General features: G+C 32.5%; 5 protein-coding genes across 9 annotated transcripts in view; 2 read left to right on the top strand and 3 right to left on the bottom strand.

The window, feature by feature from the left end:
* The window catches only part of LOC130445948 (very long-chain-fatty-acid--CoA ligase bubblegum-like), a 24308-nt gene extending 17229 nt beyond the window's left edge, over positions 1-7079 (bottom strand). For 2 of the 4 annotated variants that reach the window (XM_056781879.1, XM_056781881.1), the window contains exon 1: positions 1-265. This exon is cut by the window's left edge and continues 10 nt beyond it. In XM_056781879.1, coding sequence (XP_056637857.1) covers positions 1-15 — 15 coding nt within the window. In that variant the 5' untranslated portion in view covers positions 16-265. Of the gene's footprint in view, positions 266-6931 lie in introns of those variants that run through there. The other 2 variants (XM_056781880.1, XM_056781878.1) reach the window with 2 other exon arrangements.
* Positions 7080-9400: 2321 nt separating this feature from the next.
* Positions 9401-16898, bottom strand: LOC130445870 (uncharacterized). The gene is made up of 5 exons (XM_056781757.1): positions 16755-16898; positions 15499-15675; positions 12496-12621; positions 11067-11368; positions 9401-9764 (listed from the first exon to the last, which is right to left on the bottom strand). The coding sequence occupies exons 1-5, from the start codon at positions 16896-16898 to the stop codon at positions 9485-9487; spliced, it is 1029 nt and encodes a 342-aa protein (XP_056637735.1). The 3' UTR covers positions 9401-9484.
* A 3542-nt stretch (positions 16899-20440) lies between these two features.
* On the top strand, positions 20441-27844 carry LOC130444960 (endosome-associated-trafficking regulator 1). Its single transcript, XM_056780360.1, has 7 exons — positions 20441-20708; positions 21248-21492; positions 22447-22665; positions 23566-23826; positions 25490-25552; positions 26814-26968; positions 27488-27844. The coding sequence occupies exons 1-7, from the start codon at positions 20546-20548 to the stop codon at positions 27609-27611; spliced, it is 1230 nt and encodes a 409-aa protein (XP_056636338.1). The 5' UTR covers positions 20441-20545; the 3' UTR covers positions 27612-27844.
* Positions 27845-31476: 3632 nt separating this feature from the next.
* LOC130445077 (mpv17-like protein) lies at positions 31477-42308 on the top strand. 2 transcript variants are annotated; one of them, XM_056780573.1, is made up of 5 exons: positions 31477-31747; positions 35905-36034; positions 39028-39113; positions 40751-40863; positions 42025-42308. In XM_056780573.1, exons 2-5 carry the CDS (start codon positions 35906-35908, stop codon positions 42234-42236), a joined length of 540 nt encoding a protein of 179 aa, XP_056636551.1. In that variant the 5' UTR covers positions 31477-31747; position 35905; the 3' UTR covers positions 42237-42308. The 2 variants fall into 2 exon arrangements, with proteins under 2 accessions (XP_056636551.1, XP_056636552.1); XM_056780574.1 differs by lacking the exons at positions 31477-31747; positions 35905-36034 and adding an exon at positions 37604-37672 and having other exon boundaries at positions 42025-42301.
* A 2493-nt stretch (positions 42309-44801) lies between these two features.
* On the bottom strand, positions 44802-50715 carry LOC130445365 (transmembrane protein 42). Its single transcript, XM_056780953.1, has 3 exons — positions 50447-50715; positions 46213-46356; positions 44802-45000 (listed from the first exon to the last, which is right to left on the bottom strand). Exons 1-3 carry the CDS (start codon positions 50537-50539, stop codon positions 44854-44856), a joined length of 384 nt encoding a protein of 127 aa, XP_056636931.1. The 5' UTR covers positions 50540-50715; the 3' UTR covers positions 44802-44853.
* Between the last annotated feature and the right edge of the window lie 21374 nt (positions 50716-72089).

The following is a 72089-nucleotide window of genomic DNA, read 5'->3' as shown; positions in this document are numbered from 1 at the left end:
AGTTGCTTCTGCCATTTCGATTTCTTATAACTTAAAAACCAGCCGTTTTATTTCACATTCGATACTCGTACACACCTACAACAAGTAAAAAAACTATTTTTAACGTCGATATTCACGAACGCAGCAAACGTTTATGGCAAACAGAATACATTTACATCTCCCAAGAGTACCGCAAACCAAAGTTTAATCAAGTACGCGCGATGGTATACGTCGCAGCTGAATAGAATTTTTTGACTTCTTGGTACTGGTTTAAAATACCTGACTCACTTCGCTGTTAAACGTACTCGAGAGGGTCAAGGTATAATATAAATATATATTTTCTTATTTCTTAGACCTATTTATGTTTTTTTAAATTGTCTCAATTTTAGGTCTCTTCTGATTTAAAATTAGTTTTATTATTTATTTATAAAATTTGACGTTTGTGTTTGTGGAGTTTTGGGAAACCATATATTTTAGGGGGTATGGCATTGTGAATTTTTAATTTTTTTGCAACTGACGGCGACTGATAAAAAGTTGCTGTTCCCGAGGTCGAGTTAGATCATTATTTTGTTTTTGATAAAAATTCGCAGGGTTTTGTTTAATGTTTTTATAAGTTGTCTCATCATTCTATTTATACTTATAATAATTGATTTTATTGTGACAGGATGACATGAAGTCCAAATATCTTGAGGGTCAAGTTGGTTTCGTATACTATTTTGTTTTTATGTTATTGTTAATTTTATATAATGTGACATCAAGACAATTACTTTCATTATTTTTTTCGTTGTCGATTGGAAAAAGTTGCTACTCTCAAATATCTGGGACCGATAATAGATGAGTTTTTAAATTGGCAAATGCATATCAATGATATAATAAATAAAGTAAATCTGCAAAATCTGTAGAAATTATCTATCTCTTGAGAGTGATAAGCAAATGTACTCAGGTTCCTTTCTATCCCATCTGAGGTATCTTTTACCCATTTGGGGAACCTGTGTGAAAAATAATTTCAATAAAATGCCAATCGTGCAAAATAAATTTTTCTAAATTTTGTTTAATTATGAGTATCTCACATCAACAAATGTTTTACATGAAGAGTTGGAGATACCTAATTAGAATTTTTATTGCACCTTGAACTTATAAATTTGTTTATAAAATATTGAAGTCAAATACAGACTATTTATCGCAAAACAGATCTAACATAGCTTTAAATAATCCTGTTCAGCTCGCATCCAATATCTTTAATAGTTCAAGTAATGAAATTAAATTAATTAGCTCTTATGAAATCTTTATTAGAAAATGTGAAAGCTTCTTAAATACTTAGTAGATGCTGTGAAAATCTAGAAATACGTTATGCTATAAAGTGCGTAATGCGACAACTTAGACTCTTTACTCTTTAAGTTATTTGAATCTTGAGGTCAGAGCTTTAAAGCACTGATTTGAGATTCAAACAATTGTTAATAATTTTGTAAAGTGTTTAATTAATGAATATAGTTGTTTCAAAGAACAAAAATTGAAGTTTTCTATGATAAAAATTGAATTTGTTATTTATATCTTCAATTTGAATTTTGGTACGGCAGTATGGAATCATCTACATAACGGAAAAAGAATACTAATTGTGCTATAACACTTGATCCTCAATTTTCGTATTTGAAGCATGTTGTTGTAAGTGTAAGTTCGGTAGCTTTTATAAATTCGTTATGAGGTATTTCTGTATGTCCAATGTTGCAATAAAAAAAACAACAGCGAGGTATTAAACAAACATTTAATACCTTCAAAACATAGTGTTTGCTTTTTAATTGATAATTCATAGAATATAAATTTTGAATTATTGAGAAAAGATCTTTAATGATTAGTGCCAAAAACGAGGGGACCCGCGAAAGCATAAAATTACCATTTATAATTATATCATCGTTGTTAATGTTATAGAAGACATTTATTTATTGGGAAAAATGATTTTTCCCTCATTTGTCTATTATCTAATTATTCCAATTCTTTGGTGTTTTTAATTTTTTTAATCTTAATATCAATTTATTGTGGTAAATTCTTATGAACACAATATTGAAAATTTTATGACGCAATCTTGTTTGGTACGTATATAAGAAGGGCTACACGAAGCGGAAAAATGTTCCGACAATTATTTGAACATGTATGTCTTGATGAAAAATTGACACAATTCCAAGTGGACTAAATTCTATAAAGTGTTGAATTTCCAGGAACTAGAAGTTCTTTCCTTCTTTTTAAGGATCTTTTTTTTCAATTACAAAATATTTATAATTTAGGAGCTATGGGCAGAACACACTATTTTTTAAAGGTGTTGAATAGTTTATAACTTTTGAAACTCATAGGTCCCCTAGAGTAATAGTGATAATATGAAAAATAAATTACGTAAATAGTAAAAAAATCAATAAATATTACACCTTTGGAATTCCTAAAAAACTGTAGCTATAACCTGGTTTGCTTTCTGTAAAGTATGCAAAGTACCCACCCGGGGGTACAAAATATTTTACACACTTTAAATATATGTCTCTAACATATATACAGCATGCTTTTTATTCAAGTCTTAGAGTAAATGACTGCCTCGAACGTTCAGTATTATCCGTGAATAGTCACTAATGAAAGTAGAAAACGATTTATAAATCATTCTACGGGATAGAGCACTCTTGGATAATTTTCAGGTAATTGAATTAAAAGAAAAATATATTGGTTTAGTTCACAATACTGAATCAGTTTTCGTGAATATACGATAAAACCACCAGATGTTACTATAATCAGAAATAACATTTTGTGTACTTGGGCTTAATTCGGGCTATTAGCTTATCTTGAACGTATTAGAAATATCAGAATCGTATCTACCCATTTTTCAACATTGTTACAATTAATACCTCAAGATTTGTGAGCGCTTCTAACTATAGTTATTCAGCAATGTTAACCAATTAATAGAACTTCTTGTTTTTTTTTCAAATATGCAATAAAATGGAAGTGTATCCACATTTCCAGCAAAAATATTTTTGTAATTATTAGCTAACAATCAGCTGTCATCTGAATTTGACCAACTATCTTGTACCATATCGTTTAAATTTCTGTTATAAATCTTAGGTGTACGTAAGTTAATGATAATTTAATAAGAATTTGCAACAAACAGGTTCCATATCGCTCATCCACGTCCTAGGTAAAGTCTTTGACGTTTGATCAACGACAGAAACTAGGATTTTTGTACCGAACAATTCTAACCTTGCAATTCAGATTCAGGCCCGAAAATTCAAGCCACAACGTCATCACCAATCTTCATAGTATCGTTTATCAAGCAAATACCCGAAGACTCTGCGACGCCGTCACTTTTTAAAAAGTACTAGTTATTTTCAGTCATAGATATAAGTCGTTATTTGTATTCTGTTCGGTTTTCTACTTCCACTGTAACTTTTTTGGTAGCTGTATCTCTTCCAAGAAGAAAAAATTCTCTCAGCTGAGCAGTTACTAGCAAATAGAGTGTTTCTAAATTCATGCCACAAAGTTCGGGTGGTGATTGCTCGTGCGAAATTAAGATGGGTCTTTCCGATAACAAAATTTCCTCAACCCGCCCCTTACCCTTAAAATGTGGTGACCAAAATTGAGTTTTCATTTTTTTATAAAATTTCAGTGAAGCTAGAAACTTGAAATTCTGTAATTTTCGTGCATTCGCAACGGACTAACTTCAAGTACGTTTTCAATATTCCTGTTACATTATACATACGGGGGTAAAAATAACAACCCTTACTTTATTTCATATCAAAACTTTCCTCCAGATGAAGTTTCATGAAATAAAATTATAACTTCAAATCCTCAATTTTATTTAAAAATGTTTTCTCACATTTTTTTTTCAAAAAATAATAGTGCCTATGTGTCATGAATTCCATAAACAGAAATAACAAAAATTTAAGCACCAGAGTGCATGAACCCAATGTTTTGTCTGTTATTGAGTGCAATGTCTTCTCGTAATTCAGGGAGAGAATTTCCTAGAAAGCTGGTGAACCGTTCCATTTAATGGCCGAGGCAGAAAATTTGGTCCAATTAAATCATTCCCTATAATACCAATCCAAACGTTCTTTGAAAAAATATTTGGAAAATATTCCTCTCCAATCTCATGGGGATTCTCGTCTGCCAATACCTGATTATTGTGAAAATTTATGGTTAGTTAGTTGTGGATTGTAAATAAGGACTTTGGGATTTTGCTGGATGCAAACCTTAACATAAAGTTATTATCAATAATATTGTTGCATTTCGTGATAAAAAAGCCTTGAAAATGTATTTATTATGTCAAGAATTAATTAGAGAATGAACGAAAAATAAATACAGTAAATGAAGTATCATTAATTACGATAAAAATATAGATTTAGGAATAAAATTGTTGTTTATATTGGAATGCGAAAAGTAATCAATGCCTTGCAGGTAATTAATAAACAACAATTAATTAACGGACTTTCGTACTTCTATATTAAAATTAACTTTAGACTTTGTTCGATTATGTAACTTTAAATTGAATCTAACATATTAGGTAATATACAAAGCGGTTTAACGGATATTAATTACATGTTTTCTACGATAATTTTATTGTAAGTTTTCAAAATTGTTTCCATTATTCAATAATTAATAGGAAAAACATTCGAGTGCCAATTACAAAAATTTTTTGGTTGAAAAACTATTGAAGAAACCGAGAATGAAGATGATAAAGAACTAAATAGTAAAGACCAAGAATTCATTACACCTAAAGAGATAATGAAAATAAAAAAAAAATAGTATTATTCTCTAGAAGGTCTCGGGATTCAACTTAATAGCATGAAAAATATTACAAGAGTTACCAAGAAACTTATGAAATTCAGTATTGAACTACTACTACTAATGCTAGCCAAACCAGGAAAACCTGTGCTTAAAGTAGAATCCTACAGATCAATATGATAAACATTATTTGAAAAGATACTATCAATAGGAAAATAAACAACAATTAATCTAAAAAAAGTTATTCCACCTCATCAGACATTCCACAGAAAATTAAGTACATTGTCTAAATAACATAATAGAGAGATCTCTTGAAGATAACAACATTTGTTCAGCAGCTTTTTGGACATTGCAAAAGCATTTGCAATTTGAGTACTACATCTGGATAGTAAACTAAGGGTAACAGGAAATAAAAAAGAAAGCATAGAAGCTAAAATATAAAATGATATTGAAGAATAAAGTACAAATACAAAAACTCAATATGGTATGAACTCATGGTTTACAATTATGGGATTTTACTAGTAAAAATATTGATGCTTGCCTCTAGTTGTCCAAAACCAAATATTGAGGAATATAGTTAATATCTTGTGGTATATGTACAATTAAGACCTACACCGGGCACTCCATATAAAAACAGTCAAAAAAGAAATAAAGAACAGTGATGAATATCACGAATAACGACTCCACAAGCATATAAACAATGAAATGTTGAAACTTCTAGATAATTTAATGAAGGATACTTATTAACTATTCACATTTAGCTAAGATTTTTTGTTTAATTCACCCTCCTCATAACTCAAACTAGCACTTGTACATAATACCTTCCATTAGGATTTAAAGAGATTAACTTTTTATTTTTGATCAGCTACATTCTTAATTCGGAACACTGTGCAGTGAGTCTTTCTTGTGAATAAAAGCTATTTTGAAATTCAACGTAATAAAAAATTGAACACATCTGCAGAATTTCAATTAAAAAATTCTGCCCATATGGACTTGTCAGACCCTGGATTGTGATTGTAGCTAATCTGTAAGATAATATGTGTCAGTTTATTTTATAAAACTAATATTGTTTATATTTGTGAAATTGCACGCATTACGTAATTTATAATATTATATTTGTATTCTAATTTTGCACAAAAAATGTGATAAAATTTGTTAAAAGGTCGATTCCAGTTCAAATACAGAATAAATTACTTCAATCAACTATATCATAGTATTGAAAATATGTGTTATGAAGGAAACTGATTAATTTTATTTCACTGTGAATTTCGTTGATTCAAACAATTTTTGAAGGAATTTACTAAAGTTTCCATTTCTCATCAGTGATAACTTAACTACGAGGTTTGCATCAGATCAAATCCTATGGAATATTTTCTCATTTCTCACAATAATTCTTGAATCTCTCCGGTATAGGTCTACTAAATGTTTCAAACCAATTTTATTATACAAGGTGTGGAAATTAAGGGACTAGACTGATTCTTTGAAATAGTTTTATATGAGTACTTATGTTGTTTTTTCCCTTTGGATTCCACTTAGGGTTGGAGACAGATATTACACTGCTCATGGCAATACTGAAGGTTTGCCTTATTAGATCCATTTAGAGCCATTTCTCCTAATAAGTCTCGAATCTCTCCAGTATAAGTCTACCAAATGTTTCAATCCAACTTTAGGGACTAGACTGATCTTTTGAAATAGTTCTATGAATAGACCTTATTGTCTTTCAAGTAATTTCTTTGGGAATCCACTTAGGGCTAGAGACAGATATTACACTTTTCATAGCAATACTGGAACGCACATACTGGTAAAGGTGGTTGAATTTTTTCTAATATCCCGAATAACATACCTTCAGATCAGTTTTCAATTAAATGAAGAGATATACTTAAGAGGACTCACGTTAGGTAATAGAGAAGCCACAGGAATATTTTTATTGATTAAATACCTGCGGGACAATGTGCATGGTCATCAAAGAACTTCAGTTTTTTTCTTCGTAGTATTAATGAAGACTGAAGGTAAGTCGAAACGTCAATTTTTTATAAATCTTTCAAAAATTATTGAAAAAAACTAATTTTAAAACAGAAAAGATCTAAAATAAATAACATTTAGAAGCACTTATATATCAAAAGGTTTAAATTAATATATGTATGTATCCATAAAATAATTAAAATTATAAAAAAAAGTTTGTTTTCTTCCATACACTCACCGTTTGGCGTTTTCAAGAAATGGTCTTGTGATTGCGATGCGACGTAGTCGACGGAACGAAACAGAATTACGAGAATTTGTTATCAGAATTTGATTAAAATTATCCGAGATATGACCTGGAACTTAACTAAGAGATGTTAAAATAGAATGTACTTAAGATGGGGTCAGAAGCATCGTGATGTTGCGTGTTTGCTTTATTTTCTATAAAAAAACTGTAAGACGATTAGGTTATAAAATAACAGATAAATTTATTTTCGTTGTAATAATGAATTGGTTAACTTTTACGTTTTCTTCTTATTCTAATGAAAAGAAAATACGGTAAAAGTTCAAAATGACCAAAAATTCTGCCGCTTTCATCATCGTCCCATTGTAAAATAACAATTTGTATCACAATAGACCATATACTATGATAAAGTTTTCAAATTATAGATGGAAAGTATGAGAGCTCTTAAGAATTAGTAAAATTCTATTTTGTTTGCGTACAACAATCGAAAATTTAATATCAGGATTCCTTTCCGCGCCCAAACTGATTTTGACTCGCAAACCAATATGCACAAATGCTAACTCAAATACGCTAAGTTGATTTCACGCTTTCATGTAAGTATTTTCGCGGGTTTGCTGCGGGTCTATCCGACTCGACAACCAATAATCGAAAATTGACAATCAACAATAGTTCCTAACGACAATTATTCCAAAAGGATTTATCCCCGAGCATAAATAGATTTTGACTCGCAATATGAATAAAGATGCGCATACTCGTTGTTTGTTGACCTCAAATTACAAAAACTGATGTGAATGGACATCGATAGACGTCAAAAGGCATCAATAAACATCACATAACAATCGATCTGAATCGGTTTAGTGGATGAGAATCGTCAGGAAGTGACAAAAATAGACGCCAATTGACATCAATCGACGCCTATAGACATAAAAAATATCATTCAACATCAAGTGACCATCGCCTTAATCAGCTCCAATGCTTGTCAATGGACATGAATTGACAAAAATAGACGCGCTAAAGGATCTCAAATAGACATTAATCAACATCAAATAACAATCAGTCTCAATGGATGTCAATCGATATGAATTGACAAAAATACACGCCAATTGAATTCAAATGATATGAATTGTCATGTATCCACGTTAATACACATCAAAAGACATCAATCAACCTCAAATAACAATCGACCTCAATCGACAATGGATGGCAATCGATAGGAATATACGGTTGATTGCTTTAGTTATGATAGTATGAAGATTTCTGAAATCATATTCTGCTCTATACAGAAGTACTAAAAATGAGGGATTGGGAATCCTCCGTGTATTTATCTAGGTCTTCGGTAGACAGAAAAACAGCGAATTGGGATAAATTGGAGGTGATGTGTTCGCGAAACCGTTCCAATCAGTTTTTTACCAATAAAGTAAATCAAGACGTCCGATTAGGCCACATTGTATCTGTAGGGTCTATTCGTCGTCGCAAGATGAGCCGGGGTCCAACAGTACATAAATAGACTGTGTTTTCCTATTTAGAAATATAGTAAAAATATTAGAGTGTGCCAAGCATTTAACAGTTTTCTTTGGGTTGGAATAGGAAATTTATTAAAAATTGCGAGATGGAAAAACTCACTACAATTTTTATTGTCATTACGAGGATGGTACTAGAAGTACTTGGCCCAACAAAGGAAATACAAAAATTTTGGAACAAAATATATTTATTTTTCAACGTAATCTCCTTTTAGCTCCTTTAGCACCTTTTTATGTCTGGGAACAGAAAATAATCCCAGAGGGCTAAATCTGGCGAATATTGCACATGAGGTAGCAACTCAAACTATTTTCATTAATTTTGGTCATTACAATAATAGATGTGTGAACTGGTGCATTGTCTAAATGAAATAACACTTTTTTCTTAGCGAAATGCGGTCGTTTTTGATTGAACCGTGACCAAGGCCTTTCTTGCGGATGGAACGGTTCTTTGCCTTCTTTGGAGCCCGGTTCTTCCTTTTCAGTTCATTGTTTAGATAGTTCTTTTATTTACGGTGTGAAGTGAGTGACCCATTGTAATGAAACGGCGTAAAATTCGGCTTCATTTCTGTAAAACATTGCCAATAACGCGACGGAAACATCTTCATGACGCTGTTTTTGTTCCATTGTGAGCAAATACCCATCTTGCTCACAACTTTTCCATGTCCAAATTTTCAGTTGATCTTCGATGTATTGCCTGATGTTGGCTCGCGCATTTCCATTCAACGATCATCCAGAATCACTTTGTAGATTTTCTGGCGTCCCCATTTGGTCGACCACTGCGATGCTGGTCGATGCAGCTTTTATATTGGTTGGGCAAATGCCTTCCAATAAAACATAATACTATAATATTACGCGGAGTATTCAAGCTTGAAACATATGCTGTATAGAGTGTATACTTTCTAATACATCGGTATTTTTCAAGCAGCTATCTCTAGGTCAAGCCAAATACATATGGGACCGTCCACGTACTATGGTCAATTTTATACGAATAGGAAGGGAAGAATATGAACTGAATTTTTTGAAATATATTTCACTGCGCATCAGTCTCATTACATTCATAAACCGGTGTACATTTTTCGGTAAAATGAAGAAATTTTTCTGATTTTCCTGAATTTATCACTGCCCTCACAGGCCATCCGGATCCTATGTGGCAGTATTCTGTACAATACATTCCTGGTGGACATAAATTTTGCCATGGACCGGCTTCAGAAACTAAACATGCAGATGTTTGGCCGCTATCTTCTATGTAAGGATACGTATCTGAATACGTTTGCGAAACATATCTACCTTGATATTCAGTTTGTAATCCGCTGAAAAATTAATTGAGGTTATTAGTTCATATTATATTTTTTTCCAACAGAAACAATCATAACCGTTCAACCGTTAAAAATATCAAAATAAATAAATCATTGATCTCATTTTTTATAGTCACATTAAGAAAACAACTGTATACTCGTATATCTTCCCATACAAAGGCTCACAACAATCAATAGAGTACATTCTAGCCAGCTCAATTATATAACATTTCAGTGTCCAGAGATTTCATTTTTCGTGACTGTTGCTAACACTTCCTTATTTGGTACTCTTTCTTTCCATGATGGAACAATTACATACCATAATTCTACATTTCACATAAGTTCGATTATACTTTTCAAAATCTCTAGTCCAGTCGGTCTAAACCATTCTCTCCTTTGGTTGGAACAGTTTCTTGTTTTTGTAATCACTTACAATTTCTTCGCAGAGAACTCCATGTTCTAGAATCTTCTCTATGTCTGCTCCTATCACCAAACGACTTGTTTTCTCAATATTAATCGAATCTGTATATGATGCTAGATTATATTTGATAATCTACCACGAATTTATTCTTACAAGCTCAAGAATCGCACTATTTCTGCTTTCTATCTCTGGCATTTTATAAATGGCACTCCGAGAAAACATAGATCCGTTTATTCCTTATTATCATTAGAAATAAGGGTTAATTTTGTTCGCTTGAGAAGGATTTCTTCTAGCTAAGCTGGAATTTCTGGAACCGTTGGTGATATTCATATTGAATACACTGTTTACACCATCTCTACACCAACACTCACAATAACACTGTAGGACGCGAGTTTCGATTATCATGTTATCGTCTTCAGAGCCTAAAAATAAACTTTTACAATTTACCTTCAGTACTTTTAGTATAGTTTACCTTCAGTGAACTTTTCCAGTTTACCTACAGTCTCTGAAATAAAAGTTCACCTTCAGTATCTGAAGATGATTGCTTGGTTATCGAAACAGTGTAATTGTGAGTGTTGGTGTGAACAGTGTATTCAGTAACTACTTTTCTTGTAAAAATATGAGTTTCGGAGAAAGAATTATTCACTAGACCGAGCTGTGTTTGAATTAATTTCAATAGACATCATAATCGTGAGAGATTTATTGGGAATCCTCAGATATTTCTATATTTTCGGAATTAAATTAATTTTTTTGTTGTGACAAATAACTCACTATGAAGCTGAAGGGCAAGAATACAGATAAAATTTCTAGAAAAAGAAATTAGAAACTCTAAAAATCGTTACTAAGGAAGCTTATAAGACTTGAAAACATATCGGACGAGTTACAATTTGACTTACCTATGTGGAACTCTTTTTTGTCCCCTTGACAGGTTTTTTACGGGAAATTGAAATTTGAATTGTGCTTTGTCGTATATTGATTTATTTCCTGTTGATTGTTCTAGTGATTGCCTTTGGGATTTTTGGTATACACCAGAAGTATTGTAAAATGTTGGAAAATCCATTTGTGCGTCTTGAAACTGTCTATTGTTGTATGGTATAAACCGGAGTTTGTTGTTGGTCATATAGATATCTAGATATTTCCAAGCCCCGATTTCGTTAGGGGGAATTGAGGGTTGAACAGATCTTGCAATACCGGTTATCTGAAAATATTTGATACGTAAAAATAATCGGGAAAGTCTGTCGATTAAGGTGATATGCCCATTGAATTCATCTCGTTCGTTTTTTTAGCTGTGACCTTACATAGCCTTGTTTCCGAATTATCGTATTTTCACCTTACTATGTCATATTTTTTGTACTCCAATTTCAATTTCTTTAGTATAAGATGCTCATTTTTACTTTTGTTTCAATTTTTTGGGAGGCTTAGAATAACTCTGACATTGTCATTTTGAAATTTCTTTATTGTATCTCATAAATTAATAGACAATTTAATAAAATAGAGTGCTCCGGGACTTATATTTGAGTATATTCTTTAAATTATACATTCGAACATTATTAATTTTTAATGGATGATTAAGTATGTACATTTAGTGTATTTGACGTAATAAACAATTCTACACTACTAATAGTTAATAATCCATTGTACATGCCAAGAAAACCGTTCGCCATAAAGAGATATTCTAAAGAAAATTATCATAAATTGTAATTATTTAGAAAATACCTATAGGAGGTATTAAACTATAATAAAAAATTTCTTGGAGAACTAATGAATAAATAAATAAGCATTTGTACCACATACTATCGATCATATTACCCGCATAAGGAAAAATTTGGAAGATATTAAGAAAAAAAATTTTTTCTAATAGGTAGATTTGTCGAGGAGGTTTATTTGCATTTCCACCACGTTGTCCTGAATTAAATACAATTAATTTTTTTTTGGATATCTTGAAAGCTTGGTAAATGCAACACAAGGGACGAAATAATCAACAGAACTAAGTTCCATTGTGACGCTTTGAGGCAAAATCTTGGAATGCTCTTCCAAGTTCAAAGAAATATCATCCGTAGTCTCCGGAAGTGTGTAGATATGCAGGATTGAATCAATCTTCATATCTCTGATGACGACCGTTGAAAAATATGAAATACAATTGATACGTTGAATTATATTATTTTAAAAAGTATCCAGCATCTTGTTGTATTCATTTTATAAAAATTAGTATCTATCTAGGATGTTATTCAAGAATCAATGCCTGAATGTAATTATGCATAATCGTTGTGATGGTAAGTAGCGTTTAAAAAAATATAAATAGCTAGAACTACATAATATACTTACTTCACAAAGAGACGATTCAGCTGGTGGTATAACTTCTCGTGGAATCGTTTTGTATGGAAGCCATCGATAATTATCTTTCATTTCAGATTGCCTTGGCCGTACTGATGGTGGTGTACGTTTTAATAACTGTAACATTCAGTAAAGAAGATTGATAAATTTATTTTATGAAAAATTTATTATTTTTGATTAGCTCTACCAAAAAGCCGGGAAGATTTCAATTACCAGGTAAATTGAATGATATTGTTAAAATTGGATCTGAAAACTCATTTCACAATAACAGCATCTCAGATGTAAGATGTGATTGGCGTAACCGCGAAAATCTAACAAAACCTATTTCAAATCGCTGAAGGTAGAATTACACTGTTATTTTAAAGTGATTTTCTGTCAAACGACACCTAATATCAAGACGAGAAACATATAATCAAGGTATAAGAAGTAAAAAGAAAATTATATTGGCATGGATGAAATACTATGACTAAAGACCAGAACATTGGATTTGTATACGCAAATGAACCCAAACAAATTATGAAATGCAGAAAAATCGAAAAAGCCACAGCGCCTTGACACAATATTTTAACCCAAGTAGTTAATCGAAATCACCGCGCTACCACCATTTTCGTGTATATTCGGGAAACTTCGGACAATGTCATACGTATCAAATCTAGATCCATCGCATAATGGAATATAAAGCGAACGTCTACTTTATCCTGCCTAATCTTCTTTTCATATGTCTCAGGTACCGCCAATACAAGTGCCGATTCACTTCGAGCTACACCTTTCATGTCATTATTGACATAAATCCCAATTCCAACCAGATACATCAATCGCCACACATTCACAAAACTTTTCGGAAGACTGCTCTACCAAAAACAGAAGTCTCCCAATCTCAAAATTCAATACGTAAAATTTTGAGCAGTTTTACCTCTTTTGAACCACCACGTTCACGCAAACCAAAACTTGGTTGAACTACCACGAACTAAACATGTCTAACTATAATCATAAACAAAGATATTCAAACAAAAATTATATACGTTTGTCTGAATTCCACCAAAACCTAGTATTACTGAACCCACTCGCAACTCAGGGTAGAGCAGCGAGGCAATATCTGCAATTCATTAAATCGAACATTTTGAGCCGTCACCATAAGTCACCGTTGTTGTTAGCGTTGAGTTATTATGTCGAACTAATACTCTATAATCTTTCATCAATTTGAAATAAATGTTCAAAACGAACTGTTATCAGATAGTAGTAACATTGGTACTCCAAGCATAAAGAAACCATCCTCGTCGATAACTTTTACTACATGAAGAGCTTTAGAAGACCTAAAAGAAACCGCTAACGGGAACTTCCCAAACGTATCCAAGACAATAAAGATGAAGAGGTAGCCTTTATTTGATCCGGGAAAAGGTCCCAATAAATCGGTAGCAAAAATTTCTCAAGACTGAGAAACGCGGGGTTGTGCTGTAATGAATCCTTTAGGGTGTGTTCTTCAAATTCTTTAAATATCAAGCAACATCAACTATTACTCTTCTGAAAGCCTTCAAACCACCCACGTGACTTACCAAAGGATTATCATGGAATTTGTCTAAAAAGTTCTTTCGATCACTTCTCCTCTAACTCATCAACAATTTGCCATCGAAAAAACTTTAATGGTTTGGATGTAATACCTTTGGGACCGCTTCCACAGAATCTACGACTGTGACATATTGAGACAATAGATCAAGGGCAATGTGATATTTACCCTTTCGAGGTACGATTTCAAAATCAATCTGCTGTATTCTTAAGGCTCCAACGAGTAAGCCTACCTGCGAAATCCTCAAGATCTTGATGCCAGGCCAATGAAGCATGGTTTGTCACTACCGCGAACAGATTTCATTCCGAGTACAAAGGTAGCTTTTCGATGAACCAGAGTACAGCTAAACATTCTTATTCTGTAGTCGACTAATTACTTTCCTGGCGACTCAATAACTTACTCAAATAACTTATAACTTGAGGTGTACTCTGCATCCTAAGTCCACTAATAATAAGTTTATTTGAAAAATCAATCATAATACATCAAAAATTGAACCTCTACATGAATTTTCTATGTTAAGGGTATCAAGCTAGTAAATGCAGATCAAACGAATCTCAATCAGTGAATGTGGAAGGAAACGAATCTCACGCCAGTAACCAGATCGAAACTTTCTCTTAGCAACGCATAACACAAGTAAGATAAATTGTCAAAATCTTCCAACTACCACATTAGTCAATTAATATACCAATTACAGGTATAAATCAAGTTGCATGCATTCCAATAGAATGATACCAGCTCAGGAACTCATAGAATACAATATCGATAGAAGAACGTATTTTTGTGTCCAAGTTATGGCGATATTAAGTAACAATTTGATCCAATTAGAAAATATTTTGTTTTCTGATGAGAGCAACTTCACGGTTCACAGTCATTTAAATCGTCGAAATTGCCTTTGTTGGTCTAATGAGAATTCTCACTGGATGATGAAAAACATACGCAATATCCTAAAAAAGTTAATGTTTGGGCAGGAATCTTTTTTCCAACGTGCTTCAGATCCTTTATTGTTTTAAGAAGAGTCAAGAACGTCAGCATGATCATCAGATTTGGGACTATTAATCATATGGTCGACTTTGATTGTGACCATATAATTCAAAACCATTGATGGAATGAAAGTATGGAATGTTATGATTCGATAATTCTATTGTAAATGAATTAAAAATAAAATGTTTATTTGTACGAATTATTCTCCTTTTTCCAAATTATCTTTCAATTGGTTTAGAAGTGTGGTTCAAGGACCGACAGGCTTTAGCCCTGGTACCTCATTTACTCTGGGCATCCCCGGCCGTCGGCACAAGCTAGAGAATATATATATTGACTGTACATACTAAAACTACTCGTTTGTATATCATCATCACCATCAGAAAATAAGTAAGTTCTCTGGAATCTAGTATAAATTCTTAGAAATTCGTGGCTCTAATCTGCATACTTACTGCTTCTTGTAAGGTTCTGATGCAATGAACTTTATTATTATTACAAGGTCTTTGGCAGTTTACTAGAACATCTTGGTTGAATTTCTTGGTATACTCTTTCTTGTACGTAGTTATCACGTCATCTTTTATTTTTATATCACTTTCTAGAAGGTCTCCATTTATTTTGGTATTTGCCCGCTGTAAAAACACTTTATTGACAAGATGTACTTAGAAAATAAGACAATAATATAAAACTTCAGTAAAAATAATAAGAATAACAAAGAAGGTTAATATTTATCGAAATTAAAATTAATATGTTCCTACAAATTAAAAAACTATTTCTCTGTTCCTGTGTAAGAATGGACTCCATGACTTAACGATTTTTAGCCATTTTCTTTAGTAGTTTGGTGCCCCTGAATATCAGTTTCATTTTGACAGCTGACTGGATGATGCATTATTCGGTCATGCGTGTGGTTCATAAACTTGATTTTCCGTTTGCTGTTGCCATTGACGTTTGCTGTTACAAAATTAGAAACACTGAAATGCATAAAACCATTGATAGTTGCCGTTTGGGTCAAAAAGAAAAACACAAAAATATCACGAAAACAAAAAGCGGTACACGTAGAATCTGCTACGAACGTCAAACGGCAAACCTCACACGCAAACGGAAACAGCAAATGAAAGTCAAAGTTTATGAATCGGCCTTGAATCTTCAACTGTGTTGAGCATTGATAACTTTCACTAATGGCATTAAATAAAACAATTAACACATTTTCTGTGATAATAGTGGCCTCTTCATCCGAACACTAAGGCATGAATTTTCATATTCTTTTTCATAATTGTTTTTTGATTTAACAGTTAGTAAATTATTCATATCGGTAGAGGCCACGTCCCGCAATTCTCTTCAAGCTCTTCACCCGCTTACAGGATGAGTTTTTTTCTGACCTAAGCAAACTTTTAAAATCAAATATTTCCAAAGTCATCTGTCAAACATAAATCAGTGTTACCAACCGACCACCTACGATAGAGTGTAATTCCTCTAATGTACATTTTAAACAATTTTTCTATATATAAATAGAGGGAATAGAAGCAGAAACAGGAAAAATAGTATAAAATACTCGTAGCAGAAAATCATTCCAGCATTCTTTCGTTCTGCCTATCGCGCTCGTGACGAATTTGGAACTATTGTTGCAATGAAAAGCCTCCTGTTACTTGTATTTCAATATACTATTATAATCTTATCAGTGAAGTAAAAGGTTTTTTAAACAGTTACTTACGCAATCATATTCCTGTGGAATACTAGGAATAAAAGAATGTCCCATTTTGTAACTAGATCGGTAATCTGATTTTTTTGCAAGTAGTGGAATACCATAATCCACATGACTGAGAGTATTTTGTGTACATTGTCGAGGAAGGTACATTTCAATGTTGTTTATTTATCAGATATAAAGAATATACTGACAATACCAAACATTCATATTCAAATGTCATTATTGATAGATTCATGAATAGAGGGTTAAGCTCATACAAGATCACCTCATTGGTTGTATGTATCTCATTTTTCAAGATATACACAGTTCACGTAACAAATATTTCGATTTTTATTGGCTATTTAAAAAAATGTATTCATGCTATAGGTTGATTGAAAGTGCATCATGCATCGTTACTGCAAAAAAACTTATCAACATAATTTTGTGAAGAGAAGGTATATAATAACTGTTGTTCAAGATATACTGAAATTTTCTACTGCTTGTGAAGCTGGTCTACGTCTTTGTTTTGCCATCTCTCGGAAGATTTAGGAAGTCTTCTTCGAAAAAAATATCTTGTCACGTAACTATTAGCGCACGAGGGATTCTAAATCCGCTTTGCTTTTAAATCGCAGTCAGCCAAATGCCTATTTCAACGGACCAAATAAATAATAGTCACATGGCGATAAATCCGGACTGATAGGAGGGTGTTCCAACGTTTCCCAAACAAATTCGTTTAACGTTTCCATCGTACGCCCCGCTGTATGCGGTCTGGTGTGCAGCGATATCGCTCTACGGATTGGGTTATACTGTCGTTTTGATCTGCAGGCAGGTTTCACCGTGTTTTTTAGATTCCTATAATACTAAGCGTTCACAGTTCGTTGTTAAGTCAGAAAATTAACCGTCTGAAAACTGGCGCTCCTTCGTCTTTCTTCCTCCACACCATAGACACGCGTTTACTCTCCGGAATATAGTGGTGTACCGAAGTCTCGTATGTGGTGAATATTCGAAGCAACAAATTTTCTCCTTCCTCTTCACAGCACTGCAGTAGACGCGTGCAAACTTCCCAGCTTATGCATTTCTGCTCAAAATTCAGAATTCCTAGCACCCATCTGACTGAAATTTTGCGGTAATCGAGCTGTATATGAATTATTTATGGAATGCCACCTTCCTGGTGCCCAATTATTCAGTCATATCGTCTACAGTACTGCGTCGGTCCGTCAAAATGAGTTTTTCTACAGCGCTAACGTTCTCATTGGTAATACTTGTTCTGGGGCGCCGCTCATGTAGACTTTCCGGAAAGCGGAACACCATTCATACACTTGAGCCTTGGAGGGGCATTTATCCCCGAATTTTCAGCGAATTTTACATTATCTTTGACCAAAACACGAATAATGATTCGTTGCACAACAGATATTGGTACATCCTTCTCGCTCATAACTATAAGTACACTAAAAAGTGAGGTTACACGCGCTCAGCTGTGCTCTTCAGTACGACCAGTCTAATATCCAGTGCAGTCACTTTACGACAATAAGTTTTTCGCGATATTATTCGAAAATTCTGGTTTATATTTGACCGCCCTTGTTAATAATTGCACCACTACATTTAATAGATCCAAAGTTACAGTACATCACAGTCAAGATATTACGTATTGAGTCAATAATTATGATTAAATGATATGAATTATTTCTCATTGTTACCAGTGGAAAGTGTTAAATGAAGCTTAGAACGTCCTTCGACGTTATGCAAAGTTTTGTAGAAAATGGGTGTAGAATACAGATAAAGATAAATTGATTAAATCGATCAATTATTGAATTATTAACTTTATTGAATTAGGCGAAACTGTTTATACTTCCAGTTTTCTGTAATATGTTTGTTGGGAATTAGAGACTGTAGCGTCACCTGCGCCGAACCGTCGAATTAAATGCGAAATTATTTTTCTATTTCACATCCACAGAGAACAAAAAGCGGCTATCCAAATCAGCATTTTTGGATTAATAACCTCCCAGATTGTTTATTTTATTTTCGAGGATAGGATCGTCCTTTTCCCATCGCTGTTTGTTTTGTTTCTATCGTTCAGTTCCCTTCACAAATAGTTGATTTGATAGTATTATTTTTGGCGTAAGTTGTAGTCTTTTATGTTAGCTATAGTAATTGAATACCTCGTTGATCGTATGATTGAAAAAGCTGCTCAAAAATGTAATAAATAGCTTCTGCAAATAACAAAAAGCTTCAAATCGATAATTTGTTATGCAGTTCGAGAACTTTCACTGAAGTTTGACAATTGAAGAATGTTGCTACATATGCTAAGTACAGAAAGTAAATTCATCCTTAGAGGATGGAAGTACGTACAATATGACAGTACTGATTCCTTTAGCATGAATATAGACTGGTGGAAAGGCTGGAGTGAGTCAAAAGATATGAGGAAAAAAATACGTATTCCATTGTACAAATTGGGTTCAGTTAGTCAGTTACTGTGAACATGAAACTTGTCATTCAGGCCTTGTAGACACAGAAACTAATGCTTGTATGTAGAAGAAAAATAGTTGTGAAAAAACGAAAATTTCTCATCTGTCTGAAAGTGTGGAGAAAGTACTTCCAGCTCTATTAGATTTACCTATAAGAAATCAAGATTAGATTTATGTGGTCTGCTAGTGGATCATCAGGATCGATTGGCTTCTCATGTGTTTTGGGAATATACAGAAGATACCTAATTTATTAGAAAACTTGATTCAAGATTAGTTTATGCAACCAAAATTAAAAATAACCATTAAACTAACAAATTAAATTACTTTTTGAAAGACACTGAAATGGTAGCTACTTGTCGTTCATACAGAAAATTAACCGTAAATTTAAATTAAAATTAAACTAAGAATTCGCCAACTTTTAACTTCTTAGCTTAATTCCTTAATTTTGTGAAGTTATAAGCACAGAATACGTTCGGTTTTTGTTATGTTTACAACATCCTTGTTCATTGGTTTTGGGAATATATTCGCGTTATTGCGCCGATTTCCGCCGTGGAGTTTTATTTTTAAAACAGCTATAAAAAAAAATACGAAGAATGCCAATGGAACGCCAATAGATAGTGTTATGAGCTTTTCACATTTGTATGACAAAAAGGACCCATACAGTGAATTTCTGTTGGTTTACCAGTAGTTTACAATTATTCTCCATGCATAAACCAAAAAATTACAACCAAGAAAATATAGTTTAATTTTAATTTAGTTTCAATTTTGGCTACATAAACCAAGCTTTACTTAACAACTGATTAATGTCATGTCGTTTGTGGCCGTAAACTTCTTATTATTTATCTGTGGTAGTAATACACAGTTTTGTATTCTGTCAGTGACATTAGTAGTTTGGCCATTTTATTCATAAAGCATAAAACGGTCTGCTTAACCAAATCTGTCAGACTGTCTTCTGACGTAACAAATTACACGATACATAGTAAAATGTAAACAAACAACATAATAATAAATAATGTGATTCATTTCACGTAAATGTCACTAGATAAGGTGAATGAAGTATGAGTAGCTTCTCAAGTTTCAAGCAAATTGTAAGCATAAGATGAGAAATAGACACAAAAAAACTTAAAAGATTGAAGAAATAATAACTGGACTTGATATGAACATTCTTCTTGTCATTATCACCAATATCTTGGTTTGTTGTTTGTAAGTCAATGAAATACAAAATCTTTACAACATCAAAATGTGCCTAAGTAGTATAGCAGTTTCGTTACTGAAGACATTTCAAATATAACTTGACATTTAATAGTTATTTTAAGGTACTAAAAATATTTTAGCTAAACTTTTTAGAATACAATGGCAGAAGAGAATCTATCTTCCAAACATATTGAAAATAAAGAAGGCGAAGATAATTCTGATTCGGAACCGATATCACATATGATATTAGATTTAGGAGATGATTCTCCATTTAGTTTAAGGGAATCCAATAGGTTAGGAAATTCAAAAACAGGAGTCTCGGGTATGCTATTTATGTTATACATTTCAAATAATATTTATTTGTAAAAATACAAAGTTTTTTTAGTTTCATATATCATCCTTCAATGAAAAATATTTCAAAAATTTTATCATTAGTTATTATTGTTTCACTAATATTTAATGTTGAATAATTATGTTTCACCACTATTTATTGTTACTTAGTAGTATATAAACATTCAGCTCGAATAATAGGTTAAAATTAATTTCACACCTTTATATACACCCTTTTATGCGTTTCTCATGATATTTTGTTCAAAAACAAATTTTTGGGCGATTATATTGTTTACTTATCAAATATTTTTACATGGGTGATTGCTTGGTATATTTCACATGTCAGTAAATTTTTTTTATCCTCTCACAATAATAGAAATGTATACTTGCCTTTCTTATTATTATTATGACAAAAAAATAAATAACACCAACAGAGTTAATTCTATTTTTATGAAACTAATGTGGATTCGTTTTTTTTAATCTTTGCAAAATAACTGGGTACTTGGAGGCTAATTTAATATATACCTCTAGCTTCTGGCTCAAGCACTGGTGATAGTCATAAGAGAGAAGACAATCCATTTTCTTTTAAACACTTTCTTGAAAGCGTTTCAACTGATAACTACCAAGCAAAGGGTGCCAGGCCAAAGGTGTATGAAAACCGTTCAGCATCTTCCGACTATAGTAATCTCATTCCAGAGTCCAAACCTTCTAGGTTAATTCCAGAATATCCTTCAGCATTACCTGATTTTGTACAGGATCATCTAGTCATTGAACAGGTAAGTACATATTAATGATTGTGATTGAATTATGTATAAAAGATTGGGATTCTGAAAATCCTCAAGCAAATTATTATCAAAAAAACAGAATCAAACTGATTAAACACTAGGAAGACTAGTGTGGTCAAATGACTTCTATGTCGTTTTATGATCAGCCATATATAAATATTTATTATAAATGATTACATACCTTGAAAGACCTCAAGGGTCATTTGCATTTGACTAATGCAGTAAATATTTACATTTAAATAAATATACTTGTGGTGTGGGTAGTTGAAATGAACATTTTCAATTCTTTCTTGTTTTGTTCTTATCAAATCAAAGTCATATTACAAGTCACATTAATTTTATAATGTATCGTAATCATTCTCTTTGCATTTATTGCAATATTACATAAAATAGTGATTCTTCCATTGATGATGACATGGTAAAAGTGTACATTATTTTAATTATTGATAATAATAAAATAAAAATTTCAATATTGAGAGAAACAGAAAACTTTGTTATATTACTATTTATTTCAATGTTTTAGACTCAGCACCTTTGTCGACTTTATGTAGTATAAACCTAAGAACAGAAAGAGATTAAGGTTGGGGTCGAGGACATCATGGCTGAGGTTAGGTTAGGTTCAAAACTGATAAATTGTGATAGTATCACTTAATAAACTTTTTTTTAATAACTGTTGAGCCATTTCATTTAGTAATAAATATGTCCACTAATAAAATATAAATATAAAACTATAGCATACGAATAAAACATTACAACCTATGAATGAGTCATTTGACCACACTTGGTCTTTGTAGGTAATTCAAAATTTCTGTCTTACTAGTGTTAATGGGAATAATATATAACATTTGAGTCCCCCTCATTGGCAGAAATCTGTAATATTCAATATATTTACCATTATTATTAATCTGTAAAGTACATATAATTTATTGTTTTCCAATGTTTTAGTGTTACTTAAGAAATAATTCACCAGACAATTATAATGGAGATATGAACAATCTTCCTGATTTTACACCAGGGAGAATAAATAGAAATAATGGTATAAAAGTGGAAAGTACTTCCAATAAACCAGTTCCATTAGATTTACCTATAAGAAATCAAGATTTCCCTTTAGATTTACCTTTACCCAACTCAGGCAGTTCTAGAAATGTACCAACAGCTAGTGAGGTATTTCTCTTTATTATCACGCAATAGGAATAAGAATACACTAATCTGAAAGCTTATACTCCACTTTTTTAGTTTGTAATACATATATCAGTTATAATTTTTAATCAATTTTTTTTGTGACCACAGTGCAATATTGACTGACTTTAAAGACTTCTTGGAAACTGTGATTGGGTTAACCCAATTAAGATCTGAATGGTCTGAAATTAAACTGGATCACATTCCCTGTAGTTAGAAAAATTAAATAATTGGGTCATAGTCATGTGATGGGATTCTTTCTACCCTGATAGACAAATGGGTAAATGCAGATCAGATGACGGGTTGTTTTGTTTGTTTATGTTTTTTTGAACTTTAAATATCGTTTATTCTCATATATATATATATATATATATATATATATATATATATATATATATAATGGTCTTCAACTTCTATATGTTTTAGTGTTCTTGACAGGAGTCTTGACAAATTGATGTCCTGGGCGTTTGCAGAACTCAGTATCCATGAGCCACGTTGGCCTGTCGATCTTGCAGATACTGCTCCATATGGAATTATGTTGATGAGCTCGGAAGAGCATATGCTGTGGTAGTATCAATAGAATAGAGTCAGATCAGCGACCTTTCTTCTATGCTCTAAGCTCTCCAAGTTTCTGGTCACCTCTGGATCGCCTATAAGTCGAATTGCTCTCTTCTATATTGAGTCCAGCATCTTCAGAGTATGCTTAGGAGCCAAGCTCTAAATGTGCGAGCAATACTCCAAAGGTGTATGAATCTGGGCTTGGTAGAGGACTAGAAGCTGTGTACTGTGAAAATTAACACAAAGCAAAGAATTTTCTATACCATTTACTACAACCATTTCATCTAGATCTTTATTCACATAGATAAATATAACGCTTCTTTCTAGGTGGGAAATTCAAAGAGTTTGCCTGATTTCCTCACAGACAGTGCAGTCTGTGACACATTATCTGCTCCACATAGTCCACAAGAGCAAACTGAAAGACTGAGGAATGAATTAGACATTACTAAAAGACAATTGTTAGAAAATCAAAGATTGTGTGATAACTTAAGTAGAGAATTGGAAATTGCTAGAAATAAGGAGCATGAATATACCCAAAATCTTGCCAGGGCCCTTGAAAAGGTGGAGGATAATCTAGAAAAAAGTAATGTAAGTATATATAAAAATGTGTGTAACTGTTACAAACATTTGTATTTATAATTTTAATTTATACTTTTAACATCATAATTTTTAATTTAATATTTATAAGAATTTAAATTATTGAACACACTTGAAAGATTATTTTTTGTTGTCCTTCTGTTTCTTATAATGATTCTGTTTGATTTTATTTATTTTGTCTGAGTGTACGATTGTGTTTTTAAGTTTTGTTTTTGTTTACTTTTATTTATATGTGCTTCCGTTCCTAGTTGTTCTATTTTTATTTGTTTCATTTGTATTTTTTTGTAGCTTTTTTGTTTGTTTGTGTGTTTGGTTCGTTAGATTTGAGATAGTGTATTCTTTAATGAAGGGGAAAATCTTAGAGACATCTCAGTTGCTGGAGTTAAGAGGATATATGCGATTTTTACCTACCAACCCCCCCCTCCTTGATTATATAGAGACAGTAACAAAACCACCAGAAAGTATTACTTCATCATAATCCTTGGTGATAGTAAACCTTTGATTTGTGATATGGTTGCTCTACATTCCTCTTGACATCTTTGACATACATACTTTAGGATAGTAAAGACAAAATGGTGAGTCTGTAATTTTACAATGATACAAACAAGGAATAAAACATCCATGTCCTGTGAGTAGCTGTGTTAAGTGATAATTTATACATCGTTTACAGCTCTTTGTAATGATATGTTGAATAGCATTCTTGTGACCTCTGAGTGAGTTATTTCAGACCGATAACTTGATTTTTTTAAGTTTAACCAGTTTTTTGCGGTTTGTTCCCAATTACCAAATGCCAATATGCTTTGAAAAGATAATTTCGGCATTTCGGCTTGACAAACTATGTGGCTTATCAGGTGTTTGAGGGCGTGTTAGGGTCTGTGTTTTTCCTTCCATCTCGGAAAAGTCTCTTACTACTCCGAGAATGAGTAACAGACTTTTTACACTCCAGCACAATCTTAGATACATTATTTCAGTCATAATGGTTGGTATGGCAGCTCTATTGGGAAGACAGCATATTTTTCAAGTGAAAAAAATTAGTTATTTTGGAGTGTTCTCCACAGAAACCTGCTCCGGCCAAGGCATTTATCCTGGAGTTATCCATGTACCAGGTAGTACCATTATTTGGTATTGTGAGAAGTAAATCATTTTGTAAGAAATTTATGATCACGTTATGTTGTTAAAAAATGTTTTTAATCACATAAATTATGTTTCTGAAGTGTTTTAAAGATATCTGACATAAATTCAGTATTCAGATTTTAACACCTTGAAATTTTATAATGCAGCTGGTTAAGAATTTTTAAAGTGACCTAACTTCATTCTTCATAAAATATCACTTCTTATTCACTTTATAATTACAACAATTTAGTATGAACTATAGATTTATCACCATTAGATAAACTTAAATAATATGAGTCATTAGTATCCTATAGGTATATTTTTAAATTCATTGAAATGCAAACCTTTTAATATCTTCATTTGAAGATAAAGGGATTACGCTACTATCAAAATAAAAAGTTCAATTATACTTTTTTATTTATACTTAATATTGCTTCAACAGTACTGTTTCATATCTGTTTCTCGAAATGATTGTTTCGAAGTCTTAATAATATTAATTTTGTACTATTGTCTATCAACTTATTCAAATATATCTTTACAGAAACGGGCTACAACTGCAGAGGCTCTAGTATCAAAGCTAAAGCAAGAAATAAAATCTTTAACTGTAAGTATTTATATAAAAAGTTATAAAAAGTGTTTCTCTTATATGAATTTCTAAAAAAATGGCATGTATATTGATTAAATCTTCCTTCACTTATTTTGAGGGCTTACCTAGTAATATTCAATTTCTTCAGTCTCGATTTTGGGATGTCCATGATTCTCTTTGGAGGTCTGCCTGCTCATATTCTAGCGGTTGGCTTCTTTAATGCTTGTTTCACCAGCAAATACTTCCTCATTCTGTCGACTTGCTCTTTTTACTTTCGTCTTCTCCTCTTTACTTTTCACTCTCGTCTTCTCCTCTTTACCCATCTGACTATATCTTTCATCTGTCTAATGTCGCAACAGCGTTTTCTGTCCAGGATGGCTATTGATCTAACAGTTTTCATCTCTGTTGTTCTGAGAAGTTGTTTTTTCCTGCTTGTATCCGACCTCGTCTCAGCTGTTTTGTATATACGCACCTTGCTTAATGTGGACATGATTTTGTTGCACCATATGACGTCGCGTGAACATCCAGATATTCCTGCAGCATTGTTGACTTGCATGCGTGCTTCCTCGTAGATGTTTCTGTTGCTTGATGTATAGTTCCTAGATAGTTGCAGTTCATAACTTCTGCTATTATTTAATCGTCTATCGCTAATTTGCAGCGTACTGCGTCTTTACTTATTGTCAGACTTTGTTTTAGGGATAGATATCTTCATAGTGAACTGATCTGCCTTTCGGTTAAATTTGAAAAGAATTCGTTGTAGATTTTCTTCTTCTATTTCTGCTATGAGGACAGCATACAATTTGGATCTCGCTATTTCCTATCATGTATCCTCTTCCTGCAGTTTTACTTCCATTTGTTATGCGTTCTAGGACAAGGTTGAAAAACATTGGACTTAGACTGCCACCTTGTCTAATTCCTTTTGTTATTGGAATGTAAACTGTGAGTGTGTTGTGTTGTACTCTTGTACGGTTTAGAGAGTTAAATTCCTTGACTAATTGTATCACTTTTTTCTTGATTCGTTCTTCTTATAAAATGCGTATGGCCTTTTACGAGTTTCATAAATATTGCATCTATTGTTGATCTATTGTGTCTGAAGCGTTGTTGCTCTTCATTTATTTCTATATTTAACAAGAGGTACTGTGTTGATATCCTTGTTAGATGGTACTAAGGAGGCATATGCCACGGTAATTACTTGGGTCTTTTTTCTTTTCTTTCTAATGAATAGGAATGTGATAGTGAGTTATTGATTAATAATACTAATACTTTTTTCAAATTTTAGAATCAATTAAACATAGCGAGAGCTGAAAATCAAAGTCTCAAAGGAGAAGAAGCTGCTGGTGGTCATGGCTATTACAACTCTTCTAATCAGTTACATTATATTCAGTTAGCTCAAGAATTACGAACTGCTGCAAGTACTGCGGAACATTCTTTGAGGTATGTGTAAAGATAGGATAGCGGAACATTTTCTGGATAATCTTTAATCATCCATAATTGTATATCACGTTTGTTATACCCTACTGTTAAACAAATATCGAAAATAATTAGTATGTTATTTCAAATTATGTTCTAAAACCACATTGGCTTACCAAGATTGAATTTTTTAATAACATATTATATTTTTGATGACTTTTAATAACAACTATATTCCAACCCTCTGACATAACTTCTGTATTTATTAATAAAGAAGAATCTAAGATCGTTACGTTATTCATTTTATTTCTCCAATATATTAGCTTCACAACGGAGGAGGTTTAACATTTCCAATTATTATTTATCTAGGATTTACGAACAATATTGTGGCTGTCAAACCACGTCTCATTCAAGCATATATTCGTTTCTCCACTTTATCAGACGACTATTTTCCCATTCTTCGTTCATTGTCCTCTAAAAGGTTGAAAATGTCCTATTGATAAATTTTTCATTATAAAATTAATATTGTTTTGATTGTTTCAGACAACTGCTGACTGGCGTAGATAATCTACGAATTATGGCTGCTTCTATAGAAAATATGCATCGGATAGAGGAAACAAGAGATCCATTTTCAAATTTCGATGAAGACGCCGGTCCAGCTCTATAATTTTCTTTTGTAGTAGTATTGCTAAGGAATGTACATAAATGATTTTATTTATTGTTACATTTAAACTTTTTGATACATGTGATCATATTAATTTATTTAACTTCTGGTATATATCCAGACAATGTATATATTTTTACATTTTTAAACTGCGCCCACTAAAGATGTCGGTTTTTATCATATTAGATCTTTATTTTTAAAGACGAACGCTTGTTATAATAAAGTTTATATAGTAATTTGTTTATTTTATTCATCAAAGTTTAGAAATAAAAAAAGATACATTATTCAAAGATGAATGAGTTGGCCAGTGTTCATTCAAATTTCATCGGCAAATTATAAACGGAAAGAGAAAAAAATAGAATACAATGAACTCATTACCGGCATCAATGGGCGTGGAATAAACCATAGCTAGGTAAGATTATCTACAACCAACATAAGAGAGGGTGTGGCAATAAATACCATGCAAGTATTTCTAATAAATGGTCAAAAAACAAATGATGTTTCTCAGGCAAACCGTTAGCAATCCAACTCTGAATGGAAACAAACAAATTCAACTCACCTCTAACAACTTGGAATTCAATTGAGGGCTGTAACCATCCTAAATTTCCATATATAAGTCCTAGTCTTATCTTTAATATATCAATCTAAGCTGTTCTTAATTTATAACTGCTTTTATTCGTTGTGCTCTTTTGGATACGCAGTTAATGCGAATTTATTATTTTTTCAATAAATTTATAATTTGCTGAAATTTGTTTTATTGTTCTTAGCAAAAATATTAATTTTGATAATCGTGTCCGGGGAGAGTTTTAGTTTGTTTAGTTTTTATTTATATTTGATTCATAAGGTGTCTTCAGCTTTTTCGTCTTTTTTTATTAATTGTTCACGTCGTTCGTTGAAAAGCTGGTGGCGTCCAATTTAATATTAATTGTTCACCCCATCTGAGTACCAGTTATTTAAATTCTTCAAGTGATGTCGAATACCACTTCCTGAAGAGTTTCTGTATGGAGTGTAGAGAAGGAGGAACATCTATGGGTTAAAAAATGTGAGCTGATTTTTGATGGGAAAATAGGTAGCGCTGATTATAGAGGGTATTCGCTTGAATTTTACGCGCTGATTTGAAAATAACTGTATAGTAATGCTTTAAATAATGCACCGTGATAATGAAATTAGTAGTATTAAAATAATGAAACGATTAACAAAACAGAATCTCGTTAAATTAACTTTATTATTTAGCTATTTATTTGGTTTAGATAATACATATATCTATATATCTAATATAGAAAAAAGTAGAATCATGTAACAATAATGAAATAGTATAAAAAAACATTTTGGTTGATTAAAATAAAATATTGAATTTTATCCATAACTAATATAATAATTATAGCGATATAATTAGATCAATAAAAATAATAGAATAATAAAAAAAATATTTCGGTTCATAAAAATAAAATATTGAACTTCATTAGCAACTAATATAATAGTTAAAGTCATATAAAAATATCAATAAGAATAATAAAATAATTGAAAATAAAACATTTTGGTTCATAGAAATAAAATATTGAACTCTATCCGCAACAAATATAATAATTATAGTTTTGTTAAAATATCATTGGTAATTAGCTTATGCAAGCAGGTACAGAAATATATCAAGTTCGTAATAAAAAATAAAAATCTAATAAGATATTAATGATTGCACAGCTTTTCACATGAATATAATCAAACTTCAGTCCCATATAGTACATTCAGCGCCACGTATTATCCCCACAGAATTCAGACCATATTTTAAACGTACCGTCCATAATAGATGTTCCTCCTTCTCTACACTCCATAAGTTTCTGGCTGGGGAAGTTAAGGTTATACGTTTCTATAAAAAACCAAAAGAAACCGCTGAACATCTCCTTTGTGAGTGCTATGCAATCCATAGATAAAGACTACGGTAATAACATTCAAGCTCTTTAAAGCCAGAAGAGGTAAGCCGCATAGCCTTCAGACAGGTAGCTCACATTGCAAAGTCGTTGCTACCTGACAGATGAACAGTCTAGGGTACACAATAGATATCAATAGGTAATAGTGTTAACTAGGTAGATTCACGACTTTTTCGCTCTAGCTTATCTAATCTGCTATGTATAATGTTATATATACTGGCTCTTTCCAATACACTACTGAGAATAATCACAGAATGTCGTTAAGGAGTGACAAAGAATTACTTGGATTTTAAAAAAACAAAACAAACGAAAATACATGTCAGAATATAGGTTCGTTCCAGCCCGTCCTTGGTACGGTGACGATTCTGCGCAATAGAGATTACGTGCTCCAGCCGGACAGTTACAGTTATACGAAAGATTTTGTTTTGTGTTCAAAAGGGGAGTTTACACAGTGCCAGTTGCTGGGCTGGTCAGTAAACAGTAGCTGTACTTGGCGAATGGGGACCAAAATATGCAGTTGCTCACCCGTTTACACCTAGTTAAGTAGCTGTACGGTATCAAAATTCTACGAGGTAGTGAGCTTGCGCCAACGTTCCGCCATTTTAAGAAGTTCGGCGAGCGCGCCATCGCGTCGCGTCTACTGTCTAGCAAGATACTGTACTCGCTGTTCAAATTAAACGAATAGGATGCGAGCTACTGGCTTAATGTCTCGTGGGGGAAGGCAAGTGGCCAGTTAAATCAAAAAATCTTGGAGTTACTCGCATTCAATAGCTGCCCATCCTTGAAGAGACAGTAGCTCGGCGGATCCATTTAAATGGTAACAATAGCTGGCATACAGTTACTTGCCGTCTCAACTGACCCGTTAGCTCGCACCGTGTAAACTCGCCTTAACCGACTTAGGTATCGTTTGTGAACCGTTTCCGGGAAGGTATTTTTGATACTTGGTTGATAGTTACAAGAACCGTGCATAGCCGGAGACTGCGCAGAATATATTTATAAACGCTTCCGATAACCGTTCCAAGAACGGTCCAGATTAGCAGATTGGAACAAACCTTATAATAACTAGAAACGCAAAACGAAGAAAAATCAATATCAACAACCTTAATACAACAAATTTATTGCTTTAACTGAGTCTAACTTTCGCAACTACGCCATGTGCTCTCGCATTTGAAAATACATATTACGGGTATACATTTTTATCCTTCGACTGTTTCCCCGAATAACGTATTCAATAAAACAATAATCCTTCGATCCCGAGAATTACAAGTTGTGTTCTTTAGGGAATTCCAAGTTACCTTTCTTTTATAATATTCTTTATGTCCTGATAGCATGCAATTAACTTAATCCTCTTCGATATACCTTGTCCACGTTTTAGGAAAAATCAACAAACCTAAGATTTCTCTACCTTGTAGATGGTTTCACAACACTCCCTCATTTTCCTTTCTTTACATGAATCTAGGCGAGAGATTTTGGATCGAACTGTAAGTTCACTCTTTCTCGGGTCAGCCAAGTGAGCAGTTATCGAACGACTAGATCTCAGCGGAGCAGGATGATTGATTAGTATGTGCCTGTTACAAATAACTCATATCCAACTCACAATTAATTATTAAATTATAAGATATGGATGTATAATCATTTTTATGCACGGACAAATAAAAATATCTTTAGAACTAATAATTTTAGGTATAGGAAATGCTTGATAAGGGAAAAAGTTTGTTGGTAGTACTTTTCAATACTTACATGAAATACAGGGTGATTCATTTGAAAATAAAAACCGAAAAAATAATGTATTAGTACTTTAATATAAACATAATAAAACAAAATTTGCATTTTCAAAAATAATTCTAAATAGGATTGTAACAAGTTTCATTTTATAACATCGGATTAATATTATTATTGTTATTATTATTATTAATTGGAACCAGTTCTAGAGGAAGCACGTTGCTACGTATTATCCTTCATTGAAAAGGTTGAAATTTGTTGACCCTAATCTACATTTATTTTAAATTGAAATTGCTTGTCCTTAATTCATTTGAATAGGGTCTCCACACAAAATAACGTAATTAAACTACAGAACTTGTGTTTATACTATAATCTTATCTTGTTATCAACAAGTTTATCTATCAGTTGATATATGAAAGATTCACGGTTTATAGTTATATTGATTTAGTACGTGTGCAGTTGGGAAATTAGATATTTTCAAGAATTTAAAATGTGAGTATTAACTAAATTATTCTTTGTGTGTGTGAAAGTTTGTGTCAAAAAAATATTTTTTTGTTATTGGAATACCACTTACAAAAAAGTGCCTAATGCCTAATGAGAAAGTTTTTTATAAAGTCAATAATGATACACTAAATTATAATTAGTATCTATCCACTTTATCTATATAATAAGCAAACATAGCATCTTCATATGTTGCTAAGAATTTCGCCGTGTTATGTTATTTTTATGGATTTTATTTTTAGTATAAAAATGATACGCTTTATTGGATTGAATACTGAGTACGCGGCAATTTAATGGAAAAAAGTTACACAATTCAAATGTTGGAATTGCATAGCACATAATTACTTATGTCTTTTTAATTTAATGTTAAACCCTATAAGAACGACCAATGTTAGAGCACTTGGGTTGCTTATGACGTTTCTTCTGTTGAAATAATATTTTTTATCTAAAGGCCGTTTGACATGGAGCAAAGAAACATGCTAGGAATTGCATGCAATTTATTGCAAGATAAATACTGTAAACGATTTTACGTTTTATTTAGTTTTGTATGCGGTTTAGAAATGAAAATAATAATGTTAGGTGAAGTAAACAAGAAAAATGGAGTCAGTGTATCACTAACAATAATTATATCATCTCTACCTTGCTTCTGGAATCTAATGGGCATAAAAAAGCACTCAGACGATGCTGGGTCATGCCCTGATGCCCTGGCTGGATAGATTAAGGAGATACATGAGTTTAGCTATAGATTAAGACGTGAAAACATACAAAAATTAGTTGAGAATGTGAAGAAACAGTTGAAAAAACTCATTAGGAAAATAAAACGTGGGATAACTATGATATTTTTGGCGAGAGACGTACTATCAGCAGATCAGAAACTCATTTCTCCCTAGAATTGCAACGTGCACGCTATAAAAATGCCATCAAACCGATAATATTGTAAGTGCCAGATCTTGCATGTAAATATAAGCTGAACTTCATCTGCGCATGCTTTTGATCAAGAAATATTGCGCCTTGCATTTCATTATACATTGTATTGCACTATGTCAAGCTTCCTTAAAGGCTGCTTGATATGAAGCAATGCAAGACGAAATATTTCTTGATCAAAAGCATACACAAATTTTTCAAATGTTTCTTCATCCATTCTCAACAAATTTTTCTATGTTTTCTCTTTTAATCCTCTAGTTAATCTGTCTAACAGACTCCAAAAGCAAGGCAGAGGCAGTTATAATTATTGCCAGTGATGCACAGGTCATTTTTCAAACAATCAACTATTCGAATATCGTTCATAAAACATTGTTATAGCTCTCTCCCCGCATGCCTACAAAAAGTCTAGTTTAACTGACTTACATTTTTGAACAACTGTCAAAAGGATTTGACATTTCTGCATCTGTATTAATGCGTAACTGTTAACTTTTTTCACCATGAAAAAATAGTATATTACACGACGAGTGCCGAAAGGTGATTTTCGGCCTTTGTAGTGTAATCCTAGCGTGTACTTCTTACAAGGAGTGAATGTTAAACTTTCTTTCCTGTACTTTTGACCGAGGTATAAAATCGTATACACTAAACAAGCCAAAAGTTGAAATCTCAGCCTTGATGATCATGACTCGCGGGGCCGACAATTTAACTTTTAGCCCTTGTAGTGTAAAATACTGCCAAAATAAGTGACAAAATAAACATGGACTATTTCCTTCGAAAAATTTAAGCCAACCAAAAAGCTGTAATATTTTACTTTTACCTAGCAACGATCAAATTTCATCGATAATACTGCACTAGTGCAAATTATCGATAATTTGCACTAGTGCCAAATTTTCGTCTAGGATTAATAAACATCATTTGGTTTTAATGTTATATTTTAAGAAAAGGAACAATTATTGTTTATTTTAAATTAAATTTTTCTCAGGAAATAGTCTGCCAAAATGCTCTCTCGTGCATGTCAAATTGTCTCATAATTTTCTCTCGTGCGCATTCGCGCACTCGAGAAAATTAAATTATCGACAATTTGACATGCACTCGGGACATTAATATTGAATATTATTTTTTTGAGGATTTTTTTAACAGAGTTAATTAATAATTGATTATTCATCATAAAACAATTTCTTTTATTGGAATAATAATTGATAGTAAATGAAAGATGGAAAATTCAATATTTTGCTAGACAACTCAATTTTGTTCATAAAACTGACAGGCAGATTTCAGAGGATATAAATTCACATTCACAGTTGTAAAAAAATCTTTTTGCTATAAAATTTTGTTGTCGTGGCATATTTGAGATAACTACCCGCGATATTTACGAAAAATTAGTACTCTCATGTGCCATTAAAAAAACATTCATTTTATACACTTGAATAAAAAAATAATTATCTTTCTTCCAGATATTTTACCTGAAATTTATTCTTTCTAATCATTTTGTTAGTTACGTTTTTAAATTAACATCTTGTACACTAAGTTAACATCTTATAAATCCTACTTTATTTTTCAAATCGCCATTTGTGATATGTATATGAACTATCGGAACACTATCTGATTTATTCCACTATATGATTGTGATGCTGAAAATCAAATGAAATGGAAAAACCGTGGTAGTGAACGAGGTTGTTATGATTACTTAATGGAACGTAATCTCAAAAAGAAATGACTTTATTGACAGTTGAAATTAATAACTTTCTTTTATATGACAATTATATTCTATTTATCATAATTATGTGCATACCTGAAAGAAATATTAACGATCATCAAAATTGTAGTAAAATTGAAATACTACAAGCACTTAGAAGGCTTTTAGAAATTGGACACATATTGCAAGGAGACGCGGTCCTATTGCTTTTAAAAATACAATTGATGAAATTAAAATTGAAGCAGCTGCAGCTGAAAATTAATTCCAATTAATATCTGCAAAAATGAATCGATTAATTTCCAGATATACTAGATCTAGAGTAATTTCAAAATTGGCAATATACCATCGGTGAGTATTATTTCTCATCGGGAAGACCCTGACAGATAAATGATTGTTTCTGTATCAAAATTGCACATGGTTAGCTTTAAAATACTATTAAATGATTTGCGACTCCCTAAAAAAGGGAAGAAAATATCGGCTCTCGAAAAACGTACGCTCCTGAATGATTTTTTGAGTGCTGATCAGCTACTTCAATCGTCATAACTTCTGCGCATGTACAATAGAAAATCGTTCAGAAAATTGACTTATTTTGAAATAACATCATACATGATTTCAGTAAAATTAAATACGCGTCTCTAGTTATTTCGAGCTATTGCAGCGTGAATGTCGTATTTAGCGTCAGCATAAAATGTCCAATGCAATTGTGCATTAAACAATAAAAGTGATGAGCTACTTTTTTTTCGGGTGATATGAGCTTGGGATGCCTATTTGATGGCAGTTGTATTATATATTCCCGCACATGTTCTAGTGTATGTTTCAATTGTTCTTGATTAATTTCATAAATAATCGGTGCCTTGTTGCTTTGATTTTTCTTCGTATGCAATCGTCTTGTGCCTCCTCGTCAAGTACTACAGACGTTGACAAAAGTGTGTAATTTATATCCATTGTATATCACACGACTACACGCTAGCACTGTTTGTACACTATTGTTGTGAACGAGACGTCGTCGTTCACGTATGTATTGACTACTGACGCTGTGCACAGCATTCGGACGTCGATCGAAACGTAATATGTGCGAACCATTTCCAAAAATTTTCTTTGTAACTACTGAATTTATTTAAAATTACACATTAATAATGTATTTGTCAAATAAATTTTTAAATTTCTTCAATTTCTTAGACCTTCTGATATATTAATGTATATAAATGTTCTTGATTTTAGGTCTCTTCTGTTTTAAAATTAGAATCTGAAAAATTTCGAAAATATCCTCCATAAAAACTAATTTTAAAACAGAAGAGACCTAAAATCAAGAACATTTAGATGTATTAATAAATTTTTAATTTATATGAACTCTATTTATGATGTCATTTTTGCAATTACCATCGAGTTAAGTTTTCAAATGAAACTAACTTTATATTTAATCTTCTACACCTATGGAGGCACTAAAAACCATTGAATTACTAATAATTTATTAGTTTGTGCAATAAACTATAGTATTTCTCAATTAATTTTGCTGTGTAATTTTTTTTAGTATGAACAATGTGAGATTTTTTTTAAAAACTTGTTTGGAGAAACGACCCATTTTAACCAATTCGCTTATATATGGATCATTATGTACAATATCGGAATTTTCACAACAAACTATATCTAAAAAGTTATCAGTAAGTATTTTCTGTTTATTAATCATTCACATTCAGTAAAATTTATGTAGCCGGAACATCGAAAGATGATGTAAAATTTTTCATTGCAAGTAATACAATATGCATGTAATTTCACTCATTTAAATCTAAAAAACGCATCATTATTGGTCGTGGCGTCAAATGAAATTTCCTGGATTCATCGAGGTCCAAATTTTATTACTTTTGTTAATTAGGTTAGGTTACCATCAAGAAATAGCATTAGTTACATTAAAATGATCTTCAAAACAATGCAAACAATTTTTAAGATACTTCATCTCTTCTCATAGGTTTATACCATTGTATTCTTGTTTTCGCTTTTCTTGGAACTTGAAAAAACCCTCTTGTATCAGACAATTCCTACAAAACGATTTTTAAACTTTTCCCATACTTTTTACCGATATTATAACCTAAAATGTGTACAAAATAACTGTCGTACTTGAAGTAAACAAATACTGCACGTGGCAATTGGGGTCATTCCAAGGTCGCGTTCAAAACTAGCCAAATTTAATCGATAATTAAAATATTATTTTAGTTTAGTACATACATATATAGAATCTAAAGTATGTCGGATGCGGTGGGCAATATTTATATACGTCGGCAAATTCTGGATATTGATTTTTTATAACTTATTCACAAAATGTGGCAGTTTTTATAGAATCAATTTCTAGGAAGATTTTTCTGTTTGTTTGCATTCTAGAACCGAATTATCGAGAATGTTGTGTATAAATAGGCGCTTGTTTATCACCGAGTCAGTAAATAATTGGTTGTCATTGTGAATGGATCGGAATAGTAAAAGTGAACGGTGGATTTATATAAATTATATAAGTTAGTGCATAATTTAGTGTTTAGTGTATTCAAAGTAAGTGTATGAATGAATTAAGTAAGTAAGGAACACTGCAAAAAGTCGGCAATATGTAAAATTTATTGAATACCCTGATCTTGCTTCGTTTACTCCAATATCTCAGCCCACAACTTCCAGTACCTGAGCCTCCTAGAAAAACTGCCACAGAAACTATCAAAACCTCATTTTTATATGTTTAAAGACTTCAATGAGTGATTTTAATATTCCTAAGAGTAAGGTAGAGCTTTTGGGTTCTCGTTTGAAGCAATGAAATTTGCTTATTGATGTCAAAGTAGCAGAACAACGGAGTCGGTATGAGACATTTACAATAAAGACTTTGTTATTGTAACGACATAAAAAGTTTGTTCGAAGGAATAATGATGCACTGTGTTTCCAGTGAGTGGCGTTTATTTATTGACAGCTTGGAAGCAGATTTATCACATAACGGAAATAAATTTTCATCTATCCCAGTCGTTCATTCTGTACACCTGAAAGGGAACTATGAATCCTTGAAATATAAAGAGTTGACGTGGCCGTTCATTGGAAATTTTGAAATGCTAGGATTCTTAATGGGACTACAGGGTGGATATAAGAAATATCTGTGTTATCTCTGTTCGAGATCTAATAGAGCGAATGCTCACCACTATATTCAACAATCATAGCCACTAAGTAAGAACTGAATTTTGTATTGAATTAGGCCTTGAAATAAGTCGTTAAAGAGCTAAATGAAAGATTTGAAGCTTTCACATTTTCAAAAGCACTTTTTAAAAAAGTTATCAGAAGCAAAGGTTAAAGCTGAAATTTTTGTTGGTCTAAAAATAAAAAAACTTTTTGCTAGTGAAAAATTCCCAAAATTGATTACCAGTGCTTAACAAACAAGCCATAACCATTTTATAGGAGTAGTTTTTGTTAGGTAGTAAAAACTTTGAAAATTACCGAGAGCTAGTTGATAACATGTTACAAGATTTAAAAACTATGGACTGCAGAAAGTCTGAAAATACATGCTCATTTAGATTAATTTGAAAACAACATGGGTGCGTATTCAGAAGAAAAAGGAGAACAATTTCATAAAGTCATTATGGACTTCAACACTGTTATCAGGGCCAATACAACGGAAATATGATGGGTGACTACATTTGGAGTTTAGTGAGACATGATCCGTTTTGAATATCTGTATCATAATTTTGTACAATGTATATTTATATTACACGTATGCAAAATTTATTCCCAGATATTATTGTACCAGATATGAATAAGAATTTTGAAGTTTTTGAAGAGAAAAATTGAGTAATAATCCAATATTTCTGAATACTACTTTTTCACGAATGGACTAACGTTTATCGTACACGGAGTTTTTAATAAAAGAAATACTCAGAATAGGGAAAACATGACTGGATCTAGTAGAATTGCCTCCAAATTTAAATCCAAATATAATGAACTTCCTATTGAGGTAAAGTTCAATCGGACCGTCTTTTGATTTAATATAGATACAAGAATAAACGATGAGTTTTTTCTCTAGAAACCCTAATTCAGATGATTGGAAATAAAAATGCGGAATATGGCGATTCAATCTAGTGCCCATGTATCATGCACAACAAGAAATGCAAAATCTTGGAGCTTGCAGCCTTTGTGGACCGTGTCTGTAGGAGTTTTAGTCTTGAATTGCATTAGAAATACACATTGTTTCTCGTATGCCAAGCATGTGTGTTATGTTTCCACTTTGGCCGCGAATTACATTAGAGATGTACACCAAGAAGAAATAATCTGTGGTACTCCTCCACCTTTTCCACTTGGACGGGGCAGTGAATTTCATTGAGCACATCGCAGTCCGGGGATCAATCCACCCTTATTTCATGTGAGGGGTTATAAAAAATCAATGGTTTATTCGTAATCGATGAGTACACAAGACGAATTATGCAATAAAATTCAAGTTGCTTCTATTTCAGTATGAAAAAGTCAGTCAGTTAATTGAACAGTTAAATACGTGTATATGAGCTGATGACGGCAATGCTAAAAAGATTTAACAAAAAAGCAAGATAACATTGACTGAAAAAAAATTGTACACAATTAGATATATCATATATCATTTGTTTGCATCTCCTATATTATTTTAAACATACAGATATTATTTTAGAAACCCATTGAGCCCTATGACACAGCATCTATCACGAAATTTGCTATTTATGGAACTGGGATAGGTGGTCCTTTGATAGCATTATGGTAGGTAAGTTTATATTAAGCAATATCAAATTTTCATTCACACATTTATTGATTATCTATGTTTATAGACGTTAAGAACATTGTTTAGTTTAGGACTCAATTTTTTTTCAAACGTATTTGCAAGCTTTGCAAGCTGTTTTTGGGTTTTAAAAGTATTGGCAATTTCTTCAAGCTGTTCCTCGGTTTATATATTTGCGATTTGTTCGTTAGGCAAAAAAGACGATGTTATGTCTTTTTTCGCTTCAATGCCAAACATAGCTTCGTATAGACTTTGGTACGTAGTGTTCTTGGCAAATCGAACAAAGAGTAAAAATCTTCCAACCATTTATTTGCATCGTTATCGTCCATCCATGCAGTTAGCATATTTTGTATATCTTGTTTGGCCCTTTCAATTGAGCCTTGTGTTTGATTATGACTAGGCTTTCCACTAAATGTTAAAATATTGGGGGAACGTGATACGCTACTTCTTTCGCCGGCAGTTTTCAAAGATCTTAGCTGGACAAATTTAGTTAAATGATCTTGATACACGATTATGAACTTATATTCGGCATCTATGTTTGACTGCAGATATATAAGATCAACTTGACATCTTGAGATTAACTCAGAACTGATCATTGGTTTCATAACGATACTTTTATTTTGTGGACTACGTTTGACACTGTTTAAATTAATTTTAATACAATATTACAATTGACCTATTATTGTGTCAGTTTCATATAGTATACTGAACAATTCCTCATTGCTAGCTTACAGTTTGGAGGAGTGAATATCGAAAAACGTACGAGACACACAAAGTTAAAATGAGAAAGCATTCGGATGACAAAGAGGGGAATATGCGCTTGGTGAATTAGTACCGTAAATAATCAAAGTACCAAATTCTGTACCACAGAATAAATATATATTCTATCTCGGTATCCACTGAAAACAATGAAAGTAGGTACCCACGCAGTGCTTTTCACTATCTAACAGACACAATAGAATTGACAATAGTAGTCAAGTATAGCTTCTTGAGGGACCGTACTAATCCCTACTACCATCATCTAGTAACATGCATTGACGAGCGTGGCTGTTTCACATTCATTCCTGTGTTTGCCAAAGTGTAATATTGTATATTTCTAGTACTAATAGTACAATTACCTCCTCTCAATCATAAATTTTCAAAATATTGAAACGTTTTAATCGTCTATGATTCAATGGTTTTAGCCGAAGCTACTTTAGAAAGTATTTTAAAGTACTTTTCTTGAGAAAAATAGAAACAATTGTCTTTTCGTATACGCTTAATTAATGCATATAATTTTCCAAGAAAAAGATCATAATTCACTGCAGTACCCATTCTGATAAATTAGGTTATTGGAAAAAATTGAGGAAACGTTTCTCTCACCATGAAAACTTGCATAAAACTGACAAAGCTACTGACTCCAAGCAGAACCAAGGATTTGGTGGAAACCAGCAAGTGGCCTCTTTCTCGACCTCTACTAGTCCATATCAGTGATTGTCGACAACACCGGTGAGGGTCCGAATGTTCAAGAATGTGATGAAATGTTGACATTCACTGGTGAAAGTCGACATTCTCCAATTTTGGTCTTTCACGGTAACAAATTTACAAACAAAACTTTATTGGATATTCTACATTTTAGGTACAGATTTTTGGATAAAAAGTTTCCAGGATGTTCTTTGAAAATCGCCGTGAAAAAATTAGCAATCGATCAATTGACATTCACTGCAGGACTTTTGGTGGTATTTTATACCTGTAAGTATAGTAACAACTTAAAATTATTTTGGAACCAGAATACATTGAAACTTCAACACCTTGTCAGACCATATCAAGAGTCGCTGCTTCGTTGCTTGAAATCTCTTCAAACTTTAAACGACGTTCAGTAAATGAGCTTTCTCACCTGAAAATCTCACACATCTAATTGTTCCTAAATTACTGAGATTATGGAGAAACATGGGGTTTTGGAAGGACTAAAATTTTTTACTGTATTTTCTCTGGTCCATACGTAAATAGAGTATTTAATACTAATAATTTACATGACGATTTTAAAATCACCACATGGGAGTGTTTTGGATACCATTTTTTCGATTTCTTCTTTGCTATCTTTTTCATGATGTGATTCATTTTGTGTTCTTTGGAAGAGACCATCATTAAAATCGTTTCTCTATGACTAATAATATAAAGGAACATTTGTTTCATCTGCTTGTATCTCCGATTTTTTAAACAGTGTGAGATATTTCCGTTTGTTGATTATGTATTATTTCTATTGGAAAAAACACGGAGATGAGGACGTAGCTCATAAAGTATTATAGTAATGGTTTTCTAAGAAAATCAAACACTGTTGACTGATGGTGTTTAAACGTTTAACAAGTACCAATGATGCTTAACGATAAGGATATCTAAATGGAAAGACTACATAATTGGATACAAGAAAAACTACGAAGAGAAATTTAGAGAGAAGCCATGAAAAAGTTTCAAGTTTCTTCCCATAGAATGGGTTTATCCATGATGGAAAAAAATCACCAATAAATTGATACAGATTGTTGTTTAGGTAATTTGTTATCCATATTCCAAATAATCGTCTTGTTCACTAGAATTCTAAAAACTGGTTCTTGCCACGTCTAGTTTAGGTCTTTTTGGCTCCATTGCAGTATATGAAATGTTTAAAACATATAAAATGCTGCAGTAAACTATAAATTTTTATACCATAAAACACAAGGTGACTGGTGGTAGTATTCGACCTTCTCACGATAACTCGAAACAGGTAAAATTTAACAGTCTCTCATTCGGCATCTGCAAGATGGATAACGATCGGTATCGCTATTGATGTGGTTCCAGGGTTAAAAATATAACGATAATTGAAAATTATTTTCAAAAAGTATTCTAAAAGCCTTTTAACCTTTTGACTGTTGTTAGCGATGAGTATAATGGATGGCAAGAAAGACATTTTCGAAGAATGTAGACAGAAGTTCATACCGACGTACAAAACCAGTTGTTTGTTCTGGATACCAGCTCAGCTGATGAATTTCATTTTAGTGCCACCAATATACAGGGTAATCTATATCGGAACATGCTCGTTTGTGTGGATTAACATTTTATGCTACTTGAAACGTCAAAAAGTAGAATAAAGAATTTCTATGAAATGGTAATATATGTATCATAACATTAGGATTTATATGTAATATATATTTATACAGAATATAATGCTTTTTCCGTGTCCCACAAGTCGACAGAAATATTTATTATTTTTCTAAGCTTACGAGGTAAAGTAAAATTCTAATAACACTAAACAACCAAAAATTCATGATTTGCTTTTGAAAGTTAAATTCAATTTATTTCCGAAAATTTTTTCAAAGTGAGAATTTGTTAAAAATCATCGCTTTTATGCTGATATAGCTGCCATAGTCAATGAGAAATACTCAGTGTACTGAACATTAGTCAGTCTGCTTTTTCCAAAGTTTACCGTCGTTACTAAGAAATTGGTAACTTTCCCGTGCACATCCGAGAGATTTGACCGATTCATTATCAGCACATCACTGAGAAATCGGGCCCTCACTGGTGTTCAAGTCCAAAAAAATCTCAAAGAAACGCGAGGATTGGCTGGAAAATCAGAAGAAGACTTAAGGCAGCTAGACTTGAACCAAAAAGGCAGCTAATTAACTTAACTTATTTTGCTAGAGATCACGTTAATTGGAATGAAGAGCTCCGTTCTCTTCTCAGAGTGTACCTGTGTGGTAGAAGAGGAAGAGCCTACAGAAGACCTGGAGAAAAATTCTCGTAGGCTTGTGGAGGACTTTCCTGGATGGTTTAGACAGACATTTCGATGGAAGTGAAAACCGAGTTGATTTTCATTGAAAGTGGCGTTGGAGCGGGGAGATTAACAGCGAATCGATACATTGAAGACATTTTATGGGATCAGGTCGTTTCTCAATCCAGTTGTATTGGATAAAACTTCATCCTAATGCAGGACAATGCCTATCTACTTACTACAAGTTCCGTACAGTAGTATTTATTGGATGTCTAAATTGCCGCAATGGATTGGTTAGCGCGTAGCACAGACTTAAATCCATTCGAGCATTTATGGGATGACCTTAAAAGAAAAGTTCAGACTAGAAATCCTGCACCAGCAACGAAATCGGACCTCAAAACGGCGCTCACTGAATAATGGGATAGCATCGAACAAGATCGACTGAAGAAACTTATTCCATACATTGAAAAGCAATTGGTAGCTGTTATTTATAAATTTCAAATAAATTATTATATTGATGAATTTGAGCTTGTATTTTCTTTACTGTTAATTATAACCATTTTTCATTGCTTAAGATTCCTTTTCGTTTAATATTTTTTCTTTACCAAAAAAGTCAATAACAACATAAACCACTCATTATAAAGCTAAGGACCAAAGAAGGAAAGTGTACCAAAGACCAAGAGAGCGATTTGCAGATTGCTGTTTTGAAGAGCGGAGTGCTTACTGAGGTGGTTCAAGTAGTAATTCAAGTTCAGATCCACAGTCGACGTCAATTTGGTTAGAATAAATAACATTTCCGTAATCGGCGGTGCCTTGGTCACAAAAAAACGGCACGGAGGTTGGAGATCCTCATCTGTTGAGAAGGGCTACATTCATAATTCCATTGAGAAAAAAATGCAATTTTTCTTCAGAGATCACAACCATTAACATTATTTTCTTTATGTTTACACGATAAAAACAAATCATTATCTTAAAAAATTTAAGTTACTGGTGACCAAAACGTTGAACAATGCTTGACAACTGAAAATCAACCAAATATAATTGTGACTATAAAAGACACAGCAAACTTTACCATCAAATGATTCACTAACTGCACGATTCCCAAGTAATATGTTACTCGCAGGTTGATTTTTCGTTCTCTGTGTCCTTAATTTACTCATTTAATTAGACACCTTTTTGTTTTTTTAAATACTCGTTCAAAATTGATCATGCACACACACGAAAAAATACATAATTACAATTAAAATATTGACTCATTGTCGGCCTATCTAAAAAGCGCCTATTTATTTCAAAATCATCATAATTTTGACAGAATCATCAAAAAAGACGTTTTTTTGTTTATCATTTAATAGTGACGTTGTCAACATTAAAACTTCAAATTTTGTGTATCGTACTGAAGGTCAGTACATCCAAGGTTTCTAGAATAATAGAATGTTTGTGACATGCGCATGTTTTTGTAAACGAATGATCAGCTGCTAGAACACCAGCTACGTCATTATGTTTACATTTTTGTTTTGTTTATATTTTTATGTTAAACAGAACCTTACTAACATTATGTTCGAGTTATGAGGATGTGTGTTATCTCTTGCTGATCTGGCTATACAAACGAATATATTTCTATCTAACGAATTCACAGCTGTCAAGAACCGGTGGCGTCACTTGTCTAGTGCGCATTTTATTATTGTCACAAACTTTCTATTATTCTAGTAACCTTGAGTCATCACTCATTTGCGTATAGTATGTTATAGAAAAAAATTTTATGCCTCTGCTATTATGAAGTCAGTTGTCAAGCCAGAGAAATTATCCCTCAATAATTTTGTAGTTACGTCACGTGTCCGTAAAAATTTTCGAAAAATTCAGGTTGTTCTTATAACAGCCTCTCAAGTTATAGTATAAAATTTTCCATTTAATCGATAATTAGAGAGGACCTATAAATGAAAACGAATTTCTGATTTTAATTTTCAAATTTATTTACATCATATTAATAAAATTCCAAGCTATATATCTTTTTTTTCTTCATTTCTTGTTGTTCTTTGTTCAGTTGTATTGGATACTATTAGCACCAATCCGATTAATATCAAGGATATTCCAGACCACCAATATAAAGATGTAGTTTCATTGAATAATATAAAACCAACTAGTGCCTACAAAAAAAATTATTTTATAGTTAGGAATGTTATAAAAATGTTTCAAGACACTAGAAGAGAGAGCGAAGTTGAAGTTTTATTGTTCGTACGTAAGGTTTCACGAAATTTCAACCTGTTTTCGATCCGTACGATCAATTAAAGTCCAAAGCCAAGGTTATCTTCAACATGTTATTTGTGGGTTTTCAGTAACTGCCAAGAAAAGGACAATATCTTTTTTTTCTGTCACGTAAGTTTTTCATAATTAACTGAGCCCGATTAAACCGCTACATCAATCGTTTCAAGTTTGCTTTTGTAGGTAAGGCGTATCATTGCATTCTCCCAATATCAAAGTATGACGCACGCAATTTATCTCTATCACAAATTGCATCCTTGAGGAGTTATAAGGCCTCAAAGTAGGGCTCAAAATTTCTTTCCTGAAACAATTAATTCCTTCGCAACACTTCAATTTAAAAATAGCAAATTTGTTACACTGTATGAGACTATTAAGGGCAGTAAGTATAAGGTGATCGAATCATACTGGAGGTTTGAGGTTAGGTTAGTTTAGGTGACTTAACCATGTATTTTCACCGAAATTTTTTATCTGTCAGTTGATTTGAAAAAATTTACATTCTTATCATTGATAATTGCATTCTAAAACTTTTTTACACTTGTATACATCAAAGTTTCATGGAAAATGAAAGAGTAAAAAAATTTTTGTATTAAATGGTTCATGGTATTTTTCAAATAAACTGACAGATAAAAAAAATTTACGTTAGGTCACCCTTGATAAACCCCCAGAATGATTTAATCACCTTCTACTTACATGCGTTCAACAGTCTCATTAGGTATAAGTTAGAGGGTTGCAAAGAAATTAATTTTCTCAAATTTTTGGACGCTCCTTGAGGATACAATTTGGTATCGAGGTGAATTGCCCCATGCACCATTTGGGCTCCTCTATATGCTCTGTTAGGTGTCGGCTTTTATACGGGAGAACTGAGTAAAATTGAAAATACGATCGTCTCAACACATGCCAGTGCTGGCTGCAGGACAATTGTAGAGGGAAAAAGACCCAGCCATTACCTCAAAGGCATGATCATGCTTCATGTCATACAGATTATTTGAAACTTTTATGAATAATTTTTTTTGTTAACATAACATTGATCGAACTATAAGCAAGTTATGAACAACACAATGTATAAGTATTTGTTGTTAAATTTATATTCAGCTTACCGTTACAATGTAATTTGCAGCTGATGTGATGAGAGTAGCATTAATTGAAGCAGTCTGCTGTAAAGCTTTCACAAAAAATGTCAGTGAAGTGGTATTAGTTATCAACATCAGTGCAAAGAAGCTTATTCGTAATAAAAAATACCCCTAAAAATGAAAAAAAAAACATCAGTCTTATATTCAGAACTATTTTCCTTTTTTATATAGTTCATATTATTATCTGAAATATAATAGTGTCAGACGAAACACGAGGTTAAACAACATATGCAGGGTTGATTTTTTTGTTTTTGAATGAAGTTAGGACAGCAAGATCCTCAAATAAACTAGGACAGATATGACTTGAATTTTTCAAAAATTACTGGGAGTAGGAATTAAGAAAGGACAAAAAGAAAACTATAATTGACACGACTAAAAAGAAAGTATGATTTCTGACACTTCTCATTCATTTCTAAAAAAAAAAAAAAATTGACATGTTTATCCAGAACTCGACAGAAAAACAATAGAAAATGATATATTAATAAAGATATATTATTAATGACTGTCCCTGGTACAGTAGGTGGGAGGAACGTTAATGGAAAGGCATGAAGAGATCAATTACTACTCCAGGGTCTTAGATTATCTTGGAATGCATTTGAAATGTATGTGATTATTACAAATTATATTAATAAATAATGAATGGATCATAAAAAATAAACCAATAATGTCCAAAACTATGAAAATGTTTTAAAATGATAAAATTAGAATTAAAAAATGTTTGATAAAATTTTTGCATTGCAGTTTATAATTTTGCGCGTAGATCATTAACGAAAACTTATGGAAATAAAGAAAACATAAAATTATTTTTATTTGTCTAAAGAAAGTATTGAAAACAAATTAAATGTAATTACAATTTATGAAATTCTTCAAAATATTTATCATATATTTGTGCAACTAGATGACTTTCACACGCTGTATGGTAGATGCTAAATGGGAATCTACTCGAACGTTAAAGAAACCCATTGAGTTGCAAAGCTAACATGGTAAGAAAAAAAATGGTATATAATTTTATCGGTGCTGGGAGTGGCTATAGATTTTCAAATATGTAAAAAAGTACGGTTGCATGGACATTTCGAGCGCGTCAGGTATTGATAGCATCAATATCCTACGTATTTTTAATGATGTATGTTAACCTGACGGATATGGGAGTGAAATGAAGAAATAAATTAATCGAGCGTGTCAGATTTTTTAAGAGGGTGTTTAGAGAACCGATTTTTATGTGAAGGAAACTAGTGACCATTTTGAAATACTCAAGCGCGTCAGATTAAGATATATATCATATTTATGTCCTAGACGCGCTGTCTCACAATCTAACGATTACACTGGTAAACACTGTTTTCCTCACACGAACTTAGTGATAATTTTTATTTGTTTTAGTGTATGATTCGGAATCGATTCTAAATTGACCCGTGAACATAGCTGACAAGAACGAGTATCTGTAATCAGTTGTGATGGCGTCATGGCAACAGATACAAGAGTGCGGACGGAGTGATAGATAAAAAGTGAGAGAGAAATAAAAGCGAAGAGAAGGGAATATAGCCATCACAAGCTGCACCCATTATATTTTATCTACTGATTTTTTTACTTCGGCTTGTGGAAATCGTCAGATTATATGTTTTTCGTTATCTTTATTTCCTTCAAAATAAAAAAGAAATTAGCGACGCTCGAGAATATCGGGATGTTTTCTATCACGTTATTCAATAGATTCTTACTTTTCACGAGCACTAGCGGTATACACTTTTTGATATTCTTTTAACCATAAATCCCTCTTCTGATTAACCGTCGTATTTTGTGAACGGTCCAAATAAAATGATAATTATGGGTTTGGATGAAAAATATAATTTATAAATGGAACAAAAACAAAATAATGGTTTGAAATTCACGGCTAGTGCACGTTGTCAATATGACACCCACAGATCAACACAATGGAACCTATCATCGACTGTACTACGTTCCATCGAAACTTGTGACGTTATAAATCAGTTGAATGCACGGTCCTTTTCAGTCTCACAAGTAAAACCTAACTGAGTTTTACCAGCAATCTGCATAAGCTTGAGCTAAATTATTGGAAATTGTCAATGATGTCAATAATCTTATAAATAATATTATTTTAGTTAAGTCGTTTCTTTACCTGCGAGTAACAGACAATGACGATAACTAATGATAATGATGAGTTTTATGTGGTTATTGAGGGTGCATTCCACTAAGTACGTTCACGACCACTATCTGTTCCGTTCCACTTATCCCAAAGCGTTATAATTGTAAATCCAAGTGGAATGGGTTACGACGCATTTTGAGCGTTGAGATAAATATTAACGTTCGGCAAATCATAAAAAATAAATCGATAGCTTCAAGAGGTTATGTTATTATTTGTAAAATATAGAAAACTATTTGGTGGTAATATCCGCATCAAATAATGAGATAGATTCTCATGGTTGCAATCGGCGTTGCTTGAGTTTTGAAGATTCCATCAATTCTCTCAATGCCCATTTTGTGAAGTTAGCCATGACTTCACGAGTGAAGTTCTCGCCGCGACCACAACGATCGTAGCAGCTATGTGGAACGCCCAAAAGAGTATTCCAGGCGCCGTGAACGCTTAGTGAAATGCACCTAGCTCATATTAAGCGTTCTTTTTATCCATTGAGCAATGACGACATTATTTGAGTATAAGACGCGCATATTACTGATTGTATCAGTTTACTTGAATGTAAATGGAAGTCGTATTAGATTCCAATCGACTGGATAGACAACAAGCAATGCTGCCACACATTGCATTAGAATATCCTTCAGTTTTATGATAGATTAGGTGAACCAGAGCCGGACTTAGAGTCATCGTGGTCCCCGGGCCAAAATACTTAAGGTGCCTATGTAAGGCGGGTGTTTTACGTGAATTCTTACATCAAGTTGATTTTTCATTATAGTCAATTTATTCATTATTTCTAATTAAAAATAGTACAAAATTACGTTCATAAATTAAAAACATTTTTTTTTTTATTTTGCTACCGACAAATTCTTCAATAACATTAGTGCAGTCAATCGATTTCAGTAGCTCATTTTCAATACACAATACGCTATATTGATCTAGTTTTTTTTGAGTCATTGTAATTCGGTGGTCATCTTTAATTAAGGAGAGCCTTGAAAACGATCTTTCCCCACTAGCATTTGATGGCATTATACTTAAAAATATTCGCATAGCGATCTCAACATTTGAAAAATAGCAAATAGTTTTTCTTCATATATAAATTGATACATTTCACCAATGAAAAGTTTTTTGGTCGGTTCGAAAACATTTGCGTTTAGTAGATGGCATTTAAAATGAATAAATTCAGACTCTATATTGGCTGCATCGAAGTCCTTATGGTAAAAACTACAAAGCTTTTCACAAGAGTTTGAAATCTGCAGATCACTCAACGTCAGAATTTCGGTGATGAAAGAAAATGTCTCAAAAAGTGCTTTATATTGAGCACTCCTTCGAGCTAATTCGGAAGATAGTTTGTCAACTGCAACTAAAAATACTTCGGTCCTGAATTTCTCTCTTGCTGTTAAAACAACAGCGTCAGTCGAATTTTGTACATATGAATTTTTAAGGTTTGGCATTTTGACGCGCTTATTGCTTTCTTTGTAAATAGGAGTAGAACAGCCTATCAGTTTCATTGCCTCTTTTTTCATAATCTGCATATTTTGAACGTGTGGTTTGGATAAATGCTGTTTAAAAATCAATCATATGGCTCGTCGCGAGGCCCCCCGCAGCGGGGCCCCCGGCGCACGCCCGGGTTGGCCCATGCCTAAGTTCGGTTCTGAGGTGAACACTAATAAATATTTGGAAATAATCAGCAAAAACTACTCATTTGAGCTCCATCGACAACGTAAGAAAGCTTCATGAGCTGAATAATAATAAAAAACCATTAGTCCTGCAAATTATTATCCAGTTTTTTTCCCAATTTAGCCACAACTTTTCTATTTTATAGTTCTCTACTTCAAATGTTATCCTAACTCAACAGTAGGTACCAACTATATTTTTACCGAAATATTTGGTAGTACTTATTTACAGTTTCCAATTGTTTAATTCAACATGTACCTTTTCATATCATCTGTATATTATTTATGTAGTACTATTTCCAAAAGCTTCCAACAAATTTGACGTAGTTCACAAAAAATCCTAAATTTCCTAAAAAAAGAGTAAATTAATGACTCTACTTACCTCCCATATAGACAACCCAGATAACTTTCCAAACGCACTGCCAGTTGCGGCGAATATTCCTGATATAAAAGCGAATTTAACACTATCATACATTTTACTGATTACCGAAATCTATTTTAATTCAGTCACTTTTTTATATCTTATATTCACAGAAGAAGTGTATTGTATGAATAGTTTTCAGTATAAATTATGGAAATGTCAGCCATCTCAAACACTCACCACAGTTTGCTACAAATTTCACGTTTCCTTTATGTGCATTCTCCACAAACTACTAGAATTGATTTTATATTGTATAGGAGTAGAGGTTGGAACGTTATTCATTATGTTTACAACTCGTTCGATAATAATTAGATATTGTTAATTACATTTTCTCAAAGTTTTTTGAAAATATGTAAATAAAATAGAACAACTTCAGTTATCTAAGTATTCTCATTAAAATCCATATTTATCCGCAAATACTTTTCATATAGGGAAATCTAAAAAGTTCACTTCGATTCTCACTTAGTTTTTTACATTTTTTATTTATAAGTAGATATACATATATTATTATTATCCTGGCCTTTTGCTCCTTTTCTGGTAGTTTCATAATTCCACCGCCTAGAAGGAGTGGAACCAGTCGATCGCCGACAACGCCTATTAGTCCGGTCGACCGTAGCAAGGCAAAAAATGTAACTGTGTAGAACAGAGTGTGTAACTAAGCGGGAACCGTGTGAAACATCAGAGAGAGGCGCGTGCCCTGGTTTACACCGGTCTCGAAATACTATGATGCGCTGCGTCGTATAGAAACGATAAATGAAATCTTAAACGAACAGCAACAAGAAGATACCGTACACTGTGTTGCTTTTTCACTACTTACTTATCACTGATACTACAAAATTACTTATTTCTATTCGGATAGTGTTTGAAGATTTCTCGACGAACAAAGAATTATTTAGTATGATTTCCTTGAAAGGAAAAAATCGTGACGTTGATATATTCACGAAATTCAGAGCATATATTAGACCTTTCTATAAATTCATATTAATGACAACTGAGGAGGCCCTACGATGACAAGTAATCAGAATGTTTTTATTGCTCTTTGCCAAAAAGACGAGGATTTTCCAGACTTCATTAGCTACCACTGTATAATTATCAACGAGTAGGTACTGGCTAGTTTGAACAAAAAACATGTAATAGATATTTCTTTTAAGATTGTTAGTTATATAAGAAAAATTTCTCCGAAAGCGGCTGTTTAAACATCAATTCGGTGAAAAAGAACCAGATTTGAAATTGCATTGAAGATCGCATCAAGCTAAACGCATGAATTCTATGACAGCGTTTCAAACAGTGTCTTTCGTAGTTGGTAAAGAAAATAATAAATTTGTAAACATCAAGGATCATATGGAGAAACATTTTACCTTAAAGCTAAATCAGTGGTATTAAACATCGAATTTCGCTTTAGTGATTTCAAAAAAATTGAGCAATTGGTGGAATTCATCAGTTATGTATTCGATCCTCTGATCAAAGCGATGGATGGTAGTGATGGGTACAAAATTTGCAGATAAATTTCAAACGGACAACATGATACTACAAACCGAATTAATACTCGGCGTAGCGACATTTCAAAGCAAGATCATCTTCAGGTCTACATTTATGGACAATGGCTTACACCGATATATATCCAAATTCGAAGAAATATGAGTGAGTCAATCTAGCAGAAGATACCCAGACGCAATGCTCATACTAGTATAGATAAGTGGTAAATCGTAAAGAATTTTGTCAGTAAACAGTAGATCTTGAGTTTAATTAAATCGTCCACGCCTGGTTTCGTATGATAAGAATTTGGCCATATGATTTTCGACGCTTGATTTATTGTTAATTTTGTTTTTAGAAAGAAAGCTTTGCAATGACGACTTCTCGATTAAGTTCAGTCAATTTTTAATGAGTCGACAAAGATGTATATGTCTTGAAATTATCGATGTCGTGGTAATGCACAACGTCCGTTTTATTAATTCTCTAATTAAGCCCACCTGGACTTTGAAGTCTGATGCGTAGTTAATTTTCTTAGTGCTTGTTGTTGACAATTCCTTGAAATGGGAGTTATATATTGCCGCCTTATTTGAAAAATTAAGTTCCTCCTGTTTTTCCAAAGAAATGAACTTATCCACCTCCTTAACAGTCTATTAGGCCCTTATTGAGTCGCATTTCCGATAGGACTTTCCCTTCTGGCGTACTTGTGGTGCGACTCAATTTGTGAGAATCTTCAAAATACAAAAAAGAGCTGTTAGATATTTATTCGGACTAAACAGTAGGACTCACTGTAGGGACTTCTTTAAAAGATTAAATATTCTGACTCTTCCTTCCTTATTCATCTTTGAATCCGTTTGCCTAGTTCGTAATCACGGTTATCCAATTTCAGAGAAGACGTTGCACGGCTATCCATTTATGAACGCGTAGCACGACCTTTACTTACCTACTCCACCTTCAGAATTAGTTAAGGGCTCAATATTTTATAATGCAATCAGTTGCCAATTGAAATCAAATTGATATCATCTTTTCCCGCATTCCGCAATAATTTGGGGGCATATTTTCTGGAAAGTGTCTCCTACTCTGTAAGCGGCTTCAATTCTAATAATAATATTTAATTCCGGGCATGCTGCATACTGGTTTAATTTTTGCTATGGACTTATATACTAATTATTACCTATAATTTTATTAGCCATTGTGGTTTTCTTATTTTTATGTTTGTTTTTTAGTTTTTGCAAGGTTTTGTCTACATATTGTAACAATTTTTTGACAATGAAGCATTTCTCTCTCTCTCTCTTTGTCTTCACCACGCTTCAACCACGATCCTTTGCAATGAACGTTCCCATATTTTATTCAATTTTCATCGTTCGTTCTTAATCTCTTCTACTACAACTGCTGACTTTAATACCTACAGTTAATTATACTCATGCGCATCGAATTTCTTTGTATATTTAACATTTTAAACTGATTCCATCTATTGTATCAGCGACGAACTCTTTCGATCTTCTGCAAACTTTGGCATCGTTTTTTTTTTAAATTTTAATTTGTATTAAACACATCTTCGAAGGTATACCATCAACTAAAATCAGACGAAAATAGCCTTTTCGACTTTGCCGAGAAATAGTTATAAGCTGCAAATTTTAAAAGTGAAATAAAGAATGTATTTATCTATTTCATTCTGTTAAGGAAGAAACAGCGAGCTCCTTCCTAGACAAACTTCTAAGATAACTTTAACAAAATTTTCCGGAAAAGTTTGTGCACTAAACTCAATTTAAGTGTAACTGGGTCTGGCTGATGGCGTGCAAAATGGGTTGGTTCGGGGACGAAGGGTTCACGGGGAAGCAGGGGTGGCCTTTGCTTAACAACTGATCTATTTTGCAAGTAAAATTTTGTCTCCGGCGGCTTCATGTCTTATACCGACTTTATTCAGGATCGGATAAGTCCAAAAGGTCGTCGATTTCTTTGGAACATAATTTCAACAGTTGCAATAATTTTTCTTTATAAAATCGTCGTTTTAGAAGATGGAATTTTATGGAAAGAGTTGAAATAGTAATTTTATTGAAAATACTACCTTGAGATTTATTGAGAACAACACGTTCAGATAATCTAAGCTTAATGTAATTAATATAAATGTATTAATTCTATCAACTGAAAATAGGTAGTAGGTAATGTGAACTGAGAGAAAGAATGGACCGAAAACATATTAGTGCAATAGAATAGCATTAGATACTGTTTTTAGCTATTAGCAATATTTTTTTGGATTCCGAAACGATTGTAAAGGAAATTAATAAGCTTGTTGACTCAGTTCGTTATTTGTTCTCAATATGTGCTTCTGGTTTGTTGTGAACATTTCGGATACAACTTATTCAATGTCCTGAAAATTGTTCTAAACGACATAAATAGTTTCGTGAGATACAAACTTCAATTGGAACAGGTATTAAGGACACCGTTTCTTCACATTACCCATTGATTTTGATGTAACTCTTTTTTTTTGTGAGTCCGAGATTCGTTATTTTAGCCATATGCCATTGGTATGTTGCAAATTTTTTCAAATTTTCAGAAACCGATAACTTGGCTTTAAGCATATAGAAATGAAGTTTCCAAATAAAAACTCTCTAAGATACGAAGTTTTATGATTATACACTTTAACATGCGTTTAAACCAATAGCCGATTTTTCCATTCCTATTGAGGTGCTAAATGTATGATTTGAACGTACCAACTACTTTTTTAGAAAAACGTTGAGCTCGCAATTTACTTTTGATCTGCGGGAGTAAAAAGAAATCGGGTTTCAAATGGGTTTCAAACAATAACTGTACGACAGATGATCTATCAATTCGATGTTTCTACTGTCCAAAAAATTTTTTCGATTATTTTTGGTAAAGATATTCTAACCATTCAGAATTGACCATTCTACGCTGCTCTAGAGGAACGGTGGCGACATGTCCGAGAAAACAGGTGACCATTTGATTCGAAGTGCTTCGTCCACGAACAACTTTTGTTGGATTTGGTTAGTCTTGAAAGACCTATACGATTGTTATTTAGTTTTGGCTTCATATGCATAGATGAATTATTCGTCGCTTGTCTCGATCTTATATACGCCTTTTGAAGTACCACAATTGAATTGTTTCAGTATTCCTTTGCACCAAACGACACGAGCTTTTTTTAAACGATTGTCAATTTTGCGGTATCCAGCACGAACAAATCCATTTGATGTCTAGCAATATCAGTTCACGCACAGCATCAATGTTTTCTGGCATAACAGCCGATTTTGGACGACCTTCACGAAATCCATTCTGTTGCGAAGTTTATTTGATTTAACATCGCAGTAGATGGAGTAATAGATGACATAGATGTGGAAGAGTCTTCATCTCAAAACAATACGCAGATAGTAGAATATGCTGATTATTTGACACTTTTTGTAAGGGATAAGAAAAGCTTAGAAAAACTTATAGTGCACTTGATAAATAAGGCCGTTGAAATGGGGCGAATGTTCAAAAACAAGGTACACGAAAGTTGGTGATTAAAAGAATGACGAATAAAGAGAAGTGGATATCAATTCCAAAGAATGAAAGATTTCAAGTATTTGAGTAAGACAATAAGCGAGGCAAATAATAGAAGAATAGATGTTGAGGAGAGAATTGGACCGGCAAATAGAGTGTGCTGGAGGTATGTGAAGTTTCTAATGAGTAAGGAGCTGAGTACGACCACATAGTTGCAAATATACAGAACAGGAATTAGTCGTTACATATGAAGCCAAAACCATTTGCCTATCGAAGAAAGTCGAAGGGGATCTTTGAATAAAGGACAGATCTTAAGGAATATACTGGGACATCTCAAGATCGATTGAGGATACCTGAGAAGGTTAATGAACCACGAGGTCAAAAACGAAATGAGAGTGACATAGTGAAAATTATAAGTATCCAAAAGCTTAAATGGTTTGCACATATACAAAGAAAGCCCTGATATTTAAAGTAACAGAGTGGAAGTCAGTTATAGAAAAGCCAATAGATCTAAAGCACGCTGGGAACAACAAGTAATCCAGGATATCGCAGCGGTGATTGTGAGGAACTGGAGACAAGTCGTGGAGGGTAGAGAGGAATGGAACAGGATTGTGAGGAAAGCAAGAAAAAGCTGTAACAGGCTGGAAAGTAAAACAAGAAAATCCAAAGCGGAATAATTCACCGCAAATAAATCCACATATAAGTATTTTTGAATGAGTTGCTGTGCTTAATACAACACTGATAACACTAAATATTGCGCTTTAACCTCAGATTACGATTTCCAAATTGTACGTAATCAATTGTATATTGTTCGTATTTTATGAAGAAACGGGTCTCTGAAAGACAGAACTCCTGAATAACAAATCTAACTTTATTGATTTAGAACGAGAGACTTAAAGTCTTAACTTTTGCAATCGGTTTCTCCGCGGATAACTCTATGAATATTTACATGTAAAAAGTAATTAAGACTGACACTTCTTTACTCTTGTTTTATTGGTATTAGACGATTGGATTCAAACCTTATAGGTTACTTCCTGGCTAGAAATGTTCTGCTCCCGTAAAGACGTAAATATTTCGTTCACATTTTTTCGTTAACCGCTTTATGTTTGTGAATCAAGCTTTGATGATATATAGTAATAGCTGTAATTAAAAGTAAATTTATTAAAAATAACGTAAATACGAAGATACTTGATTATTTGGTCAAAAACTTGCGAAGAAAGACTTGCAGCACAAAACGTTATAATGATGAAAAAAATCGATCGACTCATTTTGAACTTTTTCCAAAATTAAGCACCAAAGTGTATTAACTCTAATATATTTCCGGGCTTTTGAATACTGATTAAGCATTGCGGCAATAAAGTTAAAGTAAGCAGTGCAGGAGTTCACAAATTACTTATGTCTAGATCTAGAAGAAAAGAAGAGTCGATTCAATAATATGTTCAAATCATACGTAAAATCGGAAGCAGGGCTAATATAATATTGATACAATATATGATGGATCAGTTAAGGAAATTATTTTATATAGACCTAAGAACTTCGCTAAAATTTTAAAAAGTGAAATTATATGACACAATAAAATCTGCCGTGAAACCAAATAGTACATCTCTACTGAGAAAATTTAAACAAAGGGATAAAGATAATAAAGATCAGAAAAAGGTGAAAGCAAAAGATGACAGAAGAGATAATAAAAATTTTGGTGAGATCAAATATAAAATCACTATGTGCTTCAATTGCGGGGACAACGGCCATGAAGGCCGATTTTTAAACTTCACTTTCCGTTGCAGTTCGCGGGTGACTTTTGCCGTTTGACGTCTATTGACCATATTCATAACATTGACGTTGATACCGTTAACCTAAAAATTTTGTTATTCTTTTTGATTTCGTAATATTTTTGTGTTTGTTTATTGGAAGCGTTAGGCAAAATCGTGTGAAAAATTCGTTTATGTAGAAAGTCACCAAAGGCAGACCGATCAGCAAACGGCAATATGAATGGTTTTATGCATTTCAATGTTTATACTTTTCTCACAACAAACGTCAACGACAATGGCACATGAAAAGTTAAGTTTATGAATCAGCCTGAAGAGATCATTTGATTGAACTGCAATAGTTTTGGACATATTTCAGGAAGTGTCCGAAGAAGAATGTGCCTATCATAGAAAGTATGCTTAAAAATGTATCTTCAAGAGAAGATTTTTCAAGAAATTAATTAAGGTTGGTGGGTTGAATAAAAATATGTTTCTACAATTTTCAACGTTATTTGTTAATTGACATCTTATCTTTTAAACAATTGACGTACTTTGAATCCTGAATTTGAAGATAATAAAAAAGCAGGACATATACAAAAATATAATCATGCTAATTGGTAATAAAATTATTAATTGGAAGCTGTTCATTGTGGCCGACATATTGAGATATTTACTTTCTTAAATAATGGTGTAATTTGCGCTATTTCACGGTTTTGGTTTTTCAAAAATAAAATGAGTCTATTGTTAATCTTAAAATTTAAAATTAAAATCAAATCAACGTAGCACTGATGAATTGTTACAATGTTGACGGTAACATGAAGGTCAAGGTAGGATGATTGAGTCATAGAAATTTAAAATTTTTCTTGTAGAAAACTGTTTCGAGCAGTGATGTCCCCACACAGTTCTTGAATAAATCAACAAGAATTGCGTTTGGACAATCATGGCCAAAAACTACCAGAGTATCCTTATCCGCAGTATCTGGATCTAAAAAATAAAACAGGCATATACAAATAAATCACGATCATTAACAACACTGATTCTATAACATACATAAATATTACCTCCTTATTCACAAGTTGAGTTGCCATATAATTCACTAATCTTCTACTTTCTCTTTCTCTTTGCTTAAGACTTAGTCTTGTTTCTTCTACTATTCAGTATCTTGAGAAAGAGATGTACAGCTTTTGTGATATATCTTGGGAGGTTGGTCAGGAGATCTCCTTGAGTTGGTTTATCATCCTAATTCAATTTAGCCCATCGATCTTCCACCATTCTGTTGACATGACCTCCTAAATTTTCCGATCTTCTCTTATAGTTAGTTTTCCGAGTAAGTGCTTGAGAAAAAAAAACGAGATCATCCTCAGCGTGATAGTCTTCATAATAACTATTCAATTGAGTACGAAGATTTTTGAACTGTAATCGGACAAACCAAACAGCAAACTTAACTCAAGGTACTGACGATAATATTCAAATTTTTCATAAAATATATAAATAATTCAAGTAATTAGATATTAATATAGTAATTAAGTGGATTTAGCACCTTATTAGAAAAAGTTGACAGGACAGAATAAATGAACACATTGACCTAAAACAAATGGGAACAATTTGTGAACCTAACAAAACAAGATATTGGAAAATCCAACTGTTGGTACAATACTACTACTACATATTCTTTCTACTAGCTTAGCGATTATCTAATCTGACCTAGAACACCAGAAAGAAAGAATAGAAGACTGGTGGAAAGGTTTGTAATCACATCTAGTAAATGGAAAAAAGATATGAGGACAAAAAAACATAATAAGGATAAAGGGAAACATGAACGAAGGCACAAGAGAGAAGGACATAATATAGCTAGTATCTCAAAAGGATATAAAAATAATAGTAGAGAAAAAAAAGACTGAACCAAAGGAAGTGTTCTATTGATAGATTACAGACTTGAAAATTTGAATAATGGATATGCCCATTTTCGACAGATTGGCGCTACTGGCAATAGCCGATTCAATATCAATAATTACAACTCCAGGTCCAAATCTAGAACAAAGAAATTATGTGAAATGAAGTTAACCTGATAGGTTGTCTTTGCACCTGAAAAATTGTTAAAAACACCTTATTCTGGTCCATAGCAGTATAATGACAACGTTGGACATTGACACTATTCATAAACTGAAATTTCGAAGAAAATAATCTAACCAAACAGTTAGCCTTAAGATCAATTCCCATAGCTTGTATAGTATAAATCAATTGAAAAACATATTTCTGGTTTGTTCAACAAACTTTTCTATAAAAATATCCTTTCAATTTGATCAATTTCCGGTCCCAACTAAGCCAACTTATTCAAATCCGACTTACTCAGTTCGAATCATCAGCTACATCAAACGTAAAATAAATGATTCAAAGATAGTATAATTTATAAATCGTTTTCAGGAAGGAAAGAGAAAAGAAAACATAATTTCATTTTAAGTATAAGGGGAAAATCAAACACTATCCATCTTTGTCTTGTCTTGTCCACATTTACCCGGACTCTAATTTATCTTGTGTACATGACTACCCGTAATGGGCTGTCAATGGGTGTAATCACTTGCGATATCCTGAAAAACAGCATGATCGCTTCTGGAAACTGCTTTTATTCAAAGAAATTAAGTACGGGAGATAAATTAGTAATAATTGTAAATAGAAAAAAGTTTACCAGAAACGTATAGAACGCAACAGAAAAAGTAATCACAAACTACTCGGTCTTCAACAAAAATATGTTAAGAAACGGCACGATTCTCAATTAGAATCGAGAAAAAAGAATGGGAAAAATAAAAAATGTGAAACTAAAAATCCAAGCAATGATCCCGGCAGAATGTTTTAACACTGATGATTAGATACGTTTTATTTTGTATGTTTAGTCCTTTAAGTAGAGAATTTTCTATTTCTTATATTATTCTTGTTGTTGTTGTCTTTTGTTCTCAATTTTTTGTGTTGCGTCATTATTTTTATTTGTTTGTACTTATATTCTACAATTTCTAGCCTTATTTTCGAAATTATAAATTTTTGTGGTTGTTGCTACTTCTGTTGGAAGAATATGAGATTATTACCTTCTTTCTTCTGGAAAGTCTCTATCGCAGAAATCTATTTTCTCTTTTCCTGTCTACATTTATTTGTTATACGCTTAGACTTTTCACATATTGCGCACCTCAATTGATCACTTATAAATGCAACTTTATGTTTACTACTAATGTCGTTTCTTGACACTGACATTTCTTCTGCTTCTTCAAGCCTTAAATCATCTTTGTGTAGGTTCTAAAAACCTACCCCTCTTAATAATTCCTTCCTTAGATGTACTTTACATTGAATTACTAATACCACGTTGTTTTTTCTGAATATTTGGTATCTGCTCTTCATTTGCATCTTTCACGTCTTTTTCCAATATCCTTTTTCCTATTAACTTCAATCTGGTGCGGAATTTGGTAGCATTGGACTAGCTGCATCCATCAGTCCTCTAGTTTCGCCATTAATTACAATTTTTCTATATATCTTCTCTGACTGTGAAATCAGAGAGTGTTGTCGCTTACAATCACTCCTAAGTAGTGGTGCTTGGAGAGTGTGAATGGTATATTTTTGGGTCTCTTTTTATTTGCATCGTCCCTAGTTCAGTGAAGCCTGTTCTACCATTAAATAGATTAGTAATTAGATAGTAATGTGGTGACCAAGAGGTGAGGTCACTTTATGTTAGGTACACTTCTTCCTTCGTAAATATGTAACCAGAAGAACCTAGTTCTTGTTTAATATGCTTTTACGATCGAAAACGAGAAGGAAGTAGAATAAATTTCTCTACCGGTCCCTGAAGCACTTTTAATGTTTCCTTATATCCACTCTAGCCAATTTCGTATAATGAGATGTTGTTCTATTTTTTCTCTAATTTGGGGATTTGGAGGAAATAGAGGAGAAATATCTGCTGTGCTACGATATTGTCTAGCCTCATATGCCTTCTATATGCCTTGAGCAGTCTTGATTACAGACCGTATAGCTTCACCGTTTTTCTTATGTTTTATATCCTTTAGCAAGACGCGGCATATCATTGCGACCTGACAGAAATTGCTGTGGAAGAAATACTTCGACTCGTAAGCTTACTTAAATCGATATTAGTGACTTATTTATAACAAAATACCGTACTTGAATAAAAACACTAAAGAAGATCACCATTCATTAAAAATATGATTAAGGCAAGCCATATAGTAGGAAGGATCAAAATGGAGCTGATAATATCGCCAAAAAAGAAACGATAACGACGAAAATTATGAATTAGTTAAAACAAAAATGTTATTTTAATCAAGAAAATACTAGTGACTGCACTACACAGAAAATTTTTGTGATACGGTAAATGTGCGACTAAATATAAAAGAAAAATATTTAGAGAAGTGATGGATAACTTGACATTTCACTAGTTTGAAGATTAAATATAAGGAATAAAAAAACTGCTAATGGACATTATCAAATTCAAAACATCCATTTTACTATATGAGTTTTTTGTATTGTTAATTCTACATTTAACACACTGTAGGTGTACAAAAACCCCTGACTTTTTATATTAATACAAGCAATCAATATTCCCGATAAAGCCTTGATAGATATCGCCAGCAGCGTTTCGAAAGTGAAGCTTATTGCAAAAAAGAAAATAAAAACTGCCAGCATGGATCTCATTTAATATAATCTTGGCCAATGCGGGCTGCTGCCTGAAGAGATCAATAGTTCTTCTAGATGATTTTTCTTTCAGTAGAATATATGAGAAGTCTTTTTTTACCGAAAGTGATTTAGCGAAATAATGTTTATTAAATGAATTTGAAAAATGAGGTTACATATAAATCACGACAATAATATACAAAGTATATCCGAATACACTTCAAACTTCAAAACGTAATTTTATTCCAAATAGATGATGTAGTTCTTTATATTCTAATTCCGATATTAGCTAAGCAGATTTCATTTTATAATCACCATATTTTTGAATAACATTATACAAATGAATATCACATTTAACTCAAGTAATAATGAGGTATTTTGTGAGGATAATTGTAATAATAATAACAAAATTACTATTTTTGTTATCGTACGTGATAGAGACTATAGAATCCTTCACATATTTATATAGGTAATATTTCTACTCGACTAGAATAACAATTTATTTTATGAGTGAAAAAGAGCGTGGGGTAGCGAGTGGAATAATTCAAGAGGAAAACAATATTTTAATAAAGATAGAATCTGGATGGAAACGTCAATATTCTTACATGGGACAGACATATCTCAGTATTTAGAAAACAGATTAAAAAGTCATCAATACGATTAACAATAGAACTGATTCTTTTGAAATTGACTTGAGATACCTTATCGAGTTGTCCAAACTAGAAACAGAATTCTGACTTTTTGCTTGATTTGGAGGATTTGGCATAGGCATAGACTTTTTGTAGGATTGATCTGTTGGCCGATGACAAGTTTGGGTTCTGGAAAATGTATTCGGACTTGGTTGTGATGTCTTATGTTAGAATAAAACAAAAATAACAATCACATGATTTTTTGGTTTCGTCCAAAGCATTGGTATAACAAAAGTCAAATGTCTTGTTCAGCACAACCTAATAGGAATCTCACACAAGTTACACAACATATATGTGGAGCCCACGATTTATTTTGGTGGCGCAAAGGAAAACGAGAATAGTCTAAATAGTACTTTTCGTTTAATGGCGTAAATTTTCAACGTTTAGATCTAAAAGGAAATTCTCCACACACATGACAAAAACTGTCGGGATTATTACAATACTTTAGCGGCATATTAACAATGTAGCATAGTAAAATGCAATCGTTATACTGTCTCTTAAATTAAAGTTATTCAAACAAAACACGTGAATAAGGTCAGAAGGTCAGCTGTTACAAAAAAGATAGATGTGAATGCAACAAATGAATGAGTGTACAACAAAACAAATAAAAATAATCAAAAAGTTCGTGTGACAAAAACAATGTTTACCAGTGTAATTTTAGTAACATTTGTAAATTTCAATTTAACTACACAAAGTTCATATTGAAGGTTGTTTCTGTTTTGAAATATTTTGGGTACTGCAAAATACAGAACTAGAATGTCTGGAGTTGTTGGTGATATTCAGAATGAACATACTACTTGAATCTCTGAAGAAGGAAAGTAAACTAAACAGTTTCTGAAGACGATCCTTCTCTTTTAATATATATTTTTCAAATTTTTAGTTACCTATAATTTGGAAGTAAAAGAAATCTAATTTGGTGAACATATTGTCAAGAATTTATTTTACTATTTCCTGGAAGTAGATAAGTCATAAAGTCATAAGTCATAAAACGAGGTATCATTTTGAATAAAGAATAGACTATAAAGAACCAAGTTATATACAAGGAGATACTTCCGAAACTCTGATGTAAATAAAAGACAATCTTGCAATTATTAAAGTCTTAAATCATTCCCATAAATACACTGTTACCCTATTCATAATCTCAACAATAATAATATAGATGGGACAGGTGATTTTGGTATTAGTATTGTTTCTTTGAATTTGCCTAATGTTATTTCAAAGATAATTTACTTTGCTTCATAATATATTGAGTGTTGGCTCTGGTTTTCATCTAACGTTTTGTTGTTAACATATAGGTTTAGTACTACTCTTCGGTTTATTTAGAGCTCATGCAAAGTTCCAACAGCAACAAACACTGTTTGTAAGCAATGAGATTTGTAACAATGTGCAGATTAGTAGTTGATAGTGAAGCGAAATGTAATTTTTAATTGGTTAAGAGAGATATTGCAAATAAGTTGCTTTCGGTTTAGTACGAATAACTAGTCCAGTCGAAATTTTCTAATTACCAATATAATTTGTATATAATGACAAGGAATAGTAACTGCTGAAATTTTGGTAATGGTGCAAGTTTACGGTAACTGAAACTGACATAAATAAAGGAAAAAGTTCCGAAGGAGAAATTCAAGTGTGTGCTAGAATCGGAATTTAACAAACAGGAACCTAAGGTGAATAAGATTGAGAAGTTCTGTTCCATTTAAGAGGTAATCGTGAGTAATATTTAAATTGTAGAGAGTGGCTTCATTTAGGCACCAGGGGGTAACAGCAATAGCCTCAAGATCAGTACTGATATGGAGTGGATAGCAAAATATTTCGTCTGGAACAAAATCGGTGTACCACCATTAACTCGCCATTAAATGGGTTAAAATGAGAATGGAAGATATTAGAAATGAAATGATATGGTCCAAGCTCAAATACTCCGTGGAAGAGTACTTTGAGGGTCAATATAAGTTTCCATTAAAAAAAATCACCTACTTCATGAAGTTACAAAAAATGAAACACATGAAGAAATCCGGTAAACCTCCATTGTCCAATTAAGCGAATATCACGAACTTTGTAATTATGTCAAACATAAATTACATAAAATTGAAAATGTGCACAACTAAAACAACATGGATTCCATGGCACGATTCATTACGAAATTAAAGCTGGGTTTACTTTTACATAAAATCCTCGCGACTGATCGTAATATTGTTGTTGCACACATTGGATAAACAGGATTACGTGATAACAATGTTTTAGCTACATAATGGTTTTCATTTAATTTGCTGGATTTTTGGTTCTTTCATTCCAGTATTTGAATATTCACCTTCATCATTTTGGATAATAACAGAAACGGAGTAAAATATTTGGGCAACAAAGGATTATTTAAATTATTAATTAACAGATATATGATGGATTTCAAACAAGGCAGTAATAATGAATAATTGTATAAAATGATTATATTACGTCATCAAACATCACGAAAACATAAAAATCCTTTGTTTGATTCATATATATTCCATAATGGACATTTTATATCTCACAATTAAAAGGAAATTTGGAATTGTGATGAACAATTATTATTTTATCTTATTGTTTGACATCATATAACATCTCCTGTGCGAAAAAAGATCTTTAAATATAACTTTAACCAACGGCAACGTACACTATAGTTTTTTCTTCGCCTTCTTCTAATAACATTGCCGAGGAATAATATTATTTGATGAAGTACTCGAATCTACGTAGGATGTTATGAAGCATGTGATTAAATTGTTTTTAGAATACAATTTCATTTGAATAAACGACTACTGCAATTAGCGGCGTTTTAAACACACTTCAGAGATGACTAATTTGTCCGTTTACAACAATTTATATTTCTCTTTTATTATTGTTATATATTTCTATAGAACTAAAACGGAAGATTAAACTTTTTATTTTCATTCATTTTTGTTACACCATGATGATCCTGAAGAGGCAATTCAATCTAAAATATTTCGAAATAATTTCTGGTTGGTTTAATTGTAGATTACAGCTACTAGAATATGATAAACACGGATCAAATCGCACATCGCGTTGCTGAAAAAATGGTAATAATATCAGTTCATATGCGAAAAATAACAAATATTACTTTCTCAATACATAAACATAGTGTATAAACTATACACTCACAGGTGTGAGTTGTATAGTGGAGGTGTATCTGTCCCGCTTTATTCTTTTCATTTCCGTCCATTTTTTAAGTTCCTCTTACTATCATCTGCCTTCATATCATCATTAACTACGCTTCACTTGAACTTTCCTAATCTCAGTTGTCCATTCGTCTTTTATTGATCTTTACTTCAACTTTTGTTTATACGAAGGTTAGAAAGTTTTGATATATGGCAACACTGATGTGATTATGTCAAATCTGACTTTGTCAATATAAATTTTGACATTTAGAATGGCAAACGTACTCGGAACGTGTTGTCATATGAGTGCGCTACTTGAGTCGTTTACCAAGGTGATATACTGTGAGATTGAGGTATACTTCCATTCGTATACATTCAATATTGCATGTTATTGACTGTCAAAATGATTCATTAACGATGGATACCGCGTAAATTGCTTCTGAAGACGTCTTTCGTTACAATCTATGCATATGCATATGAACCTGAAACTAAACAACGACCGATTGTATGGGTCTTTCAAGACAAAAGTTGTTCGCTCACGAAGCAAATGATCGCCTGTTGTTTCGGAATAACTGGACAAGTCGCCCCCGTTCCATTAGAGCAACGTAGAGCGGCCAATCACACATCATTTGAAACAAAAACGTTTTTAAACAGTGAGCATATCGAATTAATGGGTCATCCATCGTACAACTCTTGTTTGGTACCCAATGATTTCGTTTTATTTTCGTAGACCAGAGATAAATTGCCAGGTCAACGTTTTTCTACACCTGAAGAAGTGACTGATACTTTTAATTCACATGTTTTGGAGGTATCTCGATAGAAATGCAAAAAATACTTGGTTCAGCCTCATACAAAAGTGTATTGATCTAAATGGAGAATATTTTGTAAAAACAATAAACACATGTCCATTAATAAATATGTTTTCATTTGTTTATCTTAAAACTTTAGTACTGAGCCTCGAAATTTCTCCAGACACAAAGAATGTATTTTTTTTTACTATTAAACAAGTTTACCAAACATACTACTCAATACTACCATTTAAGTACTAATGAAAAGGTAGGTAACGAAAAACGCGTCAAACAGTGTTATTGAGAGTGTTTATTCAGTACTGGAGTGAATAGTGTATTCAATATGAATATTACCAAGGATTCCGAAAGGACTCATTTGAGCAGTCTTCCCTTTAAAATCCCGAAAACCATGACCAAGGATGAAAAGGCATTGACTCGTTCAAAATAAACAAGTAATTGATTATCACAAAAACATTTCGTGATCTAAACAAAGGGTCTCTTATTTAAAAGCAGGCCTATTTCTTTTCAATTCTGCAACATCCAGCATTTTTAATAATCTTTAATGTAACTTTGTCATATACTGGTGCTTTATTATTTTCTCGATTATGTTTACATCTAAATCATTAAGAGAATCCACTTTTACACATTCTTCCATGTCATTAAAGTCATTAAATCATTTTAAGCGAGGTTTTTGCTGATATTTCTCATCCTTATTTTTATAAAATATGAAAATGGCTATTTAGCGGCTTCTATAGATTTCTGTGCCAAGTTTTTATGCGCTTTAGAACAGATCCATGCTACTTATTTCGTTTTATAAAACATTTGAAAACGATTATTAATTTCGCTCGCTTTGAATTATTAAGTAACTATTTAATTCTATTTCACATTTTTTTCGTGAAGTTTACTTAATATAATTGCATTCATTCCTTATGGATATGAAAATTATTATTATTTATTATTATTTGGTGTACTTTGTGGTAATGGAATGTTTCCTTGATTTGGAAAATATAAGCGTAAAAACTGTTTTTTGTATATAAAACTTATGATTAATACTGAGAAAATGACAATGGAATCAATTTCACTACAAACATTTGTAAATTATAAATTCCAATAAATTTGATCATATATCAATTTTCTACGCTCACCTAATTTTCAAACAAGCCTTCAATTCGAAAACAACTTAAAGGATATGCCAAAAAACAGAATATATCTCACTCTAATCGAAAATAGGATATACATAGATGAAAACCCTGATATTAAGTAAACTAATAAAACTACTAACTAAGGTCACTATACCATTGGGGCTACGTCCAGTATCTTTCCACCAATACTATAAATAATCTTTGTGGAATAAAACCCTGATACAACGTCAACTTCACACATTACATTGAGATCCTGGAAACAATTAATAAATGATTGACATATTAATTGATGCTGACAAAACTTTATTTATCAAAATGATAGAATAATTTTCCATTAAGAAAACATATTTCAAAATTTAGGAAGAATAATAATAACACGTTGATACAATTCATTTGGTGTATTGAGAAAAATCTAATTCTCCAATCTCAACGAACCATCGTCATTGAAAAGTTGCCGAAACTTTGGACTTGCACTCGATAATGGAGTGAGCGTGTTACCGGGGCGGTTTCTGCTAATGCCTTCGTTCTTATCCTATACCCAAACGTCGAGACATCGAATATATGTTTTTCATATACGAGGATGGTCTCCGAAAGTACCTGGCCTGACCTAGAGATGGTGGTAGTTGCTTGAAAAATACCACTGTATTAGAAAGTATACAATCTATACTGCATATGTTTCAGGTTCGAAGACTCTACTTTGAACGTTTTCAGTGAATTTGTAAGCATGGAAAAAATTGGTCCATCGTTATGTGATGCAATACTTTTATTTGACCTTAGTATAACCAATGAAAAGTTGAACTGAATTCTATATTGGATGAGACTGCTCGTTATCAACAGTAAAATATTGGGTAGCAGAGTTTAAATAAAGCCGATCGACTTGAGAAGACCAGCAGAAGTGACAATTCCAAAAATATTGAATAAAATCCTCAAAGCCATACTGAACGAACGTCTCTGAAACGCGAGCTAGCAGAAAATTTGGACATGAGAAAGCTGTACGCAAGATTAATGCCACGTTTGGTCACAATGAAACAACAACAGCGTCGTGAAAATATTTACATCGAGTGTTTGGCTATGTTACGCAGAAATAAACTCGAATTTTTGCGCCGTTTCATAACTATGGATGAAACGTGGGTGTATCACTTCACATCCGAAACTAAAGAACAATCTCAATGTACTGAAAAGGGAGAATCGGATCCAAAGAAGGTGAAGACCGTTCCATCTGCAGGAGCAAGATCATGGCGTCGGTTTTTGGGATGCGCGTGGGATAATTTTCATTGACTATCTTGAAAAAGGGAAAACTATCAGCGGCGAGTATTATGCGAACAACGTTTGAGCGAAGAAATAAAGCAGAAGCTACCGCTACGCTGTTTAGTAATTAAATTGTTATCTATAAACAAAAATTTAAACTACGACTTTTCTAAAATATTGATTAACCATTCTCCAGGATACAAAAGCAAACTTGTCGGACTATATATTTTTTTATTTAAATTATTAGATATCTATCGAATTTTCATACTCTCTTATCAAAGTCAAAATTCACGTTGACCTTTGTAATTTTTGGAAATGTTAACCATCCATTTGCTAGACATGAAAGAGACACAAACGACCACATTCCCTTTCATTTCCTTAAGTTGAGCGGGGCGGCGTTGAATTCCTAATCTCTTGAATACTTATATATTTTCTCTTTTACCCAAGCACGTATTTCTGATAACGTCATTCATAGCAAGCTTGGTGTAACGTATGTAACAAAAATTTTCGAAAATAATTTGTAGTGTAATTTTGAAAAAATGAAATAATGTTAACAATTCCGCACTTTTTTTAAAATATAGTTAACAATAAACACGAATTGAAATAAATTTAAAGGGCTATTAACTTCAATTTCACAAAATTTTTCAAATATTCTACTTCGAAGCTGCTGCTAATTTTCAGCGAACCTGGGTAATCACCTTCTTTCGATAAAAATGTTTTGTCGTTGACTTCTAATCAATCTCTGGTTATTCTGGCATAGTGACAAGAGTCAAGGTCCTTTTTTCGATGTTTGACTTCCTTTCTCTTTAGTTCTCGAATGATGGTCAAGTGAGAAACCCGAAATCGGCGAGCCAACCTTCAAGTTGATATTCCTAAATTATCTCCGGCACATTCTACAAATTTATTTGACTGGGAATTTGAGCTTGAGCCTTTTGACGTTATTAGGCAAACTGTGAGGCTTGCTCAGGTGGTCAAACATAGCACATGTGTATACTGGGCACGTACAGATAACGTGGTATGCAGGTATTTTCTCTTCCATGCATCAGCGGCATTCTGAATAGTCTGTAATGTCTATACTGTTAAGTTGATGTTATAAGTGACTTTGTCCGGTTAAAGCGTCAGTCACCAGTCAAATTTCACGTGTTTAGGAACAGAGATTCACGTGTTTAGGAAAAGAGAGAGAGAGAGAGAGAGAGAGAGCTAAGTGATTACATAAGTTAAATAAAATCTTTATATACAGTATACTTCCGAAAAATTTCTTCAATGTCAGATTTCTTAGACCTTTCTATTTATTTTATATTAAACATGAGACCACTTACATCTTTAATATCGAAATAAAAATAATATCAAAATAGAAATACCAACAGTTTCCTCCATGATTATTAAAACTGATCTATCCAACAGATATGTCTCATTTGGATGGATAACATGAGAAATATAGCAGAAGCTAACAATATTATAACAAGTTATTCTTTCGCCAAATTGCTTCCGTATACAATTGCTGATACTAGGTTGATGAAATCCTAGAAAATCTCAAGAAACCCGAAATCTACTTCCTCATAAATTGAACATAGCACTCAAAAGATAATTATGAATAAAGGGAAATCTCCAACGATGAACATTACATTAAGCTTATTAAATGTTTTTTGATATATGAAAATGGAGAGGAATTCATGAAGATATTTGGAAACTTATAGGATACCACGTAACCTTGGTATATACGATGTATATCCTAGTTGATCCAGGAATTTTCCTAACGACAAATTGATAAAGTCTTTTCCCTCTGGTAAACCCTTAAATCCACATAAAATTTATCATATAACTTTGATCTATCAGAAAAATTTCCAATTAATATTAAATATGACATGTGAATTTCAAGGCATCTGTTTATGTTGTAATTTTATTCAGTAGAATTGATTGTACCTGTCGTAACCCACACAGTTCGTATCATAATTATATAGACTAACATTTTCTATATACGCTACCGGGGACGTGTATTTTCGAAAACGGCCACGGGAGAGGTCCTGATTCGTGTTTAATTATCTCTCAGATTGGGTCAAGTCATTCATTAGTGGTCGAAGTGCCAATTATTCCATGTATAATTCAATCCAGATCAGAATTAAACCCTTTGATATGCTAATTACGATGAGATACGTTTTGACAAATGAACCGTATAGAATTGGCCGCCGACAGTTCGGTTGCAATTATAAACAGGTTGACAGCAGAGGATGTTTTCTCTATGTGGTCAATTAAAATAATTAAAATATACCGGTCAAAGGTTGATTACAAAAATATTATAAATTTCGATCACATATTTATTACATACTGCAATATGTAGATATTACTGGGTTCCATATTATTGATGAATATCCCTTATATTTGGTCAATGTTTTGGTTGATAGTGTGCATTGCAAAAGTTTATATTGGTAAAAGTCTCATGCAATCAATAATAATATTGTAATTACGTCTAATACAATTTGCCGAACATTATCCGAGTTTACCTTAATAAGGTGATAATATTGGATGTATTTCCAATTATTGGTTTGGTTAATAATATTTAATATATTTTAATGAAAGTATTTATGAAAATAACTGTTTGAATATTATTTATCTAGTTATCTGTCCAATTTATGTTGGTTTTTCCTCAGATATTGGAGAGATATCTGTACTAATAACTTTCAGTTCAGAGTTATACAGTGTGTTTATGTTTGCAAAGAGGATATAGGATCGGAGCTTTCTCAAATAAATAATGGCTTCGACTCAAATTACACCGTTCAGTTTTTAGTCGAATTTTTCAAGGAAAAATTAGACTATTACGGGAGGCATGACTAGAAGAAAAATGGGGGGGGGGGATTCTGATGGTTTTTCGAATGTCTGTAGTTTATATATATATATATATATATATATATATATATATATATATATATTTATATATCTATATATCTGTTTAAGCTACAATTCTTATTTGCTATGGGTCCGATTTGGTCCAAAATTAGCATACAAGGCTTTTTTGGCGGCGGATTGATGTTATTAGAGTTTGGTTGAAAAGAAATGAATATTTCGAGGGGAAGCAGTGCAAAAAAGTGGTTTTTGACCTTTGCTCACCTCTGCAGGTTCAATTAGTTGCGAGATGATTCCATGTCTAAGGTCGAAACTTTCCATCTCCACCCCTCTCCATTTTATGGTCATTTTTGTTATATTTTCTTATTTTTTGGC

Source organism: Diorhabda sublineata, chromosome 6, assembly GCF_026230105.1.
Source record: "Diorhabda sublineata isolate icDioSubl1.1 chromosome 6, icDioSubl1.1, whole genome shotgun sequence".
Lineage (NCBI taxonomy): Eukaryota > Metazoa > Arthropoda > Insecta > Coleoptera > Chrysomelidae > Diorhabda > Diorhabda sublineata.
Note: the sequence above shows the minus strand (reverse complement) of the source record. Positions and strands in the feature narration are given on the sequence as shown.

Bases quoted from the DNA above. Each gene is read 5' to 3' on its own strand.
- LOC130445870 (XM_056781757.1), bottom strand. From the start codon at position 16,898: ATGTACCTTCCTCGACAATGTACACAAAATACTCTCAGTCATGTGGAT. The intron at 12,622-15,498 runs GTAAGTATGCAG...TGAATGTTACAG, and splicing joins TCAGAACCTTACAAGAAGCA to TTATTAAAACGTACACCACC. The intron at 11,369-12,495 runs GTAAGTATATTA...AAATATTTTCAG, and splicing joins CTGAATCGTCTCTTTGTGAA to ATAACCGGTATTGCAAGATC.
- LOC130444960 (XM_056780360.1), top strand. From the start codon at position 20,546: ATGGCAGAAGAGAATCTATCTTCCAAACATATTGAAAATAAAGAAGGC. The intron at 20,709-21,247 runs GTATGCTATTTA...ATATACCTCTAG, and splicing joins TTCAAAAACAGGAGTCTCGG to CTTCTGGCTCAAGCACTGGT. The intron at 26,969-27,487 runs GTATGTGTAAAG...TGATTGTTTCAG, and splicing joins ACTGCGGAACATTCTTTGAG to ACAACTGCTGACTGGCGTAG.
- LOC130445077 (XM_056780573.1), top strand. From the start codon at position 35,906: ATGAACAATGTGAGATTTTTTTTAAAAACTTGTTTGGAGAAACGACCC. The intron at 36,035-39,027 runs GTAAGTATTTTC...ATATTATTTTAG, and splicing joins CTATATCTAAAAAGTTATCA to AAACCCATTGAGCCCTATGA. The intron at 39,114-40,750 runs GTAGGTAAGTTT...TCTACATTTTAG, and splicing joins GGTCCTTTGATAGCATTATG to GTACAGATTTTTGGATAAAA.
- LOC130445365 (XM_056780953.1), bottom strand. From the start codon at position 50,539: ATGTATGATAGTGTTAAATTCGCTTTTATATCAGGAATATTCGCCGCA. The intron at 46,357-50,446 runs GTAAGTAGAGTC...TTTCATTTTTAG, and splicing joins CTGGGTTGTCTATATGGGAG to GGGTATTTTTTATTACGAAT. The intron at 45,001-46,212 runs GTAAGCTGAATA...TTTTTTTTGTAG, and splicing joins CTGCAAATTACATTGTAACG to GCACTAGTTGGTTTTATATT.